This window comes from Dipteris shenzhenensis, chromosome 25, assembly GCF_047967505.1.
Source record: "Dipteris shenzhenensis isolate YYH24624 ecotype China chromosome 25, Dip_SZ_1.0, whole genome shotgun sequence".
Lineage (NCBI taxonomy): Eukaryota > Viridiplantae > Streptophyta > Polypodiopsida > Gleicheniales > Dipteridaceae > Dipteris > Dipteris shenzhenensis.
Window position 1 is genome coordinate 50840736 of NC_141620.1, and position 72089 is coordinate 50912824.

The following is a 72089-nucleotide window of genomic DNA, read 5'->3' on the forward strand; positions in this document are numbered from 1 at the left end:
GTGTCATACAATGCTCTAGGCACAATTGGTTTTATAGCTCCTGTCCCACATTCACCCTGACTGCGGTGTCACAATTTTGGATTGTCAATCTATCAGTGATGCTTCCCGTAACCCAGGACGTCCCAATAAGATTTGATAGGATGTTTTGGGGAGATCCAATTGTGAATTGAAGGGAAAAGTGGACTCTTGTGACCTTTGTGGACACGCCATTTACTATTTCCAAGGGTTTAGCCCATGAATCATCGGCAAGGCATATGTTAAAATTAGCCTTTTGCATTGGTGGGAGACCCCATTCTTTGTAGAGCTCCTTTGATAGGACATTTACACCTGCTCCACCATCCATTATGGCTTGGACTTCATTATATGCCTTGTGGATCAAGGGCACAGCGATGTTGCATATGTCATCTCTCTCACCCATATGCATGGGGATATCTTTGATGTCGTTCATAGGGGGAGAGGATTTGCGAGTTCAATCCATCTTTTGAAACTCTCCTAGAGATTGGGACAATTTTGTAGGAGGATTCTGATGGGAATTGACACAGGGCAACTTAGGATGCTAGAGAGTGCAGCTCCTTCAAGTTGACGTGGTAGTAGTATCGATACTTTGTGGGGCCAAGTCATGGATTGGGTCTTGAGCTTGTTTCTCAACCTCAAATTGAGGTTGTTTCTCAACCTCAAATTGAGCTTGTTCCTTTTGTACCCATTGTTGAAGTGCCTAAAAATGAGCCTTCTCCACCTCTACATTTGGGTATGGAGCTTCTTTTATTTGAGGCTCGGGAGTTGATGTGGATGAGCTCAACTACTCATTGCTTGGCAGAGGTGGAGGCGCTTGTGCTTTCTTTTTAAGAAGTGGCTTTGGTTGGATTGGAATGTTAGGGTCCTTGGTGGCCTCTTTCTGTTGTCGTGTAATTACGTTCACAGGTTGTGATATTACAATTGTCGGACCTAGACTTTGATGGTCCACCCCAATGATGCCAATTGGGACATCAAGCTTAACCTCTCTTTGTTTTGGGACCTTATTTTTTATGGGACAATCCATACAAGCATGTCCTATGCCACAATCTCTGCAGAGTGGTTGGAAAGTAGCGAGGCTACTACGACGAGGGCACTCTGCGATCCGATGATTTTCTCCACAATCGTAGCACTTGATTGGTGCTCGATATGTGTTGGGATGTACTTGATTTGCATAAACTGGTATTAGACCCTCTGTACCTTCTACATGGTACACTGGGTACTTTGCTTCATACTCAAATGACGAGTCTACTTCCTCGACTTGTAATTGATGTATTGGAACTGCCTAAGGAGCTGGATTTGGTTCTCTTGGATATGGTCGTGGATTCGGATTCCTGAGTAATTGTGAGACTTGTGTCCAAATGGGAATATGATTTAGCCTCAGAGTTGGGGTTGCTTGTGCAAGTGCCGATTTCCTATACACTGGCATGGGTGCCACTTGCTATTGTTGAGGTTGAGGCGAGTTGTTGCACATGTTGAAGATGCAACTGTTTTCATCATGGCTGCCGACAATGTAGATATGGCACCACAACCTTGGCAGTGGATTTGCTTATGCAGTGATCCTAGCTCTTAGGACCGGGCACTCATTTGCTGTATGATTGGCCATGCAGTGTGGACACCAGACATTTTCTCGCCATGGATATGTCTGAGTTGACGGTCGAGACAAGTGAAGGTTTTGTTCCATGGCCTGCATCATGTCTTCTTTCAAATTCATGGTCATGGCCTCTAGGCGAGATCTTCATTTGTGATATTTCAGCACTGGACTTGGATTAGCCTTTTTTCGAGCGCTTATCTCATGCACTAGATCTGCCATCATCACTGCTAGTGTCAGAGTTGGTCATGCCATCCTCAATGTCAATGGCTACCGCATGATCAGCACTGAATGTTTCATAGCTGCTAATCTTTTTCATATCCTTTCAGATTTTCTTCCTTAGTCCTGCAATGAACTAGGCCGTGAGGTACTTTGAATCGGGGCGTGGGTCACATTTGGCGATTAATCTTTTCATCTTACCTAGGTACGTGCGTACATCTTCTCGATGGCCTTGTTCGATCTTGCTTAGTTGGAGAGCAGGATCATCTTGTAGCCTCTCCGTTTGAAAGTGTCTTTTGAATTCTGTTTGAAGTAGGTCCCATGTGGCACTCTCTTCCACTAGAAGTTCTAGGTACCATTCAGACACTTCATCAGTTGAGGCCATGGGAAACCAAGCCACCTTGGTTTCATGGGATTTGCTCGGCATGCGGCATCAAAATGATGGAGGAATCGGGTTGGATCTCCCCTACCATCATATTTGGGAAGTTCCAATTTTCCCAAGGGGCGCCTACCTTGAGTGTTATTATTTCTTTGATTAAAAAAATTGTCAGCCTCTGCATTGAGGTTGATATCCCCATCATTGCCATGACAGCGTCCAGCCATGTTGTGGCATGGAGGAGTTAAAGGAATTGAATTTCAAGGGGGGATTCGGGGTAGAGGATTGGCGGGGGCGATGGTTGTAGCGGAGTTGTACATGGATTTGGTGAGCATTGGAGTCAGAGGCATTGGTTGGAGCGTAGCTACATGCAGATTTGGCGAGAGTTCCAAAGGGGTACTCTGTCGCAAGTGCAGGTGTTGATGTAGTTTTGTTTGGAGGGTTACAATGGTGTTAGTTTTGTAGGGACCGTCGTGTTAATAATGTGCCTAAGATTGTCCTATGTGTGTAGGGAAATCATCAATCGAAGGTCATGACGTAAAGATACGAGCGAATTTGTGCAGAACGAGGCCTTCATGGGGGCATGAATGAGTGAGTGCTATGGATGCCAAAACGGTGTGCAATGGGTTGGAAAAATACCTCGTAGCATAGTGTTTCCATGTGTGAAATTTTGGTTCAAACGGAGTCCAGTTTGGGTCCCAAACGGGCGCGATACGAAGTATTGAAGTAGGGGTAAAATTGGCCTTTTGGGGGGGGGGCCTTGGGGGTCTTGGTCTTAAGGTTGGTGTGAATGGACTTTAAGTCCAACTGAGGGATTTGAACCAAGTTAATTCCAGTTAGTCTAACTAGCCTATAACCTCCTCAGTTATTGTAACTAGGTAGTTAGTTTAACTAACTTAACTACTTTCACTAACTACAGTGAGTCACGAACTGAAGGTTAGTTAAGTTAACCTAGCTATTAGTAACCATCCTAGGTTAAACCTAACTCAGTTAAACTAACCTAACCTAAGTTAAACTAACCTAACCTAGGTCAAACCTAACTAGGGTTAGATTTAGAATTAGGTTAGGGTGTTCTTTTCAATAATTAATTTAAATTTATTTTTCTTTTTTTCTTTTTTTTTTGAGGGGGGGAGGGGTTTCGATCCGTGGCGAGGGGTTTCTGAGAGGGGGGGGGGTTTCGAACAGAGGAGGGGAGGGTGGAGTGGAGAGGAGGGGACGGGAGGGGGGCTGAGGGGGAAGGAGGTGAAGGGGAGGTTGGCGAAGCAGAGGGGAGAAGGCGTGGGAGGGGAGGGGGAAGGCGAACCAGCGAGCGTGGTAGAGGAGGGCGGAGGAGGCGAGGCGCACAGGGGAGGCAGGGCACGGGGCGCACGTCGCCACGGGCTACGCCAACCTGGGCGAGTCGTGCCCTTAGTAGCAAGGGCTTAAGCCCTTGCTTATTAGGTTAATGGTTAGGTGCTTGGAGCAGCCGGTGAGGGGGGGTAGAGAGAGAGAGAGAGAGAGAGAGAGAGAGAGAGAGAGAGAGGGGTAGAGAGAGAGAGAAGAGAGAGGAGGTAGAGAGAGAGAAGAGGGAGGGGGAGGGAAAGAGAGAGAGAGAGAGAGGGAGACACAGAGAGAGAGAGAGAGAGAGAGAGAGAGAGAGAGAGAGAGAGAGAGAGAGAGAGAAGGGGGAGAAGAGAGTGGTGGTGGAGGAGAAGGGGGGGAGGGGGTGGTGGTGGGGGGGAAGATGGAGGAGGGGGGGTTGGAGGAGATGGAAGGGGGGGTGTTGGAGGGTGGAGGGGGTGGTGGAGATGGAGGGGGCGGGGTGGAGATGGAGGAGGGGGGTTGGGGGGGGTTAAGAAAGGGTGGTGGTGGAGGGAGAGGGGGGGGGGGAAAGGGGTGGTGGAGATGGAGGGGAGGGTGGTGGAGAGGGGGGTGGTGGAGATGGAGGGGGGGGGATGTGGAGATGGAGATGGAGGGGGGAGGGGGGGGGGAGGGAAGAAGGGGGGGGGAATGGAGGGGGGGGGGGGGGGGAAAGGGAGGGGGGAAAGTGGAGGGGATGGTGGTGGAGATGGAGGGGAGGGTGGTGGAAAGGGGGGTGGTGGAGATGGAGGGGGGGAGGTGGAGATGGAGGGAGGGCGAGGTGGAGATCGAGGAGGGGGGGAAGGGGGTGGTGGTGGAGGGGGAGCTAAAGGAGGGGGGGGGTGTTGGAGGGGGAGATAAAGGAGGGAGGGGGAAAAAAAGGGGGGGGGGGGGGGGGGAGTGGAGGGGATGATGGTGGAGGGGGGAATGTTGGAGGGGGAGGGGGAAAAAGAAAATAGTAGAAACTTGACAGATGGAAAACTTTGATGAAAATCCAAAGGGAGAAAAAGATGGTCACCTGAATGCTCTCCAAGTCTTTCTCGATGTAATAGGATTGTGGAGGACCGATGGACGGTGGGTGGATGGCTAGGTTATCGCTGCGAGATGGGCTCAAAGTAACTTACCATGTGAGGATGGGAGTAGGGTGGTGATCGATGGAGAGGGAGGAGTGTCTTGCGTAGGGCTCGGAATGGGGGGAAGAGGATGGAGGCAAATGTCAAAGAAAAAGTATGAGAGGGATGGGTGCTCTTTTATGGGGAAGAAGGGGGAGCTATGGATTTAGTCAAACACATGTGCACCTTTGAATTTTTCCACTTTTGACTAGGGAGGTGGTTTTAATTTTTCTTTTGGGTTAGGCATTTAGAACCTTTAATCATTGATTGTCCATAACTTTTGGTGGTTGTGTCTCTCAACTCCCACCCTTAGAGCCTTGGACCTATTAGAAACACTAAAGCCAAGAATATCAAGATCCAAATCAAGAAAGAGCTAGAAAAGACATTCCAGCAACAATACAATGCGCCATTGGAAGAGGCAACACCAAGAAGGCAAAGGGAGGACAAAAAAGGACAACCAGCATGCTTGAAGAGCACTCTAAGCAGTAAACATTTGATAATCTATCTATTTTTGCATTGGTACATTTCTGCAATCAAACAGGGACAAGTGTGATTTTGCAAAATGCCTACACGAGCATGTGTAGAGGACATTTGGGGGAAACAAGCACTTGAAATTGCCATGACAACTTACATATTAGGGATAACTCCAAACACTACCTCTAGTCTCCTCACGAGCCTCCAAAAGATATGCCTTGCATTGATTGAAAAAATTGACAACTTGGAATCTACCAACATGGCCCTCCTCATGGAGAAGATGCATGCAGACAAAACACTAGCCGAGGTGAAAAAACGTGAAGGGAAAATAAAGGAACATGGTGGAGAGGGAGAGGGAGAGAGACATGGTAGGCTAGGGAGAGAGAAAATGCTGAAATGGGAACATAACGAAAGTGAAAGGAAATGGAAATGAGTAATAGACCAAAATGGAAAGACTCATATTGATAAAGCTTGGTTTAGATTCCTTGATGTGTGTCAATGTAACACACAAGTACAATCATATATAGGATAGGACACACACTAGAATACCAAAGTGTATTTGGATAACTCCCAATATGACATGAGGAGCTCCTAGACACCTAGTACTATAAAACTCACATAGAACTCACTAGAACACACCAAATTAACTCAATTTGACTCCATTTCCCAACACCCCAAGGAATGGTGAGGGACTACTAGAACGGAACCAAGAACTGAACATGACAATGATGGACTACTAATTTGTGCATACCATGTAACTTAGAGGCTAAATTGTGAGCATGTTCATAGGTTGATTCAAGCACTCTCATGGCTTGAGACTCAACATGACTCGACTCAGAGGCTCACGTCTTAGCATGGCTACATGACGAGCTTTGTGATGCTTTATCCCATGCTCTTTCAAGTATACGTCAAAAGCATGTGAAGTATACTCTCCCCCATTGTCAGAATTAAGTATTCCAATTCTAGAATTGGCCAATTCTTTGAACTCCTTAAACCAATTGAACACTTCAGATTTTCTTTTCATGAGAAAGAGCCAAGTGAACCTCAAATAATCATCAATGAATGTGACAAACTACCGATACCCTCTATGGGTTGTGACATTCATTGGTCCACAAACATCACTATGCACAATCTGCAAGACCTGTGCTCTTACTAAGCCTGGACCATCCTTTTCAAACGGTAGGTGATGCAACTTTCCAAGAGCCCAAGCTTCACACACCTCTTGAGCGGGCTATTGTAATTTTGGCAATCCTTCAATCATATTATGATTATGCAAATATGTCAAGCCTCTATGATGTGCATGACTAAACTTGGCATGCCATAAATCACCTGGGGTATAAGAAGAGACAGCCATAACATACTGATTATAGGGCTGAGCATCAAGCTCGTAAAGACCCATGCTAGCCTCATAAGAACCTATAGCCACAATCTCATACCCTTTCTTTGGATCCTTGATCCTGCATTGATCATCCTGGAATTCCACAAGCAACTGCTGATTATGAACCATGGATGAAACGGAAACAAGGTTTTTCCTCAAGTCAAGGACATACAAGACATCACGGATATACTTTTTCTTTCCTGAATCTAGAAGGATGGGAACCTCTCCCACTCTTGTGATGTCTTGAGTGGCATCATTGGCACAAGTAACCTTTCTGCCATGAACAGGTTTGATTTCTTCAAACCACTCTTGTGTGAGTCATGTGCTTCGATGCACCGCTATCTAGATACTAAGTATCCATGGTGGCAAATTGAATAATCCCTAGTTGAAGCAAGAGAAGCATCATGTCAAACTAAATCCCCCCTGGTACCAAAGTTGTCCTGAAATGCAATAAACACATAATCCTTTCCCTCTCATGTAAAGTTTGCATGAAATGCTTAAGCATTGGCATTTTTAGCTAGTGCCACATAATTACTACTTGTGCCTTGCCTCTTTTTCTCATTGTCAATCCTTTTCTGGTACTCTGCAATGTAATGACCAGGCTTCTTGCAATAATTGCATCTACCTTTCTTCACCTTTGCACCTTTATTTGCATTCCCTGCATTTGTGTTTGCATTCCCTCCTTCTTGGGGTGATAAGTATGGTTGGTCTATTTCTAAAATTTACCCTTTCCATGAGTGACAAGTGCTTGATCACTTTGACCAAAGGAACAGGCCGAGTTGGAAGTCCGTGTTTCTTCTTGTAAGCGCAAGCCAACTAACTCCTCAAAACTGAGTGGAGCAACCCTGAATATAATGGTCAAGGAAGTAAGAAACGTATCTTATGAGGGTGCCAAACTATTAAGAGTGATAGAGACCAATTTCTTGTCTTCTATATCCTCATCAATATAGCTACGAGCTCATCCCGAATGTCAATAATCTTTGTAATATGAGCTAAAATAGTCAGACCTTCCTACATAGACAAGTCATTAAGCTTATTGTGCAAGGCAATGCTTCTTGCTTCATTCTTCACATTCCGCATACTTTCTACTCTATCTCAAGCTGCCTTTGAAGTCGTGCAAGACTTATAGTGGACTTAATGTGTGTCTTCACAAACAATGCAATCAAAGACAAAGCTCTTTGATCAAACCCTTCTGATCTTCTATGTGGGAGCCACATGGGTAGTGGTAGTAGAACCCTGACTGGTAGTGGAAGATGCACTAGAGCTAGGTGCACCAGGTCTAGTCTCATCCCCATTCACAATGTCCCATAAGCTCTGTCCAACCAAGATATTCTTGAGTGTAAATGACCACAAAGCATAGTTGGGTCCATCCAGCTTATCTGCCTCATTCATGGTGCCAAAATTCTCATTGAGAGACATGATTGCAAGCTTAAGAATAATTGCAAGTGTACCTACAAAGGAAAAGACAGCAAATGGGGCAACTAAAAGACCACAGATAGCTATGCAATCACTGCAATGGCATTCACTGATAATGGCTACTCTAAAATAGCAATAAGTTTGCCCCAAAAATTCTACTCAAACCTCAATCTCTTTTGAGATACAAAATGAAATCAAGCACTATATTTCTGCCCCAAAAAGTTGTCCTCAACCACATCCAAACATTGGCTCAAATGCAATGGCTTCCGCCCCAAAATCAGCCTGTATCTCAGCCAAACAATGCTCACAATGCAATAGCCTTGCTCAATAGGCATCCAAAATTGCATCAACTTACAACAAGCTTACAAACAACACTTGGCTTCAAAATGCACAACACCTGAGCAATGATTTGCACTTAATGTGCAGCCCAAAACTATTCCAAATGCACTGACACCTATGCAATGTAATCTGCAAGGAACCTCTACAATGCTATCAACAAGAACCAACTGGGAGAGATTGAAAATGAGCTCAAACAAAGATCAAGAGCTGAAGCAGAAGAAATAGTTGAGTCAAGAATGCAAATGGAGATCTAGAGAGGCAAATGGTGAGTTGGAGAGGCAATGGGCAGCAATGTTGAGATGTACGGTTAGCAAGAGCTTGTCTCGGGCTACAAAGTCGAGGTGTATGATATTGCTAGTATCTTCTGATCTATTGCTTAAAATGAAATTATGAGAGCACGAATAGCTCCAAAAGGGGGGTAAAACCTCAGTACTACTACTCAAAACTCCTTCGGGTTGCCTAACCTAGCTACAGAACTTGCGGTATCCAAAATTGCCTTTTAAAAATGTGTGCGCGATGCAAAACGAAGTCGCCTAGCTGTGGTGACTAGCAAGAACTAACTTCTTCTCCACGACAGAAGTGCAATAGGAACACGCAGGAGAACGGGGAAGCAAGTGATAGGGTTGCAATGACTAGCTCTGATACCACATGTAGGAACAAGAATGGAGAAGGGTTGTAAACACAAGATAACAAGAAGTGAACACAAGTGAACTCCAACTAAAATGTTCCACCAAATGAATTACAAGTACTTGGTATATATAGTCTAAGTCCTAGAGCACACAAAAACTATAAAATAGACTAAGTCCTAGTCTTTCCTACACCCCCGTATCATTGTATATATCTCTGCATAAGGGATCAAAGTTAGGGGGGCTGCCATGCAATTTAGGTGGCAACAACCCGCTTATGGTTTTAATGTGGTAGACCAATGAAGTTAGTGTGGTTTCTAGTTTTGAGCATGGAGGCGGTGTGGCAATTCTATATATCAACTCACCTTGCATCATTGTTTCTTCTTCTTTGACTTGGTCATGAGAGTCATCTATCAGTTTGAGCTTTTCAGGTCACTTTGTTAGCATCCCGTCTGACTCTTCCTTGGCTAGATGTTTGAGTCTAGATGGTTCTTGGAACTTAAGTATAGTCTAGTCTTGAGTCTTTGATTCCATTGTAAAAGGCAACAAGCCTAGTTAGGATCAACTTCCTTCTCAATTAATCTTAGAATAAAGTGTGTCTAGTGAGTTGTACACCATTTTCATTATCTCTAGGATAGAGAGAGGGAGTGATTTCTTTTGAGAGATTAAATCTCTTATTGACAATCATGTCATGCATCACTACTTTGCAGTGGTGTAGCACCTCTGCTATGTGTGTGGCATTTAAGTCCCATAGAAGATTTATAGAACAATATAGGACAATATATTTATCTAGTTCTTTCTCTCAATCTAAAGAAAATAAGTCTCACAAACTAACAACTCTTTCAAGAGAGTAGAATAGAAAGGTAGACATCTATGTCTATCCCTCTCCCTAAAGAGATGAACTCTCACAAATCTCTCATAGTAACAAAAATAAGTCGAATGATTGCAAGTGAATGGAAAATCTTTTGACAATGGAATGAATGAATTTTCACTCAAAAACTCTCAAGGAATATCAATATCAATATATCTCACTTATGAGGATCACAATGTCTCAATGGAAGTTAAGGGAGCAATGATACCCTGAAGAGGAAGTGGAGAAGAGTCGAGATGAGGGCACATCCAGAGAGCACACCATAGTTGAAAAGAATGAATATATGCATACCCCTTTAGGGTTGGGTTAGGGTTAAGGTTAGGGTTTCAAACCTTTGTGCCTTTTAGCACTCTTGTGTTAGTGCTATGCACAATATGAACAGATAATGTTGGGATAAATCCACAATATAACTATCTTTAAACTATTTTGTATTCCCATGGAATTTTAGGGCTCTATGAAATATAGAAGGATTGGTTTCTATATCGTCGGTTCAAATAAAAGCTAGAAAGATGAAAAGGATATCAAGCTAACCTGATGGGTAGATACAATGCAACACCTGATGCATAACGATTTGCAACTTTGCCACCAAATAGTGCAAAAGAACTACATATTCTTTTGGGAAAATATAACTACGATGGTGTGACATTTGCATATTCTCTATGGCCTTTATTTTTCATTATTTCTAGTTAAGGTAAGAATTTGCAATTCACATGAAATAAAACTTTGGATGCTTTATGAAGATTAAGTTGGGAAAAGAGGGGTTAGGTGTGTATATGAGCCTTTGGTTGCCCTTGGATTTTCATAGAGGGGGGATTAAACCTTGTCATGCTCTAAAGGGAGATATGCTGACCCTCTCTCTAGGTGGGTAAAATACGAGCAAGCCATGACAAGAGAGAATTTAAAAATATGTGATATTAATAAATCTTAGAATAAGAACTTTTTTTTCACTCTTTTACCAATGGACATTACATTTGAAGTCGTATGATAGCACCTCAATTGCTAACAAGTTCCATTTTAAAGACCTAAGACTTCTCTTGAATATTTCACAAAGGTACTCTCCCTTGCATAGAGGTAAGCTCCCTTGCACCTAGACTCTACAAGGCCCTCACAAGGGCTTACAACTCAAAATAATGGATATCAAAAAAGATATAGCATTAAATATGCGTACTCTCTCCATTCCCATGCAATACTATTCATCGGATCCTAGCCCTACCTCTGGGTTGATTGGACACTCGTCTATCAATGCTCTATGTATGATGATGTGGATGGATGTGTAGAAGGACAATCAATGGATCGTAGTCAACCCAATGAAAGATGCATGCATAATCGACTTGGTGACTAAATGCAAGTAAGTATTTCTCTTTCACAAGTAACCTCACAATACCGTGGCTCTTCTCTTTGACTTGAGTCCTTCCCATGGTATTCCTCTATGTTATAATCTAGTGAGGAGCCAGATTGTTGTAGATCCTAACAAAAAACAAATACAAAAGCATGGAAAATAGACTGGTCACCAACTCTTAGAGGGCGAGATTTTCCATTGCATGTTTCTTCAGTCCCTCCAATGATGCATGGATTGCTCTTCTTGCAAGCGTGATTGATGGGAACAACCAAGCTATCTACAAGGAAACACACTAAATGGTTAAAAATCTACATAGAAGGGTAGGTGATTTGTGAGAAACTCCCTCAAGGAGCATTATCTTATCACAAAATATACTTTATTAAGATAAGTGATATAGTTACTACTTCCTTGTGAATGATTTCTTAACTTGGATTTTTAAGGAGTGTCAAAAGCATGGAGGCATTTCTTGATAAAGTAAAGCATGCCATGCACACCCTCTTACTATTTATCTATGCATGCAAGTTGGTGTGCCTACTTGTCATGGTCATGGCAATTGTCCACCTCATTAGAGTTCTATCTCGACACTTCAATGGTAGAAAGTTACATGGCAAAATGCAAGGGTATAGGAGATGTCCTACCATGGAGTATTGCAAGGATATAGAAGAAGCCCTACCATACCAAAATTACAATGAAAACGGATCACCTAGCTATAATATAGATGGATATTCTCCTAGACCATCCCTAAATTCACATATGCCCTATAACTTTGACCATCACCAACCATGGCCACTTCAAGAGGGATTGGTCCATTGGTTTGCATGCAAATCAAATGAGGGAGGGAGAATTAGTGCTCTAACAAATCCCGGTGGTAAGTTTTCAAATAGCCTTGGTAGAGCCTAAGGTAATATTTGCAATGTTTTGGTGATGTCTTTTCTAGTATCTCATAGTCTTCTCATTCTCACTCATTTCTAATAAAGATGTATATATATAATTCGTATGCGTAGTTAGAGAAATGCATCATTCTTTGCAATATGCATATTTCTAATTTGTATGTATAATTAGAAAAGAGGAAGAGAGGTTCTCCTCATGATAACATTTGCATCTCCATTCAATATAGTCATGCAAATTGATTGCAAACTCCCATTGACTTATGTTTTTCACCCCTTTTTTTTTCCCCTCCTTCATGATGCTTTAGAGAGGCTCTAGCTGTACCTTGATTAGAACTCTTATGAGCATTACGCAGCGAGGATATTGCATCCACTTGTGGTTGTGGAGCTTCATTTTGATTTGCCTTAGCAAAAATACCTTCAATCATAAACTCATCAACCCCATTGTGCATAGTAGAACAAGTGTTTTTCAGCTACATATGTAACTTGCCTCCTACTTGAAGCTTGTTCCAATTACTTCTAACTACCGATGGTTCTCTTGGTCCTTACAGTACCTCTGTGTCCATTTCTTGTCTCTATACTTATAACTTTTCAAACAAAAAGCCAAGAAGCATAGACAAGTATTATGCCAATCTCTTCAAATGCTACTAGCATGCACCTTACACAAATATAAAGCTTGGCGCATGTTTCCCATAATCACCATCTCGTTCATTGTCTTGGAGTTGTGTAAACCCTTACCCTAATATGCTAGATATTGGAGCAGCCAACCTTCTAGGTGCACAAGATATGGACTACAATCTTGCCACTTGCAACTCTTGCAAGCCTTTTTCTAGCAAAAAGCTTACAAAAAATCTTATAACAGTACCGCTGATAATGCCATACTACCACCGACAAAAGGCATATACCAATTATATAAATACTATTATCAATGGTAATAGTTGGTCAGCCTACTAGTACACACAATTTTACCATCAATTATGCCCTTGTTACTGTCAATAATATGCAACTTAGGGACGGTATACATATACATTTTACTAGTTATTTTCTTGGGATATGACGTTATTTTCACCCTATTTGGACCGAAATAAAGATCATGAATGGCGCATTACGCAAGCATGAAAAACATTAATGAAATCCTTGGTCAAGTGAATCATCAAAAGCTTATTTCGAAAGCAAATCCCTCCAAACTTTATTGACCATAATTTTAATAATTAGATCTCATGGTTTAACTCTAGTATGAAAATTTATGTTGCTTCTTTAGCCCCATCAAACTTTGTTACAGCCCTAAAATATCATATTTTTGCTTAATTATGTAGCAAAAACATCATTATTAGCATCTCCCAATGTAGGTGAGCCTAAAATTATTATGTGATACATCCCTTCTCTCTCCATTTTGAAGATAGGCATTAAATGATGTAAGAGTCGCATCATCTACTTTGCATGACCAAGTGTGTATATTCAATGTCTCACACTATACCCTTGTTGCTAGCACTACCTTGAACACACGTAATAGAGATCCAACTTGAGATAAGATGCTTTGCAGATAGATCTTGTTAGGCTTTACTATAATTTTGCTTAGCACAGTCAAAATTGCAATTACAACAATGTCCCTAGAAGACATAATAACGGAAAGTCCTACCAATCTCGCCCTTTATATTCTCCACACTATTCTTGCTTTCTCCATCATCTATTATAGGTAAGATGATTTCCAATCAAAAGTGAAAAGTTTGAACATCATCCATGATCTCTGTATAGAACACTTGACATTTTGGGGTAATAAGAGACTCACTCCTATTTAACAAATCTGATATGAGAAGCGCAACGATATCTATCGTTTTACAAATCATGTCTCTTTTGTCACGAAAAGTAAGTCGAGTTTCACACCCTTCCAGATGGAGAATGAGTGTAGAAGCGTGTTTCTCAGTTGGCAGAATTATCCTCGCCTGCAACTTTGGGCCCAAAGAGAAAAATTGGCAAAATTCGTTTGAGCAAATTGTACGGTTGTACAGTCGTTGAGCAACTCATCCAATTGTAACCCATGTTGAGCATTTGGCAAACACAAACTTGGACTGCCAATGTCACTTTGCATAAGCATGTTTCTCAATTGGCAAATTCTATTCACTTGGAGCTTTGGGCACAGACAAAAAATTTGGTAAAATTCATCCGAGAGGATACTATTGAATGTCTGAGACTAATTGTAGGATTGTACAATCACTGAGCCACTCCTCCAACTGCATCTCGTGTCAAGCGTTTCTCAGGCTGCTCCATCCGAACGTATGAAAGCAATAAATGCCCGGATAAGAATACTAAGTACGCTCATCCAAATGCGTCCAAAACAAGCCTAAGCAAGCAAGGCACAAGCTTAACTAAAAAGGGCACATACTTGACGCCTTGACACTAGACTTTGTTATTAGCACTACTTTGCACATGAGACATTGAGGTTTGGACCAAAGATGTTCTGTAGAGAAGGCTTCTTACAAGGTTGAAGCCTCTAGCATAATTTTGTGTAACGTTTTTAGAATTACAAATGAAAATATGTCCCAAGAAGTAACACAAACTTGGACTCCCAATGTCATGCTGTAGGAGCATATATCTCAATTGGCAAAAAAAATTCACCTGTAGCTTTTGGCCCAGACAGAAAAATTGGCAAAATTCATCCAAGGGGATGATGCTGTAGGCTAGGCGAACGTCTGAGACGGAATGTAGGGTTGTATGATCGTTGGGCAACTCTTCCGACTACATCCCATGTTGAGCATTTTGCAAGCAGCTCCACCCGAACGAGTGTGAAAGCAACAGACGCCTGGACGAGAATACTGAATGCACCCATCTGAATGTGTCTGAAACGAGCCTACGCAAGCAAGGCACAAGCTTAACTAAAAAGGGCACATACTTGATGCCTTGACACTAAACTTTTGTTATTAGCACTAATTTGCACATGAAAAAAAGGGGTTTGGACTTGAACTAAGATGCTCTGCAAAGAAGGCTTTTTACAAGGTTGAAGCATCTAGCATAATTTTGCTTAACATTTTTAGATTTCCAAATGCAAATATTTCCCAAAAAGGTAGCACAAACTTGGACTGCCAATGTCACTCTGGGCATTTTGTGTCCTCCATAAGCTATCAACATATAAGACGGCTTTCAACCACGCATGAAACTTGGACTGCCAATGTCACTCTGGGCATTTTGTGTCCTCCATAAGCTATCAACATATAAGACGGCTTTCAACACGCATGAAACAATGTACATCACCAGAAGGCAGTGGTTACTGTATAGAGCACTTCAGACACCTTGCCTCGAGAAAAGTAAACTCACAGTGCTCCAACATTTAACAGAGATGATGAGAAGAGCAACAATGTCTGTCCTGAATAGAAAAAATGCTTTTGTCAAAAAAGAGTTAAGGATCTCAAAAAAGTGAACTACAATGACCTGGAGGGCTAGAATGATGTGCTTCTCAAGAAAAAACTAACTGCCTTTCAGGACTACAAAGCATCTTAAGTGTTCCATTCAGCAGGCAGTTTTGCAATAATAGCCCACGCCAAACCTCTCTAAATTAAAAAATGATTTGATGCTTTTATGAGATTAAGAGGCCTCTTTGCCCTTAATCTTTGAGGTCAGAATCTTTGATAGCAGGTAACAATCAGGAGGTTCAATATCACTATAGTAGTTTTCTATTTTTTCAGTAATTTCAAATCCAAACTTCCGATAAAAATCAATGGCTTCCTCATTGTTTGTCTGCACATGTAGATAGATCTCAACAATGGTGTAATCATGTCGGCATAGATCCAATGTGTTCCTCAACAGCTTTGATCCTGCATGTATCATAGAAATTCTGTAAATAAACACACGACAAAACTGGGCCATCTGCTCACTGTGTACCCATGTACTAAATCAGATCCTCGATACAACAGATAGGCAAGAAACATTCAAGCCTTAAATTTACTCATTCTTAATTAAAATTACATATATATATATATATATATATATGGCCTGCATGTATCATAGAAATTCTGTAAATAACACACAACAAAAGTGGGCCATCTTCACGCTGTGTACACATGTACTGAATCAGATCTGCAGTACAGATCTGCAGTGCAACAAATAGCCAAGAAACATTCAAGCCTTTAATTTAATCATTCTTAATTGATGTGTGTGCGTGCGTGCGTGCGTGTGTGTGTGTGTGTGTGTGTGTGTGTGTGTACACATGAACTGAATCAGATCTGCAGCACAACAAATAGCGAAGAAACATTCAAGCCTTGATTGTCATATGCATGTATGGGGTGACTATTTAATGTTGCATTATACAGACATTGTGTACGGACTTCAAGACCTAGTAATTTTGGACGGACTTAATCTGAAACTACTCAAAAAATTAGAACCGTGAAGGACAACCCCCATCTTAAGATTTAAACACAGATTATTTACAAAAGGAATTAGTAGATGATACATCTGTCCACAATTGTATCTTGTTGTATTTGGAAAGCAGCAAAAGAGGCTCAATTTTGTATTCCAAGATGAAGGGTGTCTAAATGAGGGCAGCAAGCAAATGTCTGGATTACACAGGAAGGACAGCGAGAAACCAGCGCTCTGGTCAGAGGGCAGCCAACCAGGTCGGTTGGGACAGACTTGGGGTTGGCCAGGTGGAGCCCTGCTGGTCAGCCAGTAGGGCCTTCTGGTCGATCAACTTTGGGGGATCCCAGACCCTATAAAAGGGAGCCTTTGGAGGCTCACAATTTATCCATTGTAGCAGCATCGGAAAGCAGATTGGAGCAGTAGACAGCCAGCCTGAACGACTTGTCAAGGACCAGAGAAGCTGGCAAATATCTGCAAACAAAGAGCTCACAGAAGGCTTCATCCCTAGAATCACATTCAGGGCAGCAAGGAGGCATCACAAGGGGAGCTCAGGCTCACCATTGGCTGCAGCAAGGAGGCCAAGCACTGCCTTACCAGCGGCTGTCCAGGAAGATCAGCCTAAAGGTGTGTTTGTAGGGCATGGCAACGAGGCCCCACCTACATTCACGGGAGCACGCAGGCCAAGTGTTTTGAGAGTGCCATGGAGGTAGGAGAACAACTCTTGCTTGTGCACAGGGGTCCACATATAGGTAGCACTCTGTTACTAGAGGGTGAGACACTGGGCATACATTTTGTATTGTATCCGATTGTGGATGGAAATATAAGTTTTATGGTTCTACATCTCTCCTATGCATTACTCATTTACTCACTATACTTGTATACCAAGTACACATAAGGAAAGGAGTTTTGAATTCCATATTAACACTTTTGCGTGAATTCCTGGGCGCTCTAAAAGTCTTTTCGCTGCACGTACCCTCTGGGTTCTAACATGGCATCAGAGCTCTAACGGAAGCTCACAAGAAGTGGAGCTTGAAGGAGGCAAGAGAGGATCAGGTTTAGACAGGTGTATGACTTCCTAACTCTTATCTCTTCTCAGTTCATTGTCATGCCCACGAGAAATGATATCCCTAATTTTAGGGAAATCGGCAAGTTGGATTGGACCAATTACCATTGTGAAAGATGAAAGTCTGTAGCCGTTTGGTACTGAGAGAGACATGGGAGATTGTGATGGGCAGGGCAGCGAGTTAATGCCTCGATCCACCGTGACTCCAGCCACATCGATTGCACTAGCAGTGACTATACTGGCAGATGTTGTTTTAGTGAGAGCATGGCAGACTTGTGACGCAGAGGCCTTGGCCATTATTGTTGGCACCACGGTAGATGCGGTACTTCCTCGGATTCAGACCGTGGACACTTCCTTCGAGGCATGGACCGCATTGAGGGACATGTACGAGCTGAACAATGAAGCAAGAATTCATGACCTCAAGACAGAGCTCTATGGCATGAGCATGAATGAGGGGGATTCAATACAGAACACATCACCAAGATGAAGGTAGTGAGGGACCAGGTGCTAGCAGTTGGTCAAAGGACAGATTCGACCAAGATAGCTAGGCTATTGCTTGGCATGCTTCTGAGAGGTCGTGACCGGGTAGAGGGCAGCGCCAGTTGTATTGAGGAGCTGGTACCATTGCTTTTGCAGCAAGAGGCTCAGGAGAGAAATATGACAGCAGATCCGGTCGTAGTGAGGATAAAGCCCTAATAGCTCAAGACGGGAGCAGAGGCAAGGAAAAGGGTATAATGTAGTGGGAATGCTCCGAAGTCGGCCAGAACTATCTTATGTGGGACTGACAACTTATTGCGGATCATCCGTGGCAGCAAGGGAACCTGAAGCCCCTCCACTTGAGCCCATCTATCTTTGATAGATAGGGCCCCCGGCAAGAACTGTCGTATATATCCGCAGGGCGGACCAAGGAGACAAAGGTAAGAGATTTGGTCTGGGGACAAATGAGAGTGAAAGCACTACCACTCCAATCCAGCAAGTGCCAACGTATCCCCTGCTCAATCAAACCTGCATCACTAGCCGATCGTGAAAATCGGGCTAGAAAAAGAACACGAAGGTATGTATAGGATGTGACAACCTCCACGAGTAATCCGTCTAGCCTGAACTGCACTTTGTGCATAGCTGCTTGTTGGGATGTGTTAAAGATCATAACCTTGGTTTTCTAGAGAGAGACACAAACACAAACGCGCGTGCGCGCGCACACACACACACACACAGAATCTGAGTATGATCATTGATGTCAAGACACTAGATGTGGTTCCATGTTGACAATAAAATCTTTCAAATGCAAGATTGAATCCTCACATGTGTATTAGACTTTAACATCTCAAATTATATGCATTGTGATATTCTATACTTTGCATAGATTAATTATGCATGTTTCCAGGCAAAACTTCTCTAAGATTTTTGAAATGTTTTCATGGAAATCCTGAAACCCATTTCTAAAAATGTTTCCAATGACTAAGCTTTGCCCCTATGTTGTCAATGAGCGTGACAATGCCCCCATTAATTGAGCCTCCCTTACAATACCAATATAACATAATATGTAGCAGCACGACCTACAAACCCAAAGGCTCATCTCTAGTACTCCACCTAGCTTAGGATTTCCTGTTTGCTTCCTTTCTCGACATATGTACTTGGTCTCCCATTGTAAGCCTCTCTTTGGAAGCACCCTCTATCTAGCATCGTTCCCCTAGCCTAGTCGTTGCCACTTGGGACGCGTTCAGTGCCATGTATCCACCCGGGGACTTTAGTTTCTCTCTTTAGGGCTGACCATCACCAACCTTAATTAATCCCTAGGCTTAGGTATCGCTTAACATTTTAATTGTAAGCCACTATTTTTACTAGTATCATCTCCTTCATGTCCCATATTCCAAACACCAACATATCCTTATGGCCTCCATCTTGACATTTTCCATCCTTAAGATTCTAACATTACAACTAACATATAGGATGGAACTAAAAAACATGTAGGGCCTAGAGCTATATAAGAGGCTTCGATCTCATCATTTGGAAATCAATCATTTTAAGTCCTAGATTGTTCAAGCCAGTGGACATGGCTACTTTTTAAAAAATCACCATTATGGAGATAACTGATGGAATCAAGTGTTTGAAAAACAGCACATGCGTGTTTATGTATGCATTCTTGTGTACACGTGAGAGTGTGTGTTTGTTTCCATAATAATGAAATGAAGGATTGCTCTTAAATAATAGAAACATACCAATACCCAATCTTCTATATGGAGCCAAAACACCCAACGTCATGATGTACAACCGCACATTCATTGCATCCTTTCTTTCAATGCGGCAAGCAATAGAGCCAACACAAATGTCACCATAGTATGCTGCATGAACCATGGATAAGATTAGCTATTTTTTCCAAAACCAAAGGTTTGTACATAATATGATTTGAAAATAAACCTAGAAAATATGCTATAGCACTCAATTACGATTTAAAGTAAAACAGATATGTGTGCATGCATTTGAGGGATAGAAGGGGAGAGCTCATAAGAATCAAAAACATCTATGGACCTCTTGCAAATACATGTGAGAGCTGTTAGAAACATCGTGGACAGAGGGACAGATGAGGCTAGGGTGTGAGGAAATGATACATAAATGAAAACATAATGAAATATACATTTGTAAGACTAGAATGAGTCCAATCATACAAATTTAGATTTTTTGTTGTTCTAAAGATAAAAAATCTACACAAAAAATAAAACAGAAAATGAAAGAGAAGAAAAAAGAGGTAAACAAAAACTTTTATGAAAAACAAAAGGAAGACATACTTAGCAAGCAAAGCAACACTTATGTCGTCATCAGTGCCCAAGCATAAGCAGCTATACTGAGTTTGTAAAGACCCGCGGAGTCTCCTGGGCAAAACCCAGTACTTACTAAAATACATCAAATAAACAAAAGAGAAAGAAAACAACAAATAAAGAAGAAAGGAAGCAGGTGACTAAGCAAAAATAAACAAGCAAGTCAAGAAACAAAATCTTTCAAAAAATCGCTCTCTCTCTCTCTCTCCCATAGGCCCGCAAGGCCTCCCGCGGACGTTAATATTTCTTTCTTTCTTTCTCACTCTCACTCTCACTCTTATTTAAAACATAAAAAGCTAAATGGCCCTTTACACTTACGTATCGTTTCCTACAAAGAGGCAAAAATACATTTCTAACTTAGAAAGCACAAGCATACTCAAGCAAACTCTCTTTTGAAACTAAAAGAAAAACGGGCTATTCAGCTCCCCGCTTTTTGTTTTCAGCTTATGTTCAATCATTCTAAACATACCTAAGGTTGATACACCATGGATAAAAGACTTCATATCTAAGATTGTGCGTACTTTTTTCATTATTTTCCTTGGATTATACCCCTTGTGTAATAGTAAAGTGATCAAATTACTACATTAAGTGATAAAAGACTCCTTAGTTGTACAAAGGCGGGAAAATCTATGGAATTGGGAACAAATGACTCCATATTTTGCCAAATCAAAAATGTTTGAGTCAATGTGAGGCATTTTTATAATGTGTAAACCACTATATTCAGGTTGTTCACGTTTATCGTATATATCAACCTCCTCTAACCCTATGGTAGATTAAGAAAGTCTAAGATCTAAGAAAACACAAGAATCCCCTCTTGAAGTGCAGTTCAGTTCACAAGAGTCACGAGGATAGATTCCTTTTCCAAAAGCACTAACGTCTTTGTACATAAAGTCTTGACAGTTAGGAACATCTATTACAAATAAATCATCTATAAAACGCCTAACTTGGCTAAGCTTATGTAAAATGATCAGGCAAGTATTGATAGAAATAAGACATTGCATAAACTCAAATTCATAAGTGAAAAGATAAAAGTTTGCTAGAAAGACAGCACAATTAGTGTCCATGGGGATTCCTATAATTTGTTGAAACAAAGAATCACCTATTGTGATGTAAAGATTATCTTTAAAAAAATCTATCCAAGAGCAAACATCTTCCGCACTTACTACCTTTGTGTATCTTATGTCATGATCTTTATTTTTTAGCCACAAAAAATCAAAGCATAAGGCGGCTGTTTTCTGAACTTTTAGCACTTTGCATCTATCTTTGTCAAATCTCAGCTTGAAAACTTCAGCCACTAGCTTTTTTATTCTAAACTTCAGGTCTTCCAGCTTGATCTTTGTGTAAAGCGTGGTAAAATCATAGGTTTGAAGGAGAATAGGAGACTCTTTTTCTTGAATGCTTCGAGAGGAATTAAAAATTTTTACAACAGGAATCACTCCTACAGAGTCATTTAAAATCCAAATTGAGTGTGAGGAGACACCTGCCTCTTTTAAGAAGTCCCTCCAAAGTTCATGGACACTAGGCAACATGGCTTTGAAGTAGTAGCTTAGCCATTTAGAGACATCTATCAAAGTAGTCAAAGCTGCAATAAATCTTGGCTTTTTTGTAGTTTTTTTAAACTTCCAAGCAGCACAAAGAAAATGTATACTTGGATTGTAGACAAACCTAGAAGACTTGCAAAAACTCTGATGTTTTGAGTTCAAATCCTTTTGAGAAACTAAGGCAAGGGCATAAGTTTTGGCAAACGAGTTCACTTCTCTCAAAAGACATTCTACGTAAAACTTTTTGCAGATAAAAACGAAGTTATTGGAACATTTGTCCATATAAGAAATGACAAAATTCCTATGGAATTTTCGAAAAAGAGTTTCATCTTCTTTAGAAAGATGGTTACTTTGCTTTGAACAATTAACCGAAGGGATTTCTTCTAGTTTCAAAGCAACTTTCTTCAAAATCTTCCCTTTCCATTCTGATAAGATATTTTGAACTCCTAAACATTCTTTTAATTGCAATGTGACTACATGTTCTGAATCAGCATCAATAAAGCTTTGGAATCTCTTACTTTTACAACAAGGTTCTCCAAGGATAGAAGATTTTGAATGCTCTGAAAGCCTTTTACCTGTCTCTCCATAGTTGAAAGCTTTTGTCCTAAAGTTTTTACATACTTCCAAGCTACTACTGGATGCTTCCAAGTTCTTCTCACAAAATGAGGGAGAGAATCCATTACTTCAAGAGACTTCAAAATTGAGTTTAAGCCTATCTTGTCAAATGAGGGAGAAGTAGAAATACAAATCAAGAGTTCCTTATTTAGATAGACTTCTTTGCTTTGAAAGGAAGCTTTTACTTTTAAGAAGCGATCTAGCGAAGTTTTAAGTTGTATATAATGGAGCTTATTTAGATTCAAATCCTCAAAATAGAAGTTTTCCAAGGTGTATTGAAGTTTAAAAAGACATAATGAAAGGCTATCTTATTCATAATCATGAGAAGTACAAGCCTTATATAGGCTACTCACACACTAGCACCTAGTGCATGTGGGATAAGTTCCATAATGACACGTGGCACTCACACATATGAACTAAAATTGGATCACCTAGTACTACACACTAACAGATTGCACCAACACACTCTTTGGCTATGATATCTCCAACACCCCCCTTCAGAGCAAAGAGTGTGAGACTTGTGTGACTGAAATTGAACCCCTAGGCTCCTTATATAGGCTCGAGCCTAGTGCTGCTAAAAATAGTAGAAATCCTAACTCGTCTGTTGCCAACTCAACTTGAGAATCGCTTGCCTAGCCCCTGGCCTCCCCAGGCTGCCTGAGCTAGTCATGTGTGCCTAAAGCACACGTCAGATACGGTCCATGCACATGACATACTCCCCTTCCTCTAAGAACTCACTCTTGAGTTCATAAGAAAGTCCGAAAACTCTCTTTGAAGGTTAGTCAATGTCTCCCATGTAGAATCCTCCCCGACACGATCCTTCCACTTAATGTTGTATTTAGTGATCATTCTAGTTCTAACTTGATGCTCACGAATAGTTTCAGGTTAGTGCAGTACAAAGGTCAAATCTTCATTCTCTATAAGTTCTTGAGGAGTTACTACCTGATCCTCAGCACCCAGTACTTCCTTCAGTCAACTAACATGAAAGACTTGGATCTTGGATCGTGTTGTTGACACGTATCTGCTTTCTAGAGTAGCCCAAGGCCTAGCAGTAGATCTAGGGCCAGGCGCCACCTGCTGATATGGGACTCTAGGCTGGTTGGGATCTATTAGCTAGTTGGGAGATGTGCCAGTGTGCCTGCAGTTCAACTTGTGGCTCGGATGGGACATCCGAGTCCTAGATGTCATGGTTGGGTGGGGAGCATGCCTGCGACTATCATCGTTGATCTATGGTTGCTTTCTTGTGTTTGTTTGCAAGTCTGGGTTCTCAGGAGCCTTGGGGTCGTGCCATCCGCCAACCCCCGCAGGGAGCAAAACATGCCTCTATCGAGCGTGAGCTTGTCACTCCCCCATATAAATCTCTTTTCCGCCAATGTGGGGTTCCCCACTCTCTCCTCAGAGATTTTGATGGGCTCTGGTCTTAGCCGCACTTTTGGGCTATAGGCTTGTTTTGGCCACACTTGGCTTTACAGAATATTTGTGCTACCCATAGGAGCCCTATGTTATTGAGCTGTGGTGACATTTTAGGTTCTGACGAGTTGGCTTTGTTGTGAGTAAATCATCGCTTGACAAACTAGATTGTTAGGGTTGGAAAGAACGAGAAGTTTTGAGATTTTCCACCTAAATCAAGGGCAAAAGGTGACATAAATTCACATTCACATAATTATGTCAATGGAACAAGATGAAAGTCGATGGAAATTGTGGATTTCTATCAATGGTTGATGCTGACCTTTTTGGACCAATAAATAGCAAGGTGCTTGTAGGGAAATAAAGTATGTGCATTACATAGCACAAAGCTCACTCTCTCTTTCACATAAAATGACAAACATATAACAAGCTTTCTCTCACATAATACAAAGACAGAGAGAGTTTCTTATCAACTTCAAAAAGATGAGCTTTATAGCAAGACTATCGACTATCGACTCATGGACTCAACAAACTATCACATGACACGGACCAACGACTCCCTGCTCATGTCTATTGAACTTGTTGCAGGTAATACATCAAAAACTCAGAGAATGATTCAACTAACGACCCTAGTCTTCAACTGGTCGACACAACTGAGCAGACGATCTGTATACTACGGTGACCAGCCGTGAAGGCCTGGCTAATCACCTCACGGTCGACTCTCATAGGCAGCTCACGACCTTCAGGTCAGCAAAGAGACCTCCATGGTCATGCTCAACCGTAGAAGTAGGAGCCAAAAAGAACGAAGGGTCACCGCACACCGCGCCATGCACCACCATGTAGACTCGGCTGCCAAGTGTCCTCCATGAGAGGCCTTGCCCAATAGAACCCTCGAGACTTGCATGAGCCAATCAAATTAGCCCTACTAGCAACGATCTTCCCATGAGGGCAAACCAAGCTAACTACCAACAGTACCTCATCGCTTTAGTTCAATTTTGCACATTTGAGGAGTATCTACTTGAATTGTAAGGATGACAAGAAGTGCAAAAGGGGGAGGAGCCATGAAGGCACTGGAGTCTAGAAGAGGCTTTTAAGAAACTCGGCCCTTCAGCACCAAGCTGAAAGAATGCTTGTTGCATACAGAGAATGGATACCCAAGAGCATACATGGGATGTGATATGAGAGAGAAAGAGAGCCTTGAAAAAAAAATAGAGGACCAAGCGGCAACAGCTATAACCTCCCTTCATAGCAGGATCTGAAGAAACATAGCCCACTAGTGTTGGATGCCAAGACACTAGAAATATTGAAAGATTATGTGGAAACTTTATAATGTTCCCAACCATCCAAAGCCTGACCTTGAGGATATCCCTTGTCCCACTGCCTCCACGCTCTTCACCAGAGCTTCGGAATGACAAAGCCAATGATCAAGAGAGCCACCAATGAGAACTCGTAACCCGTGGGTGGGGAGTAGTTGCTCCAATGCTAGCCAAGTGGCTCAACGAAGCTTTTTGCAAAGGCCTTCCAATCTACTAGACCACAAACATCATCATACCCATCCATAAGGTAGGCCCTTCGAGCACCCGCCCCATCTTAGTACTACTATTACGGCATCTCGACGCCATGCCACTTTGCATCACCCACGAGTACATCCTATGGAGAGGAGTCAAGGATGAAAGCTATAGATTTCTAGTTCTTGCTCTCCGTTTCTTTTATAGTATTGCTGAGTGTGCAAGACACCCATAGTTCTGCCCTTTGGTTGGTGTGTCTCGCGCTACATCCCTCCAACTGCCATTTCTGCTCAGCACTTCCTTGCTTGATCCGTCTTCATATTGTGTTTGACTATTTGTGTGTATGTGCCCATGTGTTTGACTATGTGTATGGCTGTTTTTTGGTTGTAGCATGTGTTTGGCTGGGTGCCTTGATTGGGGTAGGTTAGGTTAGGTCAATTTTGTTTACTTTTTTTTTTGTGTGTGTGTGTTTTTTTTTTTTTTTGGGGGGGGGGGGGGGGGGGGGGGTGAAGGAGTAAGGCATGTGTGCTTGATTTTTTGGCTCTACACTTAGGGATGGTGTTTGTTGTGTCTGATTTTTTTGGAAAAAATTAAAAGTGCAAACCATTTTGTTGTACTCGATTTGCCATTATGTATACATAGATGTGATTTGTTTTTAAAATAGGTCTATATATTTGATATGGGCTTTTAGTTTGTTTCATAAGCTTTCCAACTTGATCTTGTTGGAGATATCATAGCCAAAGAGTGTGTTGGTGTGATGTGTTAGTGTGTAGTACTAGGTGATCTAGTACAAGTTCATATGTGAGTGCCACGTGTCATTATGGGACTTACCCCATATGCACTAGGTGCTAGTGTGTGAGTGAGTAGCCTATATAAGGCTTGTACTTCTCACGATTATGAATAAGATAGCCTTTCATTATGTCTTCATTTATGTATCATTTCCTCACACCCTAGCCTTCTCTCTCCCTCTCTCCATCATGTTTCTAACATGGTATTAGAGCAGGTCAATCATGCCATAGTTGCCTTGCCACATCATCATCTCTCTAACCCTAACTCATTTCTAGTTGCCTCCTTTCAGCTCCTCATACCCGATTAGGGTTTTTGCACACCCACCTCATTTTGGCTTGTAGCTGCCTTGATGGCTTAATGCCTCAATTATTTAGTGCATGCAATGAACTTAACAAGCTGATTGTTTCACAAATGAAACCACAAGTTCATAAACTGAGAAGTAATAGAGACAACAAATGACTCAATAACTCTCACAAAGAAACACTTCAATACTTCATAAAACTGAGCTCATCCCTATGGGGCTTGTTGCTCTTTACAAGATCAAAACCTACACAAAGACTTAGCCACAAAGGCTTATTGAAGCGACTCAGTTCTGAGCGACAAACACTTTATACCTCAGTCACAACGACTCTCTACAACAGAGACTACAACACACACACACAGACAACCGTCAAGTAGATGAAGAGAAAGGTCAAGCTTGCCAGCAGTACGCGCCAACCAGAGAGCTCGGTGAGCTAACTCAACCTTGTGCCATCACCAAGAGTCAGCCGACTCTCATGGGAGAGCAAAGATCAAGCAAGCCGACCGAGGAAGAAGACCTTTATGACCTTCATGGAACCACGTAGAACCTTGCATGCAAGATTGCCACATGGCATGTTTATTTTAGCCCCTCCATCAACCTTAGAGTAGATTGACTCCTCACAAGGATGACCCGGTGGGCCTGCCAGCTGGTCGGCCAGTTCTTGGTCAGCCAGACCCCTGCTGGCTGACGTTTTGGCTGGCCTGCAAACTGGTATGTTTGCCCCAGAAATTGGGGATTGCTAGTTGCTTAACATCTAGTACTTCGGCTCTTAGATTCCTTGGGAACTTGCAAATATACCATTGTTCCAATAGAGAACTCCCTAGGTGAACAATGTCTATTAGCATAAAATATGTCCCTGTCTTGGGCATTTTTAATAGACTCCTTAGCAACCTGCAACATCTCGTGCATGTCTTGCAAGAATGTCTTAGCAGCATCATTCTTGATTCCCTTGAATCCAACCATTACCAATGACTTACGTTGAAATCCGTACATAAGCATAAAAGGACTTAAACTCTGTACTTGAATGGTTTTGCGCTATTAAAAGCAAATTCAACCATGGGTAAATATTCTACCCATGAAGACTGCCTCTTGGAAACATATGTGCGAAGCATATCCTCATTAGACTGGACATGTTCAGAGGAACTCAAACTAAGAGTGGTATCTAACTTGTCAAAGACAAGTGTCCAAAATTAACTCGTAGAATTAGAATCCCTATTACTGACAATGTCAACAAGTAACCCATACAAACAAAATGTCAACAAACTGTTGAGCCGATTGACTTTGCTGTAAGGGTTGATCTAGTAGGTAAAAATCTAGCCATCTTTGTTAGCCAATCCACTATAACCCATATGGAATCATGACCCTTACACGTTCATGGAAACCCGTGATAAAATCCATGGAAATAATTTCCCATTTATTACCAGGGATTTCCCAAGGCTGTAATAACCTCGCGCTTCGAAGGCGTTTAACCTTGTTCACTTGACAAGTGCAGCAACCTACTACAGATTCTCGCATCTTAGGCCAATAAAAAGTATGTTTCACAAGAGACAGAGTCCTATGTCCTCAAGGATGTCCCGCACTAGGTGCATCACGACACTCTTGGAGAATCTTGGATCAAAGATCCACCACATCCGATATACAAATTTTATCATTTCGTAACAACAAGCCATTACGAATCATCCACTAATCACTTGCCGCCTATACAATAGATGGCAGAATCCTTGAGTCTTGGTCAATCATTAAGCTCCCATCCTGGACCTTCTGCCAATAGTGACTGAAATGACTATCAGGCATGCAAAGCCCTCTCAAGGATTGGAATACGTCAGAGGATATCTCAATAAAGGACAAAGCATTTACAAACTTGATTTGACTTAAACATCAGCCACGCTATTCAAGGAACCTTTACAATAACGTATTTCAAAGTCAAAGTCTTGCATTAGCTCAGCCCATCTAGCCTAACTCTCCCTCAAGTCCGAACCATCACAGACATACTTAATTGACTGATGATCAATCAATATAACAAAGTTAGAGCCATAGAAGTAGTGTCTCCAAACCTTAAGAGCATACACTATAGCATAAAGTTCTTTTTCCCTCGTGGGCCAAAGTATTAAGTGTCATCCAACTTTTTATTCTCAAAAGCTACAGGTGGACCCTCATAATGCTGCCCCAATCACATAATCACTCGCATCGACCTTTAAAACATAAGGCCCGGATCATGCAGTGCAAGAACAGGTGCTTCCTTGACACAGAGTTTTAATGTGTCAAAAGCCTTGTTCAAATCTTCATTCCAATGAAGTCACATTTACTCATCTTGACATATAGCTTATATATATATATATACCTTTGTAAGACTAGAATATATCCAATCATACAAATTTAGATTTTTTGTAAATTTTGAAAAAAAAAAAGCGGAGAAGACGACAACACTACCAAAGACAAGAAATGAGAAACGAAAGGTGAAATAAACGAATGAATATGGTCCTCTAACGTCTTGCTATATATCAAGATGTCATCTAAGAACACAACAACGAACTTGCCCAAATAGTCTCGAAACAAGTCATTCATCATTTGCTAGAGGAGCATTGGTCAAACCAAAAGGTAATAGAGAAACTCATAATGGCCATACCTAGTGCGAAAAGCAGTTCTTTCTATGTGTTTCGCATAAATGTATATCTGGTGGTAACTAGATACGCATTAACAGAATTAGGACAATCCTGAGGTGGCTAATATGGTCCTCTAACATCTTGCTATATATCAAGATGTCATCTAAGAACACAACAACGAACTTGCCCAAATAGTCTCGAAACAAGGTGTTCATCATTTGCTAGAAAGTAGCACGAGCATTGGTCAAACCAAAAGGTAATACGAGAAACCCATAATGGCCATACCTAGTGCGAAAAGCAATTCTTTTTGTGTTTCACATAGATGCGTATCTAGGGGTAACTAGTACGCAAATCAATCTTTGTGAAATACTTCGCTCTTGCCAACCTTCCTATCAGATCATCTAAGCCGGGAAGAGGGTATTAATTCTTAATTGTCATTCACATGTTTGTAATCTACACACGTTCTCCAGGAACCTTCCTTTTTCTTTCTCAAAAGGACAAATGCACCCCTAGCCCATCTTCAGATAGCCCCGAAGTTGTCTAGCTAACTCGTCCTCCTCGAACTCGCTCATCCTATTGTTGGAAAGGTCACCTCCCCATCTATAAGCCCCCATATGAGGAGAGCATGGGGGAGGTAGACCAGGAGATATTGGGGCTGCCACATGGGCAGCACATGAGCTGCCCACATGAGCTGCCATGTGGGCAGCTGTCAAGGCAAAGGGAAGGCCATGGACCTGCAAAAGACGCAGCAGAGGAACAGGCTAGAGGCAGCTACGTGGGGAGCTGTCTGGCAGAGGATATCGGCAGGCTCGGGGCCTGCATCAGGCCTGACAGAAGGACGGAACAGCCTCTGGCTATGACGGCCTGCTTGGCACAATGAATGGGCAGGCATAAGGCCTGCAAATAGGCCTGCAATAGGCGCAGGAAGGGACAAAGGCAGCAGCCCAAAAGGGCCTGCCAAAGGCTTTATAGGGCTGGTTGGACCAGCCAACCAAGTCAGTTTTTGACAGCCCAGGTCGGCCAGTCTGGTCAGCCAGATTGAGCCAGGCTGGTCGGTTTTTGTCAGCAGCCCTTGGGGGCTCTAAAAGGAGGGCCTCCAAGCCCTCATTCTACATCTTTTGGAGCAGCTTTTCACAAGAAGATTGGAGCAGTGGAGCAGCTGTCTTGGGGCCAAGAGGACCTGTGTGCTCCAGACAAAGCTTGAAAGGGGCTGCCTACCTAGGCTGACACACAGGGCAGCAAAGTTGAGAAGATCATTCTAGACAGAAAGTCTACAGACGCTCGAGGTGGAGCACGCGGGCTCAAGTCTAGAGATAGCCGGCAAATAGGAGAAGGACCTTGTGGTAAGATCACAGGACCACACCATTCGTGGGACTCTAAATCTGTCTCTTTTGTATTGTGTCCATAGATTTGGACGGAAATATATTATTTTCGTGGTTTCTATATCTGGCTGGTTCATTGTCTATTGATGAGTCTGCACATCTATGTGATGCACATTAAGTTGAGAAGTTTGTGATTCCACACCCCACACCACACTGTGTGAGCTCCTGGGCTATTCTATCAATCTTCCACTGTGCATACCCTCTGTTGGTTCATTTCTAACATGGTATCAGAGCCCAAGTAAGAGGCTCACGGGTGTGGGAGCTTGAAGGAAGGGACCTTGCTGAAGGACGACCCTGATTCAGAAGCTCTTGGGAATCGACTTTCACAACTGGAGGACAGTGGCTTTGTGAGGAGGAGGGTGACTCAGGTTCAGTCAGGTGCGTAAGGAGTTCTAGTCTACGGAAGGTTGAGTTTGATTAACTTTGCTATGTGGTTCAGCAGTAGAGATTGAAGAGACATGGCAATAGGAGAATGCCAAGCTAACTAGGAACGGAATGGAAATATGGAAAGCATAATGGAAAGGCAAAATGGAAAGCAAATGAAAGAACAAGTGTTAGGCAATGATAACCAAAATACTCACATGATATAAAGCTTGATGTTGACTGATGTAAATGACTCAAGACAAGTACAACACTATATAGTGTGACACTAGACTCTAGAAAGCCATAGTGTATATGGGATAACTCCCAATATGACACGTGGCATGTCTAGGACTCACTAGACTATAAAACACCCCCTAGAGACCTAGTATACTGATTTTCGACTCACTTTGGCTTCATATTCCAACACCCCCCCATGAAGGCAAGGTGAGAGACTACTAGAATGGAACCAAGAACACAACATGACAATGATGGTCATCAAAACTGTGCATGCCGGTCTAAAACTAGACATGGTTCCCACACAATCTCAGAGGCAAGTGGGCATGGCTCAAAGGCTAGTGAGCATAACATAGAAAGCTCATCTAGCATGGCTCAGAGGCTCATCATGCATGGATGCATGACCAACTCAAAGGTCTAGGAGACCAATGCACCAACATCCTGGAACTCTCAAGCCAGGCCTGATAAACAAATAGACCTATCAAAGCCAATACATATGGCTCCCACAGTACATCCCCCCTTGGCTTCATAACAGGACATGTTAAGAAGCCACACACCAAAAAAAAAAGGAAAACCAATACATCTTTTTAGGAGGACTATCCAAGGCAGAGGACCTTTAGACTCAATGAAAACCAAACACTCAATACATATCATTTTAGGGGGACTACCCAAGGCAGAGGACCCCAAAATACATCAAGTTATAGGAATAATAAAAATAGATCTCTTAGGAGTAAGAGATGTCCTCCTAGTAGCTAATGCACATGTGTGCACATCCCTACGAGTCGATGACGATGTCAATGAAGCACTAGGAATGGATGCCCCAAAATATGTGTCGGTGAAGGCTCTGATACCAAATGAAGAGACATGGCAGTAGGAGAAAGCCAAGCTAACTAGGAACGGAATGGAAATATGGAAAGCATAATGGAAAGCAAATGAAAGAACAAGTGCTAGGCAATGATAACCAAAATACTCACATGATATAAAGCTTGATGTAGACTGATGTAAATGACTCAAGACAAGTACAACACTATATAGTGTGACACTAGACTCTAGAAAGCCATAGTGTATATGGGATAACTCCCAATATGACACGTGGCATGTCTAGGACTCACTAGACTATAAAACACCCCCTAGACACCTAGTATACTCATTTTTGACTCACTTTGGCTTCATATTCCAACAAAGATGTCGATCTCAGAAGCCTCTTCAGCCCCTGCTCTCCCTTTCTCCTCCCCCAGATTTCTTTCTTTCACCATCCCTAACTTTGGAGAGTCTGGGAAACTGGATGGGACAAATTACACAGTCTGGAATGTGAAGATATGGAGTCATTTAGTGGCTCACCTAGTACACTCATTTTTCAAAAATATCGATCCCAGAAGCCTCTTCAGCCCCTGCTCTCCCTTTCTCCTCCCCCAGATTTCTTTCTTTCATCATCCCTAACTTCGGAGAGTCTGGGAAACTGGATGGGACAAATTACCCGGTCTAGAATGTGAAGATATGGAGTCATTTAGTGGCTCGAAAGCTATGGAAATTGACAATGGGAGTGGAGGCGAAGCCGGAGGATATGGTGGACAAACAAGGGAAGATACTCATGCCAGTAGATAGAGAGGAGCTCGAAGCTTGGGGAGACAGAGATGCCCATGCCCTGGCATTGATCATAGGGACTACGACGGACTCTGTGCTTCCTCACATCCAGATGGCCGACGCATCAGTAGAGGCATGGACCATTATGAAGGATCTGTACGAGACAAACAACACATCCTCGATCTGAAGGATCTGTACGAGTAGAGACGTGGATCATTCTGAAGGATCTGTATAGATTCTGAAGGATCAATATAGATTCTGAAGGATCTGTATAGATTTTGAAGAATCTTCAGCATCAGCTCTACAACCTGGATATGGATGAGGGAGATTCGGTACATGACCACTTGACGAAGGTCAAGGTGGTGAGGGATCAACTGGCATCAATTGGTCAGAAGGTGGACTCGTGCCATTTGGCCTTGATGGTATATATTCCGAAGCTGCATCGCAAATACAATAGGTCCATGAGAAGAGGGAATAGCATCACCATGAATACATATATGAGTGCAATTGGCCAAAAAAGAAAGAGTATCATTCCACCCAATGTGAACATCATGGGTTTAAAACCACTCTATGCCTAACAACAAGTCTACAATTTTATTTTATTTTTTTAACAACAAGCCTACATGGTCTAGGTGCATCAGTGATTCGATGTAACCAGATCAAGCCTCGCATTAAGAGTGGTCATGAAATCGCTGAAAGCGTCCTTGGTAACCAGATCATCGTAGAGGCCCTGGTCCTCCCCGACTTCAAAATCCATGACATGCTCCCCCTCAAGAACCTTAGGATCAGTCACATCAGCCATGAAGATGTCATGGCAAAGGAAGAAGGGGCTGAGGGTAAATTCGAAATGAGAAACCAGGCTGGGAAAGAGAAGACAGCAGGGGAGATTGATGTGGCAAGCGAAGCAGCGAACTAGCGCTACAAGAGAGAAGAAGAAAGTGGCGAATCAGCAGGGCTGATAAAGGAGATGGGGGCGAATTGTTTCGGCTATGGAGCTAGCAGGGAGTCAGGCTGGCTGATGGAAATCTGTGAAGGAGAGGCTGATCACAAGAACATGCTGCGCCAAGATTGGATAAAATTATGAGGCTGGAGAAGGGTGGGCTGAAAGTTTTATGGGCTGTGGTAAATCCTTGCTTTTAGAAAGCAGAGCTTTCCAAAAGCTCAATTTTGAAGTGCTTTTGGTTTCAGGTTGCAAGGCACTCCAAAGCCAGGTTCTGGGCCTGGACAGCTTCCAACGCACATCTCCTCCTCCCCTTTCCTTCAGCGCCTACCCTAAATTCATCAGCCAGCAAATTCGCTGCCACGCCTGGCCTGTCCTAGGGATCAGCAACAGCCCCTACCCTAATCATGTGCACAATCCTCTGCAGGCTTAACTCTCCACCAACTCAAATCGGAAACCCTAATAACTGCTAGTCTATCTCTCCCTCCCTCTTCAGCGATTCATACATGCACCATCTTCACAAATTTTCTCCATCCCAATCCTGATGAATTTATAGCCCTAAATGACGAATTCACAAGCTCTTGCAAGGTTCAAATTATTTTGAATTTGAGTCATACCAATCCCTCTTGCAGGGTTCAAATTATTTTGAATTTGAGTCAAATCGGAAACCCTAATAACTGCTAGTCTATCTCTCCCTCCCTCTTCAGCGATTCATACATGCACCATCTTCACAAATTTTCTCCATCCCAATCCTGATGAATTTATAGCCCTAAATGACGAATTCACAAGCTCTTGCAGGGTTCAAATTATTTTGAATTTGAGTCATACCAGGAAGAAAATCTGTCCACACCTCCTCTCTACAAAGATTCGTACCTCAAGAGTTGGCTCTAATAACAACTGACACAACCCCATCGTTCCTGAGAACCCGGACCTGCAAACAAACACAAGAAAGCAACCATAGAACAATGATGATAGTCGCAGGCATGCTCACCACCCAACCATGACATCCAAGACTCAGATGCCCCCTCCGAGCCACAAGCTGAGCTGCAGGCACACTGCACACCAACTAGATCCCAACCACCCTGGCATCCCACACCACCAGGTGGCACCCTTAGGGACCTTGGATCTACTGCTGGGCCTTGGGCTACGGTAGAAAGCAGGTGCGTGTTCGCAACACGATCCAAGATCCACACTTGCAAGCAAGAGCCAAGCTTGCTCTGACTTGCATGACTGAAAATTGAACCCCTAGGCTCCTTATATGGGCTCAAGCCCAATGCTGCTAAAAATAGCAGAAATCCTAACTCGTCCATTGCCCTTGCAACTTAACTTGAGAATCGCTTGCCGAGCCCCTGGCCTTCCCAGGCTACCTGAGCTAGTCCTATGTGCCTAAAGCACACGTCAAATATGGTCCATGCACATGACAAGGGGAGAGGAGGGGGGGGAGGGAGAGAGAGAGAGAGAGAGAGAGAGAGAGAGAGAGAGAGATGTAGTACTATCTTTGGGAGGCCTCACGGGCCTATGAGACAAAAGTACAATCCAAGGGTAACTCGTACAAGCCACTGTGGACTGAAGCAAAGGGCTCACTAACACCCTTGTTGAGTGCTATGTTGCGAAAATATAAAAACTAGTACTCAAAGCTAGTACTCAAAATACATAGCCGCGTGTCAATGTGGCTCTCTAGTAAGGGACGTGGTCTCTAAGATCTCTGTATCCAGTGGGCCATATATCAAGAGTGACGCCTACGCTCGGATGGTCCCCTCTAAGTAGAGCTGGAATGGGCTAGACCTTCATCATGCATGTTGTGGTACCGTCCTCGGATCTCATAGTATATCGGGCAAGTGCATAGGAATTGCTCCTCTATCTCTATCTCTGCCAGTGTGTATGGCCTGCATATCCTCTGCTCCCTAGGCATGCCAGTGGCTCTCCCTACCTCGATCCTCAGCTGGTGGGATGACACCAGCATCTATCCTATGGCAATCCTCAGTGCATGTGAGACCCATCTATTCTTCAGACACTGAGGTCTGATAATATACCTTTGTAAGAATAGAATATATCCAATCATACAAAATTAGATTTTTTATTGTTCTAAAGGCCAAAAATCTACACATAAAATAAAAGAGAAAACGAAAGAGAAGAAAAAAGAGGTAACAAAAACTTTTTTGAAAAACGAAAGGAAGAGCAACACTTATGTCGTCATCAGTGCCCAAGCATAAACAGCTATACTAGGTTTCTAAAGACCCGTGGAGTCTCCTAGGCAAACCTAGTGCTTACTAAAATACATCAAATAAACAAAAGACAAAGAAAACAAGAAATAAAGAAGAAAAGAAGAAGGTGACTAAGCAAAAATAAACAAGCAAATCAAGAAACAAAATCTTCCAAAAACCAGGAATTAAATCTCTCTCTCTCTCTCTCTCTCTCTCTCTCTCTCTCTCTCTCTCTCATTTAAAACATAAAAAGCTAAAAGGAACCCTTACACTTATATAGCGCTTCCTATAAAGATGCAAAATTACATTCCTAACTTAGAAATCGCATGCATACTCAATCAAACTGAGGTCTGATAATCATCATCCTCTAATACTCTCAAGAAATGGTCATAGTAGAACTGGACCTTGGTGGGAAACTCTTGGTCCCCCCCCCCTCTGCGATGTGTAGAGCCGGAGTAGATCCAACCATATAGTACGGTTGATCTCATTCCATGAGATCACGAGGGATGGGGCATCCAAGTTGTATTGGAAGAGAAGGAGGGAGCGGTCCATCTAAATACACTGACTAGCAAACCATGCATGACCAAGCCGTTCGAACCCCCCTCTTTTAATCCTTGTATCTTTGAAGTTCCTATGATATCACTTAATCTTGTATCCTTGTATTTTTACATATAAGAAATCCATTGGTTGTATAGTCCATCACACCATTTGTTAGCACTTGTTTCCAAGATACCATGGGGGCTAAGCCAAATCCCAAAGAAAGGCATCTAGCTCATTTCAGCACCTCATGGAGATAGCTAACATTGTATTAAAATCATCAGATATTATAATAGGTTAAATATTATATAAGGTTCTTTCTTGGAGGCGTAGAGGTACATTGGAAATATGCAAAGAGTTCAAGGTCAAAAGACCAAGTGGCCTAAATCCATTTGACTTTGAGATTCTTGGTGAAAGAAAGTCAAACTACGACGGCAAATATGCATAGCAAGATTACACCTTCAACTGAAATATTGAAATTTCAGCAAAGTCAACTTGATTTCTACTCTTGTATTGCTCCTTTTGAGAAGAGTGAAGTACTTTTCTTAATTAGATATTGTGGCCACCTATGGCAAGATTTCCAAGAGAGAAATCCAAAGAAGATTTATAGCTTTGATAATCGGCTTTGAAATCCTTGGTAAATCCAAAAGAGAGTGATATGCTTTAAAGTAGAGTTTGACTAGTAGATGAAGATACAATTTAAATGTGGATCCTACTAATTCATCTTGGTATCCTCATGAGAATTAATGGAATGTCATAGGATGGCATGTTCTATAGGAGGCTTGAGTTAAGCTAGAATCCTTCCATAACTCAATCTAGCTAAAGCATCTATTATTCAGTCAGTCAAAAGTCCGAGGGAGGTGCATAGCCTGCTGCATTAAAGTCAAGCCTAGGCGATTTGTCCCATGAAGACTACAAATACATCATGTCAGAAAGTCCTGATCAAAGATCCAAAGAGTTGTAATGATTGGTGGGAGTACAGCTGACCAAACACAAGAAGCAGAATCTATGGCAGCAACTAGGCTCGCATAACTGGAATAGCAAAGAGGCGTAGCTGTACTGCATCGCGAATGTTTGGATTGATGCATGGACACTTCAAAACACCTGTCATTCCCAGCAGAAAAAGGACCTGTGTAGTCTGTTGAAACAACATATTTTTGACCCGTTACACAAGACCTAATCACTAACCACCAATTGTTCTGACAAGGGTGCCTTGAACCAGTTTGTTCCCAAAAAGCCCTGCATTTAACTATCCGGCTTCGTTAAGGGAGAAGACGTTCGCCAAGACGAACGACCGCTGACCTACGATGCTCCGAGCCTCGTTGAAAGCAGGACTAAGGAAGGCATTCCCAGATAAACAAAAGCAATACGGATGAAATTGTTGAAGAAGGTTGTAAGTAAAGTGGTAAAACCTCTAACAAAGCAAGCCATTCGAGAAGCGGAGGGAATACCGAGTTTAGTGAAATCCCCAGCAGAAAGGGCATCGGAGTAGTATCGATCCTCGTATTTGACAGGAAAGATGGCCACGTTGAGTTTTTTGAGCTGCATAAGGTTTTTGTCTCGAACATTGTCGAATGAGACGGGCACGTCCTGTGCCCGACCCATATTGAAACTCACACTGCACCACAAAGACAGAGTCCCATCCACCACAACTGGAGCAACTCACTGGCATCGCTTTACATACTGTGTTAACGCCTCCTGTCCTCATTGGCCCAAGTCCCCCAAACATTTATTTGTTTTTGTCCGGCCCATCAAGGTCTCCCACTCCATGGCCAACTCCTACATGATTGGCCATTCTATCTCCTCTAACCGCTACGCCAATTACACTTTGTTGACAAATTAGCAGCCTCATCACCATCGGGTAGTTCGAACCACCACACCTGACAGCCATTCCCCTATCCTATTTCCTAGCAACCTTAGGTACAATTCGCACACATCCACCCGTGGCATGTCCTTTCACTATATTACACCATTCAAAAAGTTTTTGTTGTTGTCTACTAGAGAATCTGATGGACAGACTCCCTAGTAGTGTTCACAAAAAATCTGCAAACTATATACAATGAACTTGCAAGATTTTAATTTTCACATGTAGAAAACATTTGTATAGTTAACAAAATCTTATATTTTAGCTTTAAAATGCAAATTTTCAAGAAAAAACTTGAAATTTTGGAAACCCGAGTTTTACGATTTGTTGAGAGAAATCCTTTCTATGAACACTACTCCCCAGGCCACCTAAGGTGCATACGCCTGAAAAAAGTAGGCCATTGAAACTAGCTCAATAAGCAATGTCCACAATTCATTAAACATTGTCTGCATTGTGTGAAGCAAATAGTACCCAAAGGCTACCATGTCCGGAGTATGTGTGGACACTTGTGAGTTCTCCATTAATTCACACCCCTTGCACCAAATATTTCCAATCTTTGATATTCTCTCTGTCTCCATTATTCGCTTCTTGGCTCCCCTTACATTGCAGCCAACGTACTTCTCCCCCAAGCATTGCTACATCGCTGCTCCCGTTTGCCACGCCCACTACCATGTCCTCTGTGCTCTGTTGCTCTCTACCTTGGCCCCATCAAAACCTTTTATACTACCTTTTTCCCTTTCTCCCTCTCTCTAGATTCTGTCCCTCACTCTCTCTTTCTACTCTTTTCTCCCCTCTCTTTCTCCTAAAACCTCTAATTTTACTCCACTCTAGCACCTTTTTTAATTTTCATATTTTGCTCCTAATTTTTCTATTCTCGCCTATTTTTCCCTAGGAAGATTTCGACTCCCACCTCCCAATACAATACATTTAAGTCATCATGGCTTTTGGCCTTTTTGACTCCTTTCATTTCTCTTTTGTGCTATACTATTTTATTACAATTTCCTTGTTAGTTTTTCCCTTTTTATATAAAACTCTTCTAACCTAGATTGTTGTCATAATTGTCCACTTGCTTTGGTTGCCTAATATTACTATGGCCACAACTTACCCATATATCTATTAAACCAATTTACTTCCATACTGTTTACGTACCGCACTCTATTACTTCTCTTCCATTCCTTTTCCATTACTTTAAATTGCACTTCTCAATACTACTTTTTCTCTTTGGGTAGACGCACTAGGTGATGACCTACTGTCTCACCTAGTGTGTTGTATCCTACTGGGGCAAAGGTGTGTACACACAGACACACACTTACTATCCTCTTTTTCCTCTTGAACATACTAATTACTTTTTTTCTCTTCATAATCCCTTGAAAAAACTTTTATACTACCTTTCCCCCTTTCTCCCTCTCTCTAGATTCTCTCCCTCACTCTCTCTCTCTCTACTCTTTTCTCCCCTCTCCTTCTCCTAAACCCCCCTAAAACCTCTAAGTTTACCGCACTCTAGCATCTTTCTTAATTTTCATAGTTTACTCCTAATTTTTTCTATTCTCCCCTAATTTTCCCTAGTTCATCCTACTTTTTTTCCTAATTCCGCTAATTATTTCCTAATTCTCCCTATTATTTCCATTATTTCTAAATTTCTTTACTTTTTAAATTTATCCTGAATAGTTTTCTAAAAATTTCCTTAATTTATGCCTATTTTTCCCTACACTCTCTCTCTCTCTCTCTCTCTCTCTACTTTTCTAAATTCTTCAAATAAAACTTTAAATATTTACCCCCCTTCTTGTACTGTAGTTTTCTGTATTTTTCTCAAATTTCCCCAAAAAATTTATTTATTATATTTTCTCTTATTTTTGCTTATATCCCTCCCCCTAAGTTTCCTTATTTTCTCCCTCCTAATTTCTCCCAATTTTCCCCTTTTTTTCGCCTAATTTTCTCCATATTTTTTCCTACATTTTTTCTAATTTTCTTCCTAAAATTGTCTCCTAATTTATATACATTTTTGGCCTATTTTCCTTCTTCTATTCTCCTTAAAAATGCAAAATTTTTCAAGACTTCTTAATTTTCTAATTTTTACTTTTTAACATTATTTTTCTTAAATTTCTTAAATTTATCAAAACCTTTTATACTACCTTTTCCCCTTTCTCCCTCTCTCTAGATTCTCTCCCTCACTCTCTCTTTCTACTCTTTTCTCCCCTCTCTTTCTCCTAAACCCCCCTAAAACCTCTAATTTTACTCCACTCTAGCACCTTTTTTAATTTTCATATTTTGCTCCTAATTTTTTCTATTCTCCCCTATTTTTCCCTAGGAAGATTTTGACTCCCACCTCCCAATACAATACATTTAAGTCATCATGGCTTTTAGCCTTTTTTACTCCTTTCATTTCTCTTTTGTGCTATACTATTTTATTACAATTTCCTTGTTAGTTTTTCCCTTTTTATATAAAACTCTTCTAGCCTAGATTGTTGTCATAATTGTCCACTTGCTTTGGTTGCCTAATATTACTATGGCCACAACTTACCCATATATCTACTAAACCAATTTACTTCCATACTGTTTACGTACCACCGCACTCTATTACTTCTCTTCCATTCCTTTTCCATTACTTTAAATTGCACTTCTCAATACTACTTTTTCTCTTTGGGTAGACGCACTAGGTGATGACCTACTGTCTCACCTAGTGTGTTGTATCCTACTGGGGCAAAGGTGTGTACACACAGACACACACTTACTATCCTCTTTTTCCTCTTGAACATACTAATTACTTTTTTTCTCTTCATAATCCCTTGAAAAAACTTTTATCCTACCTTTCCCCCTTTCTCCCTCTCTCTAGATTCTCTCCCTCACTCTCTCTCTCTCTACTCTTTTCTCCCCTCTCCTTCTCCTAAACCCCCCTAAAACCTCTAAGTTTACCCCACTCTAACACCTTTCTTAATTTTCATAGTTTACTCCTAATTTTTTCTATTCTCCCCTAATTTTCCCTAGTTCTTCCTACTTTTTTTCCTAATTCCGCTAATTATTTCCTAATTCTCCCTATTATTTCCATTATTTCTAAATTTCTTTACTTTTTAAATTTATCCTGAATAGTTTTCTAAAAATTTCCTTAATTTATGCCTATTTTTCCCTACATTCTCTCTCTCTCTCTCTCTCTCTCTACTTTTCTAAATTCTTCAAATAAAACTTTAAATATTTACCCCCCTTCTTGTACTGTAGTTTTCTGTATTTTTCTCAAATTTCCCCAAAAAATTTATTTATTATATTTTCTCTTATTTTTGCTTATATCCCTCCCCCTAAGTTTCCTTATTTTCTCCCTCCTAATTTCTCCCAATTTTCCCCTTTTTTTTGCCTAATTTTCTCCATATTTTTTCCTACATTTTTTCTAATTTTCTTCCTAAAATTGTCTCCTAATTTATATATATTTTTGGCCTATTTTCCTTCTTCTATTCTCCTTAAAAATGCAAAATTTTTTAAGACTTCTTAATTTTCTAATTTTTACTTTTTAACATTATTTTTCTTAAATTTCTCCGAATTTATCGATTTACTTAACCCTTCTCTACCTTACTCTAAACCTTTTTAGACTCGAACCTTGACTTATTAATCTAACCCCTAACTATTCCCTAACATTCCGACTCTCCCACAATTTGTGCGCGTTCCCAACCCTTGATCTTCAACCTCATGGAACCACCACCCCTCCCCCCCCCCGACCTCAATTGTCTCAGTCCTCTCATGATAAGTGCTCCATTTACTCACAGTTTGACTCTCACAATTCGCACCACACTTTTTCCAAGAACTATGAACCCTAATCTTCCCCGACTGTCACACCCTCAAACTCCTCAATTCATTTAATAACCCTGTTGAGAGTTCACGCTCAACATCATGTGATCACGTGTGCATAGCACCATCATGTGATCATATGTGCATAGCACTAACCCAATAGATGCTATAAAGGAAAGGGTTAGATCCCCTAACCCTAACCCTAAATGGGTTTGTATATATTCTATTTTTTCAACTAAATCTAGTGTATAGTTAGTCATTTGTGGTGTGTTCTCTAGTTGTGCCCTCTCTCCTCATCTCCACTCTTCTTCTCTCCCCTCTTCATATTTTGTCATGATATCAGAGCATGGTTTTGCCTTCTGCTGAGGCATCATCCTTCTTGTGAGAGAGATTGAGAGATCAAGATCGAGAGTTCTTTCACTTCCAATGGTTGATAGAATTTCCGTCCATTTGAAAGTTTTCGTCCATATTTCTATTCATTGCTTGAGTGCTTATGATAGTTTCTTGTGAGGGAGAGAGAGACTTATGTTCATTACAATTCATTTCTATTGAGATTTCCGTGAATATCATCCATTTTCGTTCAGTTCTGATTTGAGAGCAATAGAGAGAGAAATAAGGAGAGTCTTCTTAATCCTCTAAAAGATTTTTGTTGTGAGAAATAATTCATTCTGAGCAAGTGATCAGCTCTACACATTGTGAAAGAGAGAGAGATCTCTTCTCCTTACTTTGTGATACAAAGCCGAGATCTCATAGGGGAAGCAACTACGTATGGGTGTACAAAGCAACTAAGGCCTCAACTCACACAAAAAGCCCAAGCTCTACTACCTAGCAGTGAAGGCAGCTCTCAATCGCAAACTTCCATGGCTAAAGAAGGTGAACTAACAGCCCTAGCAACTCTGTAGCTTGGTACTACTACAGGCGACACAACAAAGGCACTACAGAGGCAACTACACAGCCCGCGACCTCCTACAACGACTCACAATGATCTGACCTACTACTCCAGAATGCTCCCGTGGCTTCAACAAATCTTCTCTGTAAGCAACAGCTCCATAGTTGCCATCAATTAGTCTAGATTCAATGCCCTATGCAACGACCTCAATAGTCTACCATGACCGCCATAGTCTACATGGCCGATGCTCCAATAAAGGCGATCTCCAACAAGCTACCTTCGCATCGCCCATGACCACAGTCTCATAGCTCTACAACTACCAGCTCTAAAGGCTCTTGCAATGCCTCTCTGCAATGATAACACTCATCGCTCTGTGAAGGCTCCCATCCACCGACCAAGCTTCCGCCTCACAGCATCAAACAATCCTAAGGCTCCATACAAGGCTCTAAGGCTTTGACGTCCAACGCATGCAACCTCTAGCATTACCTCCAGCACAATAGCTCCAAAGCCATCTACTAACACGGCTCTATAAGGACTGCAACGGGACCTCAGCCAGGTCTACAACAAGCTTGCCAAGCCTACAAGCTTCAACACCTACGTCTCAACCGATGACAAATGGAATCGAAATCTTTGATAGAATCTTCGGTAGATTTCAGTCTCTCAGATGGCGACACATGGAGGATAGCTTATCCTCAAGGTTAGGGTCACCACACACACCTTGGTCAAAAATCAGCCATGTGGTACCTTATCCACTTGCCACATCATCAGGCACCCCGATGTGCCATGTGTACCTACCTTATTCACTTGCCACATCATCTATCTATCCGCTAGCTATCACTGACTACCACATCATGCCACATCATCTGGCCATGTCACATGTGCCACATCATTTGCCACATTAGCATTGCCACATCATCTGCCATGTTATCTGCCATGTCACCTTTGCTGACATCATCATCTACCACATCATCAGTGCCATGTGGCATACTGAGCCTCTACAGGCACACACAGTGCTTCGCAGTCACTGCATGTGACCACTCCTGCCACCTCAGCATAGGGCTCCACAAGCACACCTCTTGCTAGGCACAGTGCCACATCATCACTACATGTGACCCACAATGACACATCATCAGTGAGCACCATTTGCACTCCTTTTGCCCCTCCACCTAGATCAAGTCGTATCTCTTGATCCAAGAAGAATTTGAGGTGCTCCAAAAAGGAAAGTCGCTCGATCTTTTGTGCTCTACGCACTCGTCACATCACGCACACATTTCGATGCAAGTTACGCTCACATTTGATCCTCGCCGACAAAACCACTTCCTTCATGCATATTCGCCTCTACATCGATCTAGATCAGAGTAGACTAGATCGCCATAGAGGGGATGCTTTGAATTTCCCCAAGTTGCCAATCTAAGCCATGCCCGAAATTCCCGACTAGTATCTACTCGGAGTCAGTCCATACACTCACATACGGTTTCACATTATTACATTACCTGAAACCTTACGTTCATCAGTTCAGTGAGCAGACTTCAGAGAGTTCAGTGGCATTGCAGATTGTTTCAGTGGGTAGATAGCATTTGATTTCACACACACATGTTACCATTGTAAAGCCTACACGGCTATTTCATGGCATTGTGCACATCATTTCAATCTTGTAAATCCTCTTGGCTATTCCGGCATCATTGCCACAAGTCTTGTAACATAGATCAGATTTTATATATTGCAGTTCTATCTTCACCGACGGTTCAGAGATTTCACTTGGCACAGTCAGTGTATTTGCAGCAACTGATTCATACAAATATTTTCACGCATTTTGAGTACATTTTTTGCACCATGTCTACGACTAGCAGCCTCACAATCTGGAGGCATCTGCTAAGTTAGACGACAACAATTACGGTACATGGAAATACCAAATGGAGACCATTCTTGTACTTCAGGACAAATGGGAGTATGTCAATGGATCTACACCTAGACAATTGGACGATCCAGGCGGTGGTAGCTCTACTCCACCTATTGTCACAACACCAGCATCAGGATCTACAACTACACAAATAGTTTCTGCACCAGTAGCAAATCCTGCCATTGCTTGAGCTCAGGCAGAATGGGATAAGAAAGACAAGTACGCCTACTGTGCAAGATGTTATGCTAGGACAGCTCAACACAGTTAAGACATCGAAAGAAGCATTGGATATGTTCACATCTCTCTACGAGTTAAAGAACACTTCCAGGATTCTCACACTGAGAAACCAAATCAACCAGAGTTTCCGCAACAGCAGCGAAACCAGTCATACTTATGTACTCCGGATAAAAGATTACAACAATCAACTTGCAGCAGTAGGAGAGACTATGAACCCCGCAGAAATGGTTCAAGTCATCTTGAATGGACTAGGAGAGGGATTCAAGAATTTAGTCCAAAGTATTGCCATCCAATGGCAAATTCCAACACTAGAAGAACTTCAGTCAGTCCTACTTGGTGAAGAACTTAGGATGCAAGCCATCCAAGCACGTAAAGGTCATTCTAATGATCAGGCTTTCACAGCTTCAGACAGAAGCAAAGGCAGAGGCAGATCATTCTAGCGAAGTGGTCATCATCAGCAACAGAGTCATTAGCAAAGTTAGAATCAACACTAGCATCATCCTCAACAACATCAAAATCATCAAAGAGGAAATTATTCCAATTGAGGAAGATATCAAGGATGAGGGAATGCATCCATCCACGTGTCAAACATCTAGTGCAACTACTATCACAAGTTTGGACACTATGAAAGAGATTGCCGCAAGAAGCAATACAACCAAGGCGGTCAATCCAGTAGCCATCGAGGAAATTTCCACGGCAGAGGAAATCATCAGGGTGGACATTCTGGTCACAGTCATTTACAAATGAACATGGGAATATGTTTCTTGCAAATGAGGACATGTAGCAGACTGATATAGTGTACCTAGACTCTGATTTCAATCCCAAAGAGGATTACAGCTATCAAGTTGACCAAGTGGAATAGGATCCTTGGTATATCGACAATGGTGCATCGTCTCACATGACAAATTATCAGGAATGGTTCATAGAAATGAAGCCATTAGAAGGACAAAAGAATGTCATCTACACAGCAGACAATACACCGAATCCAGTTTAAGGGCATGTGTTATCCCTATGAGCAATTTCACTGGTATGAAAGAATTGGTGAAAGATGTGCTCTATGTTCCGAAGCTTAGCAAGAACCTCTTGTCAGTAGGTCAAATGACAGAACACAACTAGCGAGTCATCTTCGACGGAGATGAATGCACTATCAGAGATAAATCCAAAAGATATCAGCTAGTAGCAAAAGGTGTCAAGGAAGGACACTTATATAGAATGCTAGCTACAATACGAGAAAAACATGCCATGTCAACTCAACCGCAACAGATGCCACTATTTGCAAAATGGCACAAGAGATATGGTCATGTCAACTTCAAGTACTTGTTAGATCTCATGAATCAAAATATGGCAATTGGGATTCTAAAGCTATAATTTCTTGGAAAAGTTTGCGAAGCATGCTGCTTCGGCAAACAAAAGCGAACCAACTTTGTCAGAAGTACCTCTCGTGCATGAGGTATTCTTGATTTGATTCATACAGATGTATGGGGTTATGCCCAAACCTGCAGCATCAATGGTTCACTTTACTACTTGACTTTCATTGACGACTATAGCAGATATTGTTGGGTCTACTTTCTGAAAGAGACATTTGAAGTGTTTTCCAGATTTTAAGAATTCAAAGCCATGGTAGAAAACCAGACAAGCAAAAAGATCAAAGTCATGAAGTCAGATAGAGGAGGTAATACATGTCTTCAGCATTCATGAACTTTTGGAAAAGTCGTGGCATTCGAAGACAATTCACATGTGCAGATACTCCTCAGTAGAATGCAAGAGATGAAAGGAAGAATGGGACTTTAGCAAATAGTGCTAGAGCAATGCTTAGTGAAAAGCATCTTTCGAATCAGTATTGGGCAGAAGCAATAGCCACGATAAACTATTTGCTTAATCGGCTTCCTACCAAACCAATACATGGTATGACTCCTTATGAAGCATTCACTAGACATAAGCCACACATTGGGCATCTCCGCATATTTGGTTGCATAGCATATGCCCACATACATGATAATCATCGCAGGAAATTGGATGCGAAGTCACACAAATGCATCATGGTTGGCTACAGTGAAGAAAGCAAAGCATACAAGTTGTATGATCCCATCAACCGCAAAGTCATTATCTCCAAAGATGTAATCTTTGATGAGGAATCAGAATGGAAAACATCACAGTCATCTACAAAACAGGTTGATGAAGAAGAGCAAGAATTGCCAGCAACACCCCAAGTAGAGTCACAATAGCTCAGACGGTCTACTAGGGAAAGCAGACCACTAGTCAGATTGACATATGCTCAGAAAGGCAAAGCAATTCAGGAGGAAACCACCAACTATGCTCTTATGACTACCATCATGGCTACAGAAGAGCCAGTGTACTTCAAAGATGCAGTAAACAAGCTAGAATGGCAAACTGCTATAAATGAAGAAATGGATGCTTTGTATAAGAATAATACTTGGGAATTATACGACCTTCCACTAAGAAAGAAGGCCATAGTAAACAAATGGGTATACAAAGTGAAGTACAATCTAGATGGTAGTATTCAAAGATACGAAGCCAGACTAGTTGCAGAAGGATTTGCACAACAATATGGTCAGGATTATGATGAGACACATGCTCTAGTAGCAAAGATGGATTCCATATGGTTCTTGATATCACTAGCGACACTTAGCAGATGGAGCTCGATGTCAAGAATGCATTTATCAATGATTACCTAGACGAGGAAGTCTACATTCGACAACCAACAGGATATGTTGAACCAAGAAAGGAGAATAAGGTTTGCCATCTCAAGAAAAGTCTCTACGGCTTAAAGTAAGCACTCAGAAGTTGGTACAGCAGAATTGACAAGTATTTTGCTAATTTGGGATATATGAATCCAATGCAGATCATACTCTCTACTACAAAGTTCAAGGGGAAGACATTACTATTGCACTTTTGTACGTAAATGATATGATTATGATAGGAAGCAAGGATAGCTTCATTAGAAAATTAAAACAAGACTTATCTGCAGAGTTCAACATGAAAGATCTTGGACTTATGCACTATTGTATTGGAATTGAGTTCTGGAGAGATTCAGATAGCACATTCATGAGTCAGCTCAAGTATGTTGGCAGTCTCCTGAAGAAGTTTCATATGGCAGATTGCAAGATTGCAGCCACTTCCATGGACCAGATTTTGAAACTTACTAAAGATTCATAAAATCCTACAATCAATGATAGGTACTACAAGCAGCTCATTGGATCTCTTATATATTTGACTATCACTCGTCTAGATATTTGTTATGCAGTAAGCTCACTAGCACAGTTTATGGCAAATCCAAAAGTCTCACTGGAATGCAGCCAAAAGAGTCTTGAGATACATCAGAGGTACAAGATAGTTTGGGATAGAATACAGAGGAAGTCATCCATGATTGCATGGATACTGTGACATTGACTATGTCAGAGATCATGAGACTAGGAGATTGACACAGGGATATGCAATTTTCCTTGGTCAAGGTGCTATATCATGGTTGTCAAACAAATAACCAATTGTTTCTTTGTCTTCAACTGAAGCAGAATATAGGGCACTCACTATAGGTGCATGTGAGGCTATATGGCTTAGAAGACTATTGTCAGAAATAGATTACTTTGATGAGTCAAAGCCAACACCAATATACTGTGATAATCAATCGGCTCAAGCACTGGCCAAGAATCCAATATATCACTCCAGGGCAAAGCACATTGATGTCAGAGAGCACTTCATCAGAGAAAGAGTGTTACTTGGTGACATCACACTGCAACATTGTGATAGCAAAGAGAATGTTGCAGACATCTTTACCAAACCACTCGGTAAAGAGCTAGCTATTCGAGAAACACCGACTAGCTCTTGGTTTGACGCAGAGGAAGGACATTCTCATTAAAGGGGTGTGATGGAATGTAATGTTCAGTCCTTCTTCGATTCCCCAGAATCATCATCTTGAGGGAAGGCCTACTTCATGATGTTGATCTTGAGGGAAGGTGTTGAGAGTTCATGCTCAACATCATGTGATCACGTGTGCTTAGCACCATCATGTAATCATATGTGCATAGCACTAGTAACCCAATAGAGTGTTATAAAGGAAAGGATTATATCTCCTAACCCTAAATGGGTTTGTATATAATCTATTTTTTCAACTAAATCTAGTGTAACGTTAGTCATTTGTGGTGTGCTCTCTAGCTATGCCCTCTCTCCTCATCTCCACTCTTCTCCTTTCGCCTCTTCATATTTTTGTCAAACCCTTGACCTCCCCGATGTACCACAAATCTATTTAAACCCCTTATGGATGCCCTCACAATCCTCTCAAGCTACCTAGTACCTATTGTCCTGCGCTCTGTGCTACAACTACTACCCCCTCTAGTATTGTGCCATGCCTATGTCACATCTGTTGGCCAACCTCTTCCCTATGATTTGCGGTTGACTAGTCACATCTCGGCCCTCGTACACCTTCCACGACCTTCTCCAAACCATGACTCGTAGGTCCTTTTCTTCTTCCCCCTTTTCAAACTCTAACACCCCCTACTCCTTTAAACACCTCTCTAACCCCCCTCTTTCTTTTTAAAACTCTCTCATTACGCTATGCCCCCCCCCCCCCCCTCTCTTTTACACTTAATCCCTTATTTTTATCTTTTTAAACTATCTACCCCTCCCCTTCCTATCATATATTTTTTCTTATCCCCCACCTATTACTCTATCATACTTCCCTCATTCTACTTATCCCTTCCACTACTCTTTACCTCTACTATAGCTATCACTCTAAACAATCTAAATCTTATACTTCTAATTACTCAAAAGCTTCTGATGCTTAACTTAATATTCTACCTGCCCCACCTTCCATGGTTCAAATGCGTTTTTAATGGTAATTTTTACATGGTCGTAAGGCTTGTCTAACACTTCTAACCCCTTCTTCTTTCTTCCCTTTGTCCCTAGTCACTTCAATCCCCTTACCTTAGTTCCCTCCCATTCCTCACTAAAACTCTTTAGAACCTTTTTTCAATTACTTTTTTCAAATTCTAGAACTTTTTTCCTCTTAAATCCTCTCCCCCCAACCTTATATTTTAAACCTTTTTTCTTCCCTTTTTAGAAATTTCTCCCCATGTTTTAGTATGTCTCTTCTTAAAACTCCCCTTTTTAGTTTTCTCTCTTTAAAATTTTTTTACCTGCCTTCCTTTAAATTCCCCCATTTTTAATATATTTCTCTTCATGCCCCATTTTTTCACCTATGTGCTTATTATCTCTTATTAATCTCGGTGTATTTAATTGCTCATATTTGGTTCCTTCTTGTTTTATTTCCCATTATTCTCCTAATGGTTACTTTAATTAACTTTATAGTCATTAGCTCTCACTAGCTTGATTAGTCTGTGGTAAAGTGTTAAGTTTTATCATGACCCTCATAACAAGGGAGGAGTGTTTATGACACCTGTCTTCCCAACTAAAGTTAAAGCTCGTTCTCACCATTTTATTTGTTGGATGGTAGCAGGTAGGCAGACTCCCCTCTTCAATAAAAGTGATGCTTGCCAGGAATTATCCAAGCTCAACTTCTATACATTTTCCACAAATTCATTTCTACAACATGGCCCACTGTTGGTTTCCTTTATAAACAAAGATTCACCGACTTGTACAAACATTTTCGTTAATGCAATTAGTCCTATTCCATTGTCTAGCTTCGCTCTTTTGTCTTTTCACTATGCAAAGGGGTGTTGTCAAGTCTTCCACACACACACACACGTCACACACGTGTGTGTGTGTTTGATTGAGATGAGTTATTGCAAGCACAATCACATGTGCTTTAAAAGTTCCTGAGAAGTAAAGTGATCTTTGTATGAATGAAGATGCTTCATCGATGAGTACGAGTACCTAATGGAAGAATGCAAGGGTACATACACTTATATTAAAGCTATATTTTTTATAAATGGTTCATGATCAGATATGATAGCAATTGACACACTTTAAACATAATAAAGCAAAAATATTTTATTAAGGAAAGCATGCTTAACCAAAACAAAGGGTTAGATTTGCTTAAAAACCATGAAATAGCAAAAACAAAAAATGACGTACCACAAACAATGCTTGTGCCAATTATGAGCACTATCATGAAACTACCTCAGCACTCTCACTTTTATGCAATTTCATTTTATCAATTGGCATGGATTCTCAAGTTGTTGCTCTTCTTGTTTATTGCTCTCTCATGTTCCTCATCCTGTTGTTGTCCTATTCATTCTTTCAACCTCTCACTTCCTCTCCTACATTGATCTCTTCCTTCCTACATTGATGTCTTCCCTTTCGAACCCTTCTTATCTCTAACTACCTTCCTTCTTCCTCCTTACTCCTTCCTCATTATCTGCCTCCTTCCATCCTTCCTTGTGTTGAGGTATTCCCTTACTTTGACTTCTTACCTTACATTGTGTTCTTTTACGCCAATATATTTGAAATTTGGATATTCAAACCTACTATTGTGCAAACTCATAGTTTCTTAACGTTTAAGTTTGCATTCTCATTCCCTTTACAAACTCATTTTTCTCTTAGCTTGTATTCTTTGCATTTTCACTAAATTTCACTTAAGTTTTTTTAAGGATATAGTTTGAATGGTTTTTTTTTGGGACCCATATAGCAAGGGGGGTTGTTTACATCGATTAAGCTAAAACATGTTCTCACCTGTGTTTTTATCGTTGGATGGTGGCAGGTACTCAAACATCCTCCTTCAATAAAAGTTTGTCAAGGCAAGTTGGTTTTGCAGCTCTCTTGAAAAACATTCAAGTTTCCTATTTCAATAAAATGTCATTGTTTTGGTATCTTTGATACAAACTCATTTTCAAACTGACTTTGTTTATTCTTAGAATATAACTTCTCTCTTCACTTCTTGTCATTCAACTTTGTAAAAGGGGTCTTCAATATCTTTTGTACACACACACACACACACACATCCCCTCGGGGACCCTTGTGATCCTAGGGTGTGCAAGGACCATGAAGATCTAATGGGCTACTAGTAGTCATATGATTATACATGGGCCACACACGCACGCACATCTATCCCCTTGGAGACCATGGTAAACCTTTAGATATGCCTATAACTGGCAGACTCTCATTCTGCTAACCTTGTTATCACAACATGTTAGTTACTTTATATTGATTGAAACTTCGGGTACACTTAAAAGACATACCTAGGAGGTTATTTGATGCTCTCCTTAGTGGGCATTATATAGGAATGATTTTAGACCCATCTTGAGTATTGGATTATTTTGATGGAGAGGCATAAGGTAGGTACTAGAACTCCCATGATCTACCGTGATAATGCCTTGTGCAGGATTATGCCCTATGTATGTCCAATGAAGGAAATGGCATTTCTCAATTGACTCAAAATATCCCCTAACCTCGAAAAGGCTTTGGTGCCTCAAGATACCAAGAGGATTAGCACATAGTTGTTGTGTCATTTACTCCATAGTGGGGTAAGTAATGGACCTACCACGTTTGATGCTGATTTGAATGAGAGAGTCGCCACATGCCCATAGCTTTTTCCCCCTTCTTCTATCTTAGAACGCATGCTTCTCCTCTTCTTCCTAGCACCCAAACTCTTGGCCTCCCCTTCTCTATACTATGAGCTTGGATACCTTGGAGACCTTGGAGAACTCTTGGCCATTGGAGACCTGGACCACCCCGTCTCGCGAGCGACGACTGAACCTTGGACGACTCGTAGGCACAATGAGACCCAGGTGACAAGGTATGCACGTCGTATATTTTTCAGTAAGAAGGACTTTGCATTTCAACGCAACACAATATACATCGAATGAGCCGAGCTCTCTCTGCCTCATCATGACTATGTGCTTTGTGCTGGTTCTCGGTGATCAGCAGAGTTTTCGATGCTTTACTATGCATAGTGGGACTAGACCTTCTCTTCCTCATTTGATCGACAGGATCAAGACCTCCGGAGTATTGCTTGAGGTCCATACTGCCCACTCTACTCTCTGCCTCATGTCTGTCTGTGTGTATGTAAGTATATGTTTGTGTATATGGGTGTGTGTGTCGACATGCAGCGTCCCCGCTTTACGATACTTGTGCAGATTGTGTACGAGACCTTAAGAACAAAGCTCAATGACTATGAGCAAATTCTAAACCTCCTTCAATGCCTTTCTTGTCTCTCTAATGTACCACGCTGCTTTGGCATCCTCGATAGAGAAGCAGAGTTGTGCACATGGGCCTCTGTATGCTCGAATACCAGTATGCAAGAGCCATTTTACATTCGGGATGCTACACCATCATGTGTAGATTCTATGGCGCAGCTCGTAATAATGCGGTAATGAGCGGTCTCCTAGCTGATGGCGGACTACAGCCAGGTAAGGAGTCGTCACTGCATTTTATTACCCATTCCACTACTCGGAGCTACGCATAGCCAGCTCAAAACTATGCATAGCCAGTGTGTACTCTATTGCTGCCTTCGTATTCAACTGCTCTACCTTTGTTCGATTGCTATACCTTGCCTGATGTGAAACTGGTATTCTCAACCCATGAAGACAACAGCCGTACCCTCCTAGTACCTGGATGAAAGTCTCTCAAGTTTCGCTTTAGTGCACCAGGCCCAGGCAGAGTCTTCAGAAACGGGATCATTTGTAGAGCCAAGGTTAGCTATGTATACTGTAGGTTGTTTCCCACTGTGGTTTGAGTGTTGAAGGGCACGATGATGAGTGCTTGGCCCGTAGTAGCTCTTTGGAAAAGAGAGGAGCCTCAAGCATCTGGAACTCAAAAACCTCCGGGTCCCTTTGAACTGATTATCCACGGGATTCAAGCATAGGAACAGAACTTCCTTTCTTCTATTGCTACTTCTTTCATCGATTAAAATATGATGAGTCTACTGACATACTTTACGAGTTTTTTACGAATGATTGAAGTGTATGGGAGCTCATAAATTTTGCTCATAGCAGACTGCATGGCAACGACCCAGCATGAATTTTACCTATACCTTTTGTAAAAGGAGATGACCCATGAAAAAGGGTGGCCGATTGCCATAGAGTTGTCTTATAAGGAAACGAATAGCCTGCTTTAAGTTATAATGCCTATTGAAGGGGCTCCGGGTTTGAGCAAAGACGTCCATTGAAGAGGCTACTGGTTTGGATGCAGCTGCTGGAAGAGCAACGGCTCAGAGTCATCTTTCCTCTTCTAGAGAATCTTTCGGGGCTCTCTAGAGTCCTATTGCGCATAAGGTTTTAGAGAATCCCCTTTCTTCTTTAGAAGGCCCATGGGATTTTCTTGTGGAAGTATAATTTGCTTTGACCCAGGAAAGGTTTAATGTTGATAGAAAGGATAAATTCGAGCGATCATTATGGTTTATCAAGCCTGCCATCAACACTTTTTGGGAAGAAAAGGAAGGAGCCTTATATAGCATGGATTTGTTTCTTTAATAGGGTTATTATCCTACATCAATATACTTATAATCCTTAGCTTGGTTTTGGAGATCGGTCAACGTCTACTATTTTACCTTTTGGAAAAATGGAGCATTTGAATGTGAAGAAAAGATTCATACTTTAATGGTTATGAGGTGGAGTTAGACCCCTTTATATTAGGGATCTTTTATGCCCATGTACCCTAGACAAAGGAAATGGCCATGAGAGTCCCATAAAATGGCGCCCTGATAAACTTATGAAATGGCCATGATAGATATTGATTTTCCTTTTTTATAAAAGGAATGAAGGTAACACCATTATGACCACTGCTTTAGCAAGGTGTTATACATTGGCCAAACCCTGTTCATGATCCCATATCATGATATGTGTTTAATATTGCAAGCCCTTAATATTGGGACTTCCATGTATTTCCTTAGGATTTTACTTAACACTATAAAAAGCTTTTACACTTGGGAATTTTTTACAGTAAACTGCACTAGGGATGTTCTTAGGCAATTTCCTTTATGGTTTGAGGTTGTTTTTTTGAGAGCAAAGGAAATGTCCTTGGAGACTTGATTTCAGATCCCATGTTTGTGGAGTTTCATTTAGCCCATTGTTGAGATTCATCTACCATTTTATATGCACTCCATTAATGTTATACATGCCAAATGCTTTAAGAATGCCACGATTTTACTAATGCTAATCTTGATTGAGTGACATGAATAACAATTGTGTGCTGGCATTGAAGCCTAGCGTCCAGATAAAAAATGTATTGTCCTAACTTTCATTTTTGTTGTGATGGTGCCAGTTGAGTTGGCACCCCTCTCTGTCGGATTTGCAGGTAGAATCTTGGGCATGATATTACAGAAGAAGACGTTGGCAACCTGAAGGAATACACTTGAGAGAGAGATATAGTGCTCTCGACCCTGTTATGCACCTTACATAATTATATATATTTGCAATTTAAGAACGAACTACCTTGTAACTTGCTTAATTTGAGAATTGTCTTATGGCTTTCACCATGGGAATAATTGACAAAACGTTATTTTCTTGGATTCACGATTTGGAATGCAGCTAGAGTAATTAAATGGATTTCTCTTTTCTTGAGGATTATCTCTAGACTCTATTGCGCCCTTTAATACTAAAGTAAATGTAAACATAGTCTTGATAAAGCAATGGCTACCAGAGGCCTTTCAAAGCATTGACTAAGAGCATGGATTAGTGGAGATTTAGATTCATTGAAATAATAGGTAACACACACACACACACACACACACACACACACACACACACACACGTGTGTGTGTGTGTTTGATTGAGATGAGTTGGTACAAGCACAATCACATGTGCTTTAAAAGTTCTTGGAAGTAAAGTGATCTTTGTATGAATGAAGATGATTCATCTATGAGTACGAGTATCTGGTGGAAGAATGCAAGGGTACATACACTTATATTGAAGCTATATTTTTTATAAATGGTTCATGATAGGATATGATAACAATTGACACACTTTAAACATAATAAAGTGCATATCTTTTATTAAAGGAAAGCATGCTTAACCAAAACAAAGGGTTAGCTTTGCTTAAAAACTTAGGAGGCAGAAAATAAGGGAACTTAGGGGGAGGGATATAAGGAAAAATTAGGGAGATAAGGAAAATAAGGGTAAACAGGGAAAAAGTAGGTAAACATGGAATTTAGGAGAAAGAGAGGGGAGAGAAGGGTAGAGAGAGAGTGAGGGAACAATTCTAGAGAGAGAGAGAGAGAGAGAGAGAGAGGGGGGGTGGGGTGGGAAAGGTAGTTTAAAAGGGATTTCGAAGGATTATAAAGGGGAAAAAAGTCATTAGTATGGTCAAAAGGAAAAAGGGAGTGTGTGTGTGTGTGTGTACAAAAGATATTGAAGACCCCTTTTACAAAGTTGAATGACAAGAAGTGAAGAGAGAAGTTATATTTTAAGAAGAAACAAATCCAGTTTGAAAATGAGTTTGTATAAAAGGTACCAGAACAATGGCATTTTATTGAAATAGGAAACTTGAATGTTTTTCAAGAGAGCTTCAAGACCAACTTGCTTTGATAAACTTTTATTGAAGGGGGATGTTTGAGTACCTACCACCATCCAACAATAAAAACACAATTGAGAACATGTTTTAGCTTAATCAGGAAGATAGGTGTTGTAAACAGCCCCCCTTATTATACGCATCCCAATAAAAAATCATTAAAAGTATACGCTTAAAAAAGCTTAAGTGAAATTTAGTGAAAATGCAAAGAATACAAGCTAAGAGAAAAATGAGTTTGTAAAGGGAATGAGAATACAAACTTAAACGTTAAGAAACTATGAGTTTGCACAATAGTAGATTTGAATATCAAAATTTCAAATATATTGGTGTAAAAGAACTCAATAAAGGGAAGAAGTCAAAGTAAGGGAATACATCAACACAAGGAAAGATGGAAGGAGGAAGAGAATGAAGGAGGAGGAAGAGAATGAGGAAGGAGGAAGAACGAAGGTAGGAAGAGATAAGAAGGTTTCGGAAGGGAAGACATCAATGTAGGAAGGAAGAGATCAATGTAGGAGGAGGAAGTGAGAGGTTGAAAGAATGAGCAGGAGAACAATAGGATGAGGTACATGAGAGAGCAATAAAGAAGAAGAGCAACAAGTTGAGAATCCATGCCAATTGATAAAATGAAATTGCATAAAAGTGAGAGCGCTGAGGTAGTTTGATGGTAGTGCTACTGGATCGAACCAAGAGGGATAGATGCATTGTGTGTTGGTAGCTACATAAGAGAACAGTTTTGGACACAAAGGTAATATTATTGAAGCTTGTGCAATGTAGAGGCTGATACGGTGAGGAATTGGAGAGGAGGATTTTTCAATAGAGTGAGGGATCAAGGTCTCTGGAGTATCAATCATTTGTTAGAAATGAACCAATGAACAACTGAGTATATTACATGAAGTGGAAGCGAAAGAATTGGTAGATTAATCATTTGATTTCTCAAGGTTGAGGTTGTAGAACCATGCAAAAGGTTTACACAGATGAGAGAGTGTTTGTTGTACATGTCTTATTTTCTAAAGTTGTGTTTTGAATGGTAGGGAAGTTGGAGAAAAGGAGAAGATTAGTTAAAAGGATGGGTAAAAGAAGAGGATTAACCATGAGAGGAGGCAAAGGTAAGGCAAGTCTAAAAAAGGGAAAGATAGAGTACATTGAGGGAACAACATAATGGGTCCTCTCCTACTTGTTGTTGATCCCCCTCTCCCCCTTCTTGCTTCATCTCCTTCGATCCCCCTTCTCCCCCCCCCTTCTTGCTTCATCTCCTTCCCCCCCCTCCTACTTGTTGTTGATCCCCCCTCTCCCCCCCCCTTCCTATCCTCTCCCCCCTTTCACCTCCTTCCCTCCTCCCACCCCCCCTGATTGCATTTCTGCCCATGCTTGCCTACTCCTGGTTGGTCGTGAACCCTCTTGCTAGTTGGCAAACCCACCCTTGTGTGTCATTAGTCACTTTACAACTTCATGCCAGTCAAGTGGGCAGGACTTTGCACCCCCCTTGTGTTGTTCCTCATGCGGGGTGTAAGGATCAAGCCCTATGTGGCCACATATTAAGGGGTGTGCCACATGTGGGGGGCACCTTCCTCTTTTTTCTATCAAAACTTTCATTTGGTGTCAAATGTGCAAAATACCTTACTAAAAAGGAATTTTCATTCCCCTCACATTCTCCCACCCACTGTACCTCCACCCTTGCTTCTGTAGATCATAATTTGTGGAGATGGATATATGTAGTGTTGCAAAAATGCCCTCTTTTTAGTCTACTAGGTCAATATCAAGTGGAGGTGATTGGTTTTGGAAAAAAGTCCAAAACAAGAACAAAAGTCCAATTCTTTTGAATACAATGTACTTGATGCGACAATGAGTGTACTCAAGGGTGGACCATTTGAGGGCACCATCACGTTGTTGAATGACCATAAAATCTTATCATACGTGCCTTTTGTCACAATAATTATAGACCACTGAAGAACATATCTATGGCTATGGGTACTATAACATTCGTTGCCATCAAAGTTGACATGGATGGAGGAGCTACAAATTAATTGATTATTGTAATAACCCTAAAAATGGCCCTAAAATGAAGATCGTGCTATAGTTAGTCCATTAAACATAGAGAACTCTCACACTATGATATAGTTTTTGCTTTTCTCGATAGTCTATCTTAAGGCTTGTTTGCTTGTAGCTCACTTTTGTGAATGAGCACAAGGGATTGTTCGTGCATCTAGTTAAAGAGTACAATGAAGAAGGCATCATGATGTTCACGCTAAAAAATGTGTCCTACATGTTTGTCTTGGGTGTTTTTGACTTCACTATGTTGGCAAATATTCCCGAGGGACCAAGCAAGAAAGAGCTCACACATGTCTTCGTTATGCAAGTTAGGAGTCTTGGATATGGTCGTATGGTAAATTCTATCCCAATGTTTTCAAGTTCATTTTTAAAATTGCTCTTCCCATCATTATTGCCCATATTGTTATGTAGGTGAGTGGATTGCTCTAATTCATAAACCTTAATGCACAGCTCCTCAAGTATTACTATGGAGTTTGCGCCAGCACATGTGTCAGTCGGGATCATCAATGCTCCTTTTGCTATAGCTGCAACCGAGCCCAAACTATTTCTCAAACTCCAAGCTTGGCAGGGAAGATAGTCCTTCATGGAGGTGATGAGGTCACCATTTAGTTTCGAGAGGCATGGGCATGTGGATAGCATATTGGCATTGGAGGACCCATTCTTAGAGCATCATAGTGAGAATGTCCGTGTGTGTTTGATGCTTCATTGCATTAAGCATAGTAGAACTTTTACTCTGAATAGTTTTGGCCATATTATTGCTTTTGAGGTAGATGTTTGATGCATGATGCAATGCTTGTAATTCGTTTCAATGCAAACAATGAGAGTTATCTTTCATATCATTGGATTGTCTAAGAAATTTTCCTTTGTTAAATTTTACTATTGTAAGCACGTGATTATGTCTTTCCTAAAAGAAAAGCTTGATTGAAACATGATGCAATGCTTGTAATTAGTTTCAAGAAACAAGGAAAGCTTCTCTTTCAAATAATTTCATTGAAAAAGATAGTTATGTTTCCTTAATTGTCAATTTGTAAACACATGGATATCTCATTCGAAAAAGAAGTGGTTGAAAATCTTACACATTGATCTTCTTGCAAAGTCAACTTTTTTGGAAAGACACCCACATAACACGGACATTATTGAGTGTTTGATACACCTTATTCCTTCACAATCATACTCATATTTATTAGACATGCTTACACAATGCATTCAACCAAATGTTGACTCTAGCAATTGCCCATGTAATGCCCTTCACAATGTTGCCATTGATTATAATAACAAAAGTGCTAACAAGAAGGAAATTGCATGCATGGCAGCCAACGTCTCTACTTCAAGAGCATTGCTATATAGTTTTTTTACTAAACTTTTGCAAAAATTGAATTGTTCATTTAGGATATTTTTGAATGTCTACAAAAGCTTCCATGTTGTCCTTCCTCACACTGCATTATACCATACAATCCTTTTTGATGAAACAAGCATTCCAATGCAAATCTCTCCTTTGTAGGAATGTCAACATAAGTGAGCATATGTAACTTTGGGAAAAAGAAGATGAGAAGGACATTGCACTCCTTCAAAGAAACCAAAATGTAAGTGCTATAGAGCTTGCAACAATATTCATTGGGACACACAGTAATGGGCACTAGCCTATCCAATCAATTATGTGCAAGGTTTATAGAATAAAAGATGCAAATGTTGCAAAGGCAAACAAAGCAAATGTGCTCCCTATAGTTGGTAAAGTAGATCCTACCTTAGAAATAGATGCTTAAGCTGCCAACCAATCGACTATGACACAAGGAGGGAGGTTAAACAACCACCAAAGAGAAAAAGAGAAACTAATATTGCTTGCACCAATTTTGTAAGAACAGTATAAGACTCACCACAACATGCTTGTATATGCTACAATCGTTTAACATTTCTTTCCAAGGTAAAGACAATAAAATAAAAAATGAGTTCTTTCTTGCAACAAAATGGTATCATTCAAAGAGATATTCCTTCAAAGCAAAGATGCTTGTGTATGCTTTGCTTCAAACGTATTAAAAGTAATGTTCTAACCACATTTTGCCACAAGAACATGGTTCTATTAAAGAAAACAAGTGCCTTGAATGATATCAAAGCACATCTTGTATCAATACAAATTCCTTTTGCACACATACAAGAACTAAGATTTGATGGTCAATATGGTCTCAAAGGGCACGGAGTGAATGTACTTGTAGACGTCGATAGAGCTTGGCATGTTCTCCCATGATTCCTCCTAGATAGTGCAATTGCTATGGTGGTTCTTAAGAGGTAAGTTGAATGCACACACAATTAGTACATGGCATCTACACAGGGCAGCAAGCAATTGACTTCAAAGACAAAGCTATTGTTGTCACTCCTTTAGAGGGATTCTCCATTGAACATTTTCAAGGACAACTACTATGAAGAGCTAGCATTTCCAAGTATCTAGGCCCTTCTACTTTCTTATAAACTTTGTCTACTATTGAAAGACTTTGGGAACCTTTGCTTTAGTGTTTGGAGAAACTTGAACATACATCAGTTGATCATGGCGAGATCATGGCCAAACCATATTCTTCCAATAGAATAAGAAACTTGATCCGCCAAGACCCGATAACAATAGCTCAATACTATGCGCATAGATTCCAAGTAGTGAAATGGGTGCTGAAGCAAGATGCTTCAATTGTGGGGAGCATCATGGACTTCTACTTTGTCACTGAATTTCAAAATTGTGGTACTAGCCTCACCACAGGTTGCTTTGGATTAAGGGATGACCAATGTATGGTGCCTCAACAAATAAGGAGATAGAAAACCTTGTGGACAAATACATATGTTGTGACATATCAAAGCTTGAGCTACCAAACCCTAAGATCCAATCCCATAAGCACAAGAAGACTTGTAAAAGAAGAGGAAAGGCTTGCCGTTTTGGATTTCCTTAGCCACCCATGTGCTCAACGAAGCTTTTAAGTCCTCTAAATAGAGAAGAGATCCACAATAAATGGAAAGAACAATGAAACACATATGTACACTTCTACTAGACCCACCTATGCTTCATCTAACATTTGGTGACTACTTTGCTTAACTTAAGCTTACTGAAGAAGAACACATTATGATATTGTGTTCAAGTATAAGACAACCTACAATGTTCCTGAGGTGTGAGCCTAAGGATATCTTCACTAACAACTTCAACCGAACTTTATCAAAATTCTAGAAAGCGAACACTGACCTTCAATTCATTTTAAATCCACATGAAGCAACATCATCTTGCACATCATACATGATGAAAGTAGACAAAGAGGCTACTGAGGCTATTAGAAGAGCATTTGCTAATTGTAAACAATCAAAAGCCCATGCAAATGAATGCATATGCAAAGTTGGCAATGCAATACTAAATATGCAGCATATAAGCGCGTAGCACAAGCTGTGTGCTTATGCATATCTTTACCTCTAACAACAAGCACTAGGGAGTTCTCCTACATTAACACTAGTCCTATTAAGGAGAGAACCTTATAACTCAAATGATGATGCGAGCTAGAGAAGCTGGACCGTGAGAGCAATGACATCTCCTTCATTGATGTTGTCACAAAGTACGATGCACGGAGTCTTCTTGTCTTTGTTGTTAGTGAATATGGAAGTACCAAAAACACCATGAAGAAGCGTAAGTGCAACAGGATTATTTGCTTCAAGAATTATAGCAAGGCTAAGGACCCTGAGAAACATTATAGAGAATTATGCTTGCTTTACTTGCCTTTCATCAAGCATGAACATTTGCTAAGTGGCACAATGTTTATGAAATCAACAAAGAATCAATAGAAACAAATAGAATCCAATTCAATAAACTATTTTCCTTCAAGCCAACAATTTCTATCTCTACCATATCAAATTCTTCCATATCTTTATCCTATAACAAAGATGACAAAAAAGATGAGTTTGACTTGCAAGTGGAGTTCCCCAAAAACCCTAAGCAAAATCAATTCATTCAACATGCTCACTCTACATACAAAGCAAAAGCAAACAATGATTATCATGCATCAGTTCACACTTTGAATTCTAATCAATGTGCAATAGTAGAAGACATCTTGCTCAAGAATCTAAGACCAGCAACCCCCCTACACATATTTCTATCAGGAAACACAGGCATTGGCAAGACATTCACATTGCTAGTGTTGATCCAAGCACTGTTAAGGCACTCAATATCACTATGATACATCAGACTACCTAAAATTCTTATGCTTGCACACACAAGTAAAGCTACATTTAACGTGGGTGGAACAACCATACACTCAATGCTTCACTTGCCGCTCATGACCTCCACATACAAATCCCTTTCTATAGAAACCCTTCAAACACTTTGAGGTCTCTATAAGAACTTAGACTTGATAGTTTTTTATGAGGTTTCCCTCATTGGCCAAAATACTTTTATTGCAGTAGGCATGCAAATGCAAGAAATAAAACGCAACCATTTGGAACCCTTCGCAAGTGTGGATGTACTCCTCTATGGGGATTTATGCCAAGCAAGCATGGATCTTTCTAAGAAGGCAACAACATTAACTATGCTCTTGCATTTGGAAAGTACTATGAGTTAAAGATGCCTATGTAGCAAAGTGACTGCAAGTTCTTGGAAATTTTAAGCCGCATTCGAATTGGCACACAAACAACTACTGGAACGTTCTTTATCATCATGCACCTATAAACAAGCATGAAGTTCCACACCTCTTCTACAAAAATGTGGCAAAATACAAGCACAATGAAGAGGTCTTCCATATGTTGCTCTCTCAGTCGCACATCCTCAAAGTCATGGACATTAAGCATAAAACATGTAGTAGGACAATCCAACTATGAATGGACCCAGAAAACACAGGAGGGCTTCATGCTGAGCTATGACTTAAACTTGGTATGATAGTGGAACTTTGATCACGACATCTAAAAATTGTCGATGGCTTGGTACAAGGTACAGATGCTGCTTTCATAGACTCCAATCTAGAGAAAAAAACATTCATTGTATGGGTGCGTTTCACCAATAGTCAAATTGGCTTCAAAACACGAGCAGAGAACTCAATGTTCTAGACAAAAGAAACCCATTCATCATGGACACCAATCTTCCAAGTCACTCATGAATTCCAAATAGGAAAGAACCAATTTTCACTATAGTCGGGAGCTATTAGTACAATGGACAATTCATCACTCCCATGGGCTTTCAATGAACTACTTGGGACTTGACCCTAGTGGCATTAAATCACATGGCCTAGCTTACATTGCATTGTCTCATGTATGAGATCCATTAAACCTCTACATGCTCCAACCATTGGAAATGAAACACATCAAAGTAGATGCATCAGTCCTGCAAGTGGCTCAACTCAACTCATGCATGGAAATTTGATTGCATAAATCTTGTAGAGCAATACGCAGCACAACCAATCCTACAATCCTTGAACACAAGGACATTTTAAAATTACAAAGAAGACATACTTTGAAGTCCAAATCTCCTTGCTTTAAAAATACTTTGCCTCCAAGAAATACACCCTCAACCTTGCAATGATACAAACAACCCAAAATTCAAACAAATTATCGAGACAATGGGCCTTGAAATTTCAACTTACTACAAGAACAAAATAGATCTCATAGACAAACAATATTACTTCCATGATGGCATTTATTGCTTGCTAACAATTTTTCAATCTTCATGTGTGTAGATAACAGCTATAATAAACGTATACAAGTCCCCAAAAACACAAACTAATACATTAATTGATTTATTGGACCACATGCTCAAGAATTTGAATTCAAACATTCCCAAATACATCTTGGGAGACTTCAATATAGACTATAGAATCAAAACAACTAATATGCAAAAACTCATCATGTTCATGAAATGATATAATATGGAACAACTAATTGACGACCCCACTACAAAATTCATAGTTCCACATTGGATCATATCTAGATAAATACACTCATCAAAAACCGGCTTACAGGAACACATTACACATATTGGTCTGACCATTCACTTATATACACTACTCTTTTGAACATATGAATACAAACAACTATGTCATGAGCTTACACCCATATCTGGTAGGCCTCATGAATATAATCATCTTGTTAGTGATATTACCCGTACAGGGTCTATAGGATCTTGCAAATCATAGGATTGAATGTATTTGCAGTCACACTAAAAGCGTGATTAAATGGTCTCTTGCCAAAAACCTAAATTCCCTTCATAAGCTCACGTGCCAAATGCCCCATAGCCACAAATAAATCTTGTAAGAAACAAAAAGATTGTTTTTTTGCTTTTGAAGGACCCTCACCTTCAATAGATGGTCAAGTCGGAGGTGTTGCACAAATAGATGAGACTGCCGACAAACTTCCTATACCTCCCGATATTTGCTGGTGGTGAGGCATCCTTCATAGACAGCCTCGCATTTACCTCCATAGGTGTAGCTATCTCCTTGCACTCGGACATACCAAATGCCTTCAAGATCTCCCTTGCATATTTCTGCTGAGAGATGAAGATCTTGCCTGGCTCTTGCCAGACTTCAATCCCCAAACAGTAGTGCATCAAGCCTAAGTCTGTCATCTCAAACTCTGTGCTCAACGCCTTTCTAGTCTGCTGGATCATGTCTTCATAATTACCTGTAATAAGGAGATCATCCACATATAGAACAATAATAGCAGATTTTCCACCTTTCCTGTACACATACAAGTTAGCATCTGAGGCACATCTTTTGAAGTTTAATTTATGAAAGAATTTGTCTATCCGTTGATACCGTGCTCTTGGGGCCTATTTCAGCCCCGTACAAAGCCTTCTTCAACTTACATACCTTGTTCTCAGAATGGGGGGTTTGATTTTCTTCACTTTTTACCCTGTTTCATTTTCAACAAGTTGTAGCCATTCTTTCAATTTACCAAAAGCTTGAGCCTTTTCGCGAAGAAAGTACACCCACATCTTCCTAGTATAGTCGTCGACAATCAATAAAAAATAGGAAGATTCCCCCAAGGCCTATGTAGGCATCTTACTGCACAAGTCAACATGCACCAACTCTAGAGGAGCGTTTGCTCTATTCTTGCTTTCTTGTGGGAAAGCCTTTCTCTTGCCCATCATGCAAGCTTCACATGGTTCTTTGATTTTTGCTACTGTAGGTAAGTGAGCAACCATACCTTGCTTCTGCATCTCCTTCAACACTACAAATCTGATGTGGCCAAATCTTTCATGCCAAAGTCTGCTTGTGCCCTTGTGCCCAGTCTAGCGGTGGCTGTAAGAGCACTTATCTCATACAGGTTGTGCCTCCTTACTCCTATGCCAACAAGATTGCCAGCACTATCTAGAATTTTTGCTCCTATACCATCAACAGGGCATTTTGCGTTATTTCCAACCGTCACAGTGATGGGTTCCTGTAGAGGCTACATGGAACAATATAGACCCTACTTGCAGGTCATGTGATGGGAGGCACCACTATCCAACACCCATGAATGAGTGGTTGATGCTTCTTGAACTGAGGAACACTCTTCCTCAATGGCCAGAAATAGATCCAACTCTGCTTCTGCTATGTTAGCTATCTCTTTCCCCTTATCTGTCTTCTTCAGGGTACCATTCTTTTCATCTGCTTTCTTGACTCGGCAATCTGCAATCACATGGCCCTTCTTCTTCAGTAGAAGCATTCTCCCTAAAACCTCTTCTTGCCGCCCTTCTTCTTTTTGTCACCACTAGTAGAGGACTCACCTTTGGTGGAGGAACCACCTTTGCCTTTCGCAGTGGTAGAGAATGTAGCATCCCCACTGCTGCCTCCATCTCGAGCTTTAAGCCTCAATTCCTCCTCCATAAGTAAAGCACATAACTACTCAAATGACAATGGTTGGGGTCTCACCTGAGTGTTAAGCACTGTTATCAGTCCATCAAACCTTGGTGGACATATTCGGAGACACCACCAAGCTAGATCTTCGCTAGTCTTTTGTATCCTAGCACTAGCCATCTGGTCATGCGGACTTTGGTTCAGGTTATGAATGCCTCCGCTCTCTCCTTCATTAAAATTCTCAGCTGCGAGGCGATCCTCCAGGTTTTGGATCCTTATCTGATTTCGCATCTCATACTCACTCTTCAATATGTTCCAGGCCATAGTTGCCTTAGATGTATGCTAAATCAAGGTCAAAACACTATCAGTAGTACTTGTAAGACGAGCTTCTTTGTTTGCAGGTATGAGCAGAGAGCATGTAGCCAGCCCCAGGGGTGTGTCAAGGGTGGGGGGCGTAAGTCAGTGTTGAAGCTATCAGGGCCGGTAGTGTGCTTATTGAGGGCTGCTCTTAGTAGCTAAGGGGGCTGCAAGGCTATCTTCTAGCCCATACCAGCTCCACATGAGGGCGCAATAGTGCGAGATCCATGGCAAAGCTATAGCATACAAATAGCAGAGTAGCAGAGTGGGGTGCACAAAGGGCATGGCCACCAATAGTAATAGCAACAGCAATAGCTCAGGGCACCACACATGTAATTGGGTGTGCGTTATGGGCACTAGCAACAGGAGGGTAAAGGGGCCATGCGGGATGTCGCATGTAGGAGGGGGTGCGCCACAGGCACCAACATCACCAGCAGCCAGGCGAGGAGGTGGGGGGAGAGAGATTGAAAGATAGAGTGTAGGCATCATGTAGGAGTAAGAGAGAGAGAGAGAGACAGAGAGACAGAGAGAGACAAAGAGAGACAGAGAGAGACAGAGAGAGACAGAGACAAAGAGACAAAGACAGAGAGAGAGAGAGAGAGAGAGAGATATGCTAAGTTAAATAGTAAGTTGAATGTGAATCAATAGGCACCATTCCCTTTCAACCCTGAAATATCACTAGGACCATCAATGGCGATGGTCACAGAAGCATGGATCTCCACCCACTGTTGGATCCATGCCCTTGCATAATCATAATTTTGCATGCCCAAATTTATCACCTAAATTATGTGATTCACTTCAATTCATCGGGTGCTTCAATGCACTCAATGAAATCACTGACGCCACTCACTGCGACCAGCCCGCTGCACCACGACCAACCCACACTATCGAATTGTTGTACGTGCACCATGATATTCTTTTTTTTTGCCATGCTTTGGACCAAGGCATGCTTACACCCATTCCATGAAGGGGGGGTGGGAGGGTGAAATGCCCCCCTAAGACATCACCAGGGGGTTCTAAGGGGGGGCAAAGATACATGAAAATTGGTGCATGAGTTACTTATGAGTTGTGTGGTTAAAATTGTAAGATAAGGGTGTGGCTCACATAGCAAGATAACAATGGATAACCTGCTTATATCTTGTATCTTCTCACTTGCTGGATAAGAAAGGCACAGGATTGGATGTTTATTTGTGAACGTGACCCACACTGGGTGAACCACGTATATTGGTGTCTCTTTGCCTCTTCCATTCTGTGTGCTTTTTGTATTGTGTATTTTACACATTCCGCTTCTCACATGGTTGCTCCATTATCGCGTTGCTCCTAACATGACTCACATGTGTTAGGTATCACACCTATTATTGCCTAGTCAACTAACCAATTAGTTCCACCTAGTAGCTTGAATAAAATGTTGAATCCAGCTTTCAGCCTATCGACGGTTGATCACTGATTTTCTAGTTTCCTCCTGGGAATTAGCTTCTAGAGCCGATTTCTACTCCCAACAAGCAAAGCAAGGAAAAAAAGAAAAGGAAACTTTAGAAGGAAGCGAGCTTTTCCTAAAACCAACTAAGTTTGGAAACCTTCTTTTTGTAATGCAGATCTTCATCAAAACTCTCACCGACAAAGAAAGGTTTGATACCATCCATGGATGCCGATTTCTACTGCCAATAAGTGGAGCAAGGAAAAAAAGAAAAGGAAACTTTAGAAGGAAGCAAGCTTTTCCTAAAACCAACTAAGTTTGGAAACCTTCTTTTCGTAATGCAGATCTTCATCAAAACTCTCACCAACAAAGAAAGGTTTGATACCATCCATGGATGATTTTTTCATGTTAGTTTTGTTAAGAATCAAAACTTTTAAAAATCAAAGTATGAACCATTTTGCAAAGAAACAAAGTCTTTAAAGTTGTGGCTCCATAATATCATGCAATATACAAAAATGCAAATTGTCTAATTCTCCATTGCATCCTTTCGACCCACTTTGTAGCACCCATGATTAGTGGGTTGCATTGTGATCCATGAGGAATCCATTCCCCATGCTCATCCTTATCATTCTTCAATACAACAGGCTATAAACTACTTCTATATCTATCATTTTCTACTTCCATAGGTTCTGCCCCTGCACCATATGATTAAAATTAGCTCTTTCTACCTCTTTCTACTTCCAAAGACCCTCAAACTTTATGCCTTCTCTTCTCTCTTTCTGTATCCTGGTCTTTCTCTTTCTCTACAACTCTCTCTCTCTCTCTCTCTCTCTCTCTCTCTCTCTCTCTCTCTCTCTCTCTCTCTCCCCCTCTCTCCCTCTCTCTCTCTCCCCCTCCTTCCCTATTTCAAAAAACATAGAATACTTCTCTCTCTCTGTCTGTCTTCCAAGGTACCCCTCACACAAACAAACAGCAAATTATTTTGAAATACTTAGTTTAAGATTTGCTCTCTTCCTACTTTGTTTCTTCACAAACAAAGAAAACATTATCAAGATCATATCACTCTCTCTCTCTCCCTCCCAAAACTCTTTGATTAGGATCTCTTTTTCTTCCTTCTTTCTCAAATACTTCCAAAACCTAGTAGTTTGAAATAAAATCTATGTCTCTCTCCCTCAATCATCCCCTCAAATGGAAGAAAACATAGCAGTTCAAAATATAATCTCTCTCTCTCTCTCTCTCTCTCTCTCTCTTCCCTTCCTCTTCTATCCCTCCCATACTAGCGAAGAAACAAACGATTATTTTTTGTCTCTCTCCCTCACTCATCCCCTTAAATAGAAAAAAAAGCATAGCAATTTCAAATATAATCTCTCTCTCTCTCTCTCTCTCTCTCTCTCTCTCTCACACACACACACACACACACACACACTCTCTCTCTCTCTCTCTCTTTCCCTTCCTCTATCTATCCCACCTATACTAATGAAGAAACAAATGACTATTTTATGTCTCTCTCCCTCACTCATCCCCTCAAATAGAAAAAAACATAGCATTTTGAGATAATCTCTCTCTCTCTCTCTCTCTCTCTCACACACACACACACACTTTCCGTTCCTCTATCTATCCCTCCTATAGCAGTGAAGAAAAAAATCTCAAAAATAGTCTTGTAGTTTTTAATATCATCTACCTCAATCTCTCCCTCTTCCTTGTCTTTTGTAACAAACATATAGACAAAATGTGATACAAAAATGTTTCTACTTAATACAGACAAAACTTTCAAAGAAAAATCACTTGATTACCTAAGAAATATGAGAGAAATATGTGTTCCTTCTTCTGGAGTTAGCTCTCTATGCTCCAAAAAGGTAGAGAGAGAGCCAAAAATGATAAAACACTCGTTTTTCTCACTCCTTCCAAGTAGATTTAGGTCGCAACTTTAGGAGTTAACTCTCTATACTCCAAAAAGGTAGGAAAAGAACCAAAAATGACAGAACATCCGTTTTAATCACTCCTTCCAAGTAGATTTAGGTTGCAACTTTGGTTTCTAAGAGAGAGTGAAATAAGTAGAGAATGAATGGAAGAGAAGAGGGATGAACACAGCTTGGGCAAAAGTTTCTCTGAGAGATTTTTGAATGTGGAAGAAAAAAGTGAGCAAAGAGGAGAGAGAATGACTAATTAAGAGTGGAATGAAGATATATTGAAACCAGCTACTAGAAAGTGGCTGGAATGAATGTTTCAAACATTTTGAAGAGAGAGAATAGGGAGAGAGTTGGTTAGGAAGTCAAAGTTTTGGCCAAATGGTTGAACCAAATGGAAAACATGAGCATAGTTCTAGCTAGGTGATAGTTTGCCATGGGAGGAAAACACGGAGTCCTAACATGGTCAGGGCAAGCCTACCAAAGATAATTTTTTTATTGCGAAGCACCAATGACGTTTTTTGCGGTATTTTGAGAAAAAACTAAAATTTCCCTTGGATTTGGGGAGCCTCTCTTACAGAGAAGTCCACATGGCATAATCTCCTTCATGGATACCATATTCCCTTATCCAAGCCTCTAATATTTTAGTAATTCTCCAAAGGCCCCTTTTTTAGTCCAAATTTTTTGCAGCACTAACCTAGGACATCATAGAGAGAGCATGCATATGTGTGCCAAACATCTGGATCTGTGATGGGGATGGGTGGCTTCCCCTCCGATAGGAGTCTGCAGCTCTAGATAGGGTCCCCCCTCTGAAAGGATCCAATCACCTCATCCATCATGTGTATGAGGAAAGCCTGCTTCTTACACCATGTCACTTGGCATGAGATCCATTGTGCCTTTGGTGCATCCAAGCATCCCAGTGGTCGCTCACGTGTAAGGTGGGCTCTCATCTCTCGGCAGTCATCATCAAACCAGGGGTTTTGGGGCATTTTCCCATCTAGGACACATACAAATCGACTTGGTGGAAAGGATCTAGTGTGGCAGCCTACTGTATCATCAAGACAAGGGTATCTGAGGCATGGACAAGGTCCATCCCTACTACAAGTAAGACTAGAAGATCTGAGGCCAAGTGGTTCACATATATTAGTTCAAGATCATGGCTAAACACGAGGTACCGAGGAGGTTCCTCCTCATGGTTGGCAGACCTGAGATACGAAAGGCAAGGAATGAGTGGTTGTTCCCAAGCGGAGGAGGGGCACAATGAAATCCTATATTTGTGGGGCTAGAGCTAGTGGACTTAATAGGTAGTCTAGTGTGCATCCTCCCCCGCCATGTGGGAAACAAGTGAGCCCACTAGATGATGGCCATCTCTGGAGACCGTTATATATGATCAAGTTGTGGATAACCCCCAACTCACGTAGATATCTCCCGTATGCTGTCACTGGTGCATCTGCATCTGCTGACTACCTCACTATCCCCATCTCTACTGCATCGATCTTTGGCACTATGAGGGTATCATCATCAAAATCTAGTATGCCAACACTTCTATTTCTAGTACATGCATTGAAGTCACCCAGAATGAGGGTGTCCCTTGTCTAAAGAGCTCCATGATGTCATCATGAATAGTATCATATGGGTTGCGCTCTTCTATGGTGACTTCTCATAACGGAAGCGGAACGGAAGAGGGAGAGAGAGAAATAGAGAGCCACACAAGTTTTTGGTGGGTGTAGAACACGCTAATCTTCTTTTACATTCATTTATATATGATTTTGAGTATTGTACATAACCGGGGTAAAGGCATAGTGACCTTTAACCCCCACAACCTCCCACTTAAAGGACAATGTGCCTTTAAGGGAAAACAACCAGTGAGCATACTATCCAATGCCCATCAATACACAACAATACTCAAACCGTTGACTAGGTAGACTCTTCGTCAGTATATCTGCAGGGTTATCATCTATATGAACCTTTACAAGCTCTATGCACTTGTCCTCAAGTACCTCCCTGATGCAATGGTACCTAACCTCAATGTGTTTGGTCCTTGCATGAAAGACCAGATTCCATGCTAGCTGAATAGCACTCATGGAATCACTATGCAATGTTGGTACACCTATATGAATCCCCAAATCTCCCACTAGCCAATCAAGCCATATAGCCTCCTTGCAACCCTCTGTGGCTGCAACATACTCAGCCTCTTTTGTAGACAAAGCAACGCACTTCTGTGCACGAGACATCCACAACACTGCACCACCCGCAAAGATGAACACATAACCAGAAG

The 72089-nt window shown here is 41.2% G+C and overlaps 1 protein-coding gene across 2 annotated transcripts; it reads right to left on the reverse strand.

The window, feature by feature from the left end:
* Positions 1–15161: 15161 nt before the first annotated feature.
* On the reverse strand, positions 15162–37980 carry LOC147886022 (Acyl-CoA N-acyltransferases (NAT) superfamily protein). Of its 2 annotated transcripts, none has more exons than XM_087396771.1 (3): positions 37628–37980; positions 19611–19733; positions 15162–15787 (listed from the first exon to the last, which is right to left on the reverse strand). In XM_087396771.1, exons 1-3 carry the CDS (start codon positions 37818–37820, stop codon positions 15558–15560), a joined length of 546 nt encoding a protein of 181 aa, XP_087252897.1. In that variant the 5' UTR covers positions 37821–37980; the 3' UTR covers positions 15162–15557. The 2 variants fall into 2 exon arrangements, with proteins under 2 accessions (XP_087252897.1, XP_087252899.1); XM_087396773.1 differs by having other exon boundaries at positions 37667–37967.
* Positions 37981–72089: the final 34109 nt, after the last annotated feature.

What these genes read in the sequence shown, in the direction of transcription:
- LOC147886022 (XM_087396771.1), bottom strand. Translation starts at nt 37,820, where the DNA reads ATGGGTCGGGCACAGGACGTGCCCGTCTCATTCGACAATGTTCGAGAC. An exon ending in AATGGCTTGCTTTGTTAGAG is followed by an intron (nt 19,734 to 37,627) that starts GTTTTACCACTT and finishes TGGTTCATGCAG; the next exon opens with CATACTATGGTGACATTTGT. An exon ending in ATATAGAAGATTGGGTATTG is followed by an intron (nt 15,788 to 19,610) that starts GTATGTTTCTAT and finishes TGATACATGCAG; the next exon opens with GATCAAAGCTGTTGAGGAAC.